At 39.4% G+C, this 72,089-nt stretch overlaps 1 protein-coding gene across 1 annotated transcript; it reads right to left on the bottom strand.

The window, feature by feature from the left end:
- Positions 1 to 42,014: 42,014 nt before the first annotated feature.
- Positions 42,015 to 43,609, bottom strand: LOC113782375 (uncharacterized protein K02A2.6-like). The gene is made up of 2 exons (XM_027328269.1): positions 43,192 to 43,609; positions 42,015 to 43,009 (listed from the first exon to the last, which is right to left on the bottom strand). Exons 1-2 carry the CDS (start codon positions 43,607 to 43,609, stop codon positions 42,015 to 42,017), a joined length of 1,413 nt encoding a protein of 470 aa, XP_027184070.1.
- Positions 43,610 to 72,089: the final 28,480 nt, after the last annotated feature.

Below are 72,089 nucleotides of genomic sequence, written 5' to 3'. Positions count from 1 at the left end.
TTAGCTTCGCAATGGTACTCATGTACTTTGATCCGACACTCGTAGCTTCGATTGTGTTCAAAACAGTTTTTGACACCAAAACGGTTATGCTGCCATTTCCGTTTCCGTTTGCCGATTCCGCACATGCATGTGCCAATTTTACCGTTTTGCTTGTTTTAGGCATGCTAGTAGCCGTTTGTGATATTATGTGATGCAATCTTTTATTTCAGACGGTGGTGAGTTAGACGGAGCCGGTGGGGCCTACTAACTATCCTTCGCGACGCGATTTTCGTACTTTTGCTATCTTTGTTCTTTGAGTAAGTATTCGGGCCGTTTTTGTATATAACTTGCGTATGTGTTTTGAGGTGAATGAAAAGGTACCTAGGCCAGGGTGTACTTCATCGCACTCGACCTAAACACTAATTTACATGCATATTTATACATGACATGTCTATATGAATTATTTTGGGTTTGAACCCCTTGAGCTTGTAGCTAGGGGTGACGTTTGTAAGTTGGGGTTGATCTTCCGACCTAGATGGACTATTCGAGCCGGTCAGGGCTTGGTCGAAGCCAGTCCAACCTAGTCTGAGGTCACCAAGTTTGTGAATCCGATTCACCGAGAGTGTGAACCAAGTTTGTGAACCGAGCTTGTGAACCAAGCTCAATTTCGTTCGCTCGAGCAATTTTGTGTGGTGACTGCCCAGTGAGGGTGATAAGGTGTTAGGTGGGTGTACAAGTGGAGTTCTACGGACCTTAAGTATGGTCGACGGAGGGTCGGCAGGAGGTCACACATGGCAAATGACTTGGCTTTGGAGCCAACCTGTATCCTTCATTTGTATTGTTACTTTTGCACTTGACTTGACATTTTTGCGAAATAGTTGTTTATCTTAATGTGAATTTACGCTTTTACCCCCGTTTACTTACTAAGCATTTAGCTTACCCCTTTTCCTTTGTTTTCCTTAACAGGGGACGACGCGAGGGAACTCCTCTTGCACTATCACTAGTGTAGTTAGGTTTGGTTTGTAATGGTTGGACAACTAAGATATTTCTTTTACTTTGATGATCTGTATAAAGAACCCGTCTTCGGGTCTACTTTTGCTCTTGGTTCTGTAGTAGTCTCGATAACTCCTTTTGAGGATGTAAATACCCTTTTGGGATTGAATATATTGTGAATAGTACTATTTTGGTTTGTATAGTTTTATTAGCTTTGTGTTTTGAGCCCTAGCGCGAGCTAGGCAGGCGTCCCACCGATACCCTCGGGTTCGCCCTTTGGAGAAGTGGGGGCGTCACAGGTGATATCAGAGCGCCTAGGTTAGAGAACTTGGGCAATTGTGGGACATATGTGATAGGCATTAGGAATACGTGATTCTCTTTAAGATGAATGATATATTTTAAGCTGAAATGCCGGTGAACTGACAACTTAATGTTTTGTAGGTTTGGATCCGGGCAGTTCTAGTGGTGTTGGACCTAGCGGCGTGGGACCGGGACCGAGACCTCCGAGTGCGAGGGGCCCGGAGGACCGGGTGTTGCGTAGACGGGTGATCCGATATCGGCAGAAACCTGGGGAGCCCTACACTTTGTATTCCCCCTTCGGTTAGGTGTCGCGCCGACCCTGTGAGTGTTGCTATACGTATGGCTACCCTGACAAGATCGTCCTGGCAGTGGACGACGAGCGACGCAGCTTGGGGAAGGCTTGCGATCATTTGACTAGACAGTTAGAGGAGGCTAGAGAGGTTGGCCATGGGCAGGCGTTGTGCATTAGGGACTTGGAGCGGGGTCTCCGAGATGAGGAGGAGAGGACGGACGCTTTACGTCGTCAGCTTCACGACACACACCAGCACCTCTTCGCAATGAAGAGGCAGCTGAGGGAGAGGGCTTGAGGTATTATGCTGGACTGTGAGGTCCTATTAGATGTGGCCGCGGAGGCACCACCACGAGCTACCGGCCCAAAGCGGATGGACGAGATAGATACTCTAGGTTCCGTTGGGGATTGGGGCCCTAGGGGAGGCGCGTAGGGCCGTTGTTTGGATTCTCTTGTGGTCATTTGACCTGTTTTTGTTCAAACCAATATAGCTAGTTCTTTGGTTATCTGCTGGCTAACTAGATTTTTGGAGCCCGAATACTCATGTATTTAAAGGATTTTGTTCCGACCGGATGTCGGATAACTTGTATATATCTTTTGGTGTGACTTTGTAAAAATATGTATATATTTGAGTACGAGCTTTTAGGTTTATCTTTTGTGTGTCTTTTGTGCATATGCATTTATCCTTTGTGTTTTTAATCTTGTTTATAGCTTGAATAATAAGTACACGTTATGTTTCAATTTATAGACTTTTGAACCGAAATGGACTCCGGTGGTAGAGGTAGAGGGCGAGGAAGAGGCCCCGAAGGAGGAAATGAGAACGAGCCAGATCAGGTAGCTACAGCCATCCAACGAATGGCTGACCTGCTAGAACGAATGGTTAACCAACAGGCTCTGGACCAGGGAGCTAATGCCGGAAACCCTGGAAATAATATGGGTAATCACGAGGGAGAGGACCGTGCTTTAGAACGGTTCCAAAAGTTTGCACCCCCAAAGTTTATAGGTGGACCCAACCCTGACTTAGCGGAGGGTTGGCTAGACCGTATGTTGGATATATTTGCCGCGCTTAGGTATTCTGAGGAGCGGCAGATATCTTTTGCTGTATTTCAGTTTGAGGAGGCTGCCCGAGCTTGGTGGAATGTGATCAGGGCCAAGTGGGAGCGGGAACAGACCTCCTGGACATGGGTCAATTTTACACGAGAATTTAATGAAAAATATTTACCTCCCATTGTGCAAGAGAGACGTGAGGATGATTTTATCCGCCTGCGTCAAGGGGCATCTAGTGTGGCGGAGTATGAAACCCAGTTTACCAAACTCTCCCGCTTTGTTCCCGATTTGGTGCTAACGGAGCAAAAGCGAATCCGCCGCTTCGTTCAAGGTTTAAATGTGGAAATCCAGGAAGCACTAGCGGCCGCACAGCTGGACACATTTAGTCAGGCACTAGAAAAGGCACAAAGGATTGAGACTGCCAGGGGACAGGTAAAAGCCTTTCATGATCGGAAAAGGAGGCAACCCGATTCGAACCATTTTACGACCGGACAGAGTTCGAGAAGTTAACCACCTTTTAAGATGGGTCGAGGAACAGATGGTCCCCGACCCACCGGAATCCTAAACCAGGGTAATTTTGGGAGAGGTCGAGTAGGGCAAGGGCCCCAGAGGGGTGTTCAGCGTGGAGTATTAACTGCAGGAACTAGGCCAACCTGTGGTTTCTACGGAGCCAATCACACCGACGAAAATTGTTGGAAGAACAGTTCGATCTGAAAATGCTATAAATGTGGTAGTACAAAACAACTGATTGCCCAATGCCCCAAGATGCAGAAAGAGGGACCTAAGCCGACAAATACAAGGGAAAATCGACCCAAAGGACCAGCTAGAGTATATGCAATGGGTCAACAAGAGGTGACTGACCCTTCGGCAGTCATCGAAGGTACGCTCTCTCTTATAGGCGCACCGCAAGTGTTTAACAGACCCTGATGACACATACTTTTTGTAAACCCTGCAATTATGGTTCACGAACAAAGGTATCAATTTCGGGGATGAAATTATTCTAAGAGGGGGAAGTTGTGAGACCCCGATTAGTCCTTAAGTTTGATAGTAGGTGAGGTGAAATATTTGCGCGGAAAAAAATTGGGCTTCAGGGCTAATGAGAAAACCCTAGTTGGGGTTAGGATTGAAACCCTAGTTTTGTATTATTCATAAGTTTGAGTTGTAATGCATGTTTGGTATTTTAGTGTGTGTTTTGGTACAGGTAAGTATAGGAATAGATTTCTTTTACAAAGGTTAAGTAGGTTTAAGAAAGTTAACAACCCTAAATGATTAAAACCTCTAGTGTTATAATCGATTAGAAGTCCTAAGTTGGGGTTCAAACCCTAATTTTGCCTTTGACAAAAACGTTGTTGTTTAATTGTTTTGATGTAGGATAAAGTATGATTAAGTATGGGAGGTTAAGATAGGAAGGTGATTAGTGAAATGATTAAGTGTGACTAAGTATTCTAGACTAGATTAAGTTATAACTTATGGAGTTAATTGAAAGATTATCAAATGTTTGAGGGAAAAGGAGTAAGAAAGAGAAAGTAAAGGTGTAAGGGCTAAGAGGCAATAACCAAGCTTTTATTTGATTGGTGGAAGTGATAAATGTCTTCTATGGTCTTTGACTTATTTATTACCTTAGACTTGCAAGATAATCATAAGAAATCAACAAAACAAAAACTAAAGAGAAAGAGAAAGAGAGAGAGAGAGGCCGAGAGAGAGAGCAAGAAAGGGGAGAGATTTTCTTCAAAGTTCTTCAATTTTTAGCCATCCATCTTGCTTGTGGAGCTTAAGAAGACAACTTGAGCACTTGATTGTTGTAGTTTGCACATCAACAAAGCTTATTTGAAGGTATATCATCTTACTTGGAAGTTAAATTTTGGGATTTTAATCTTGAAGCTATGAAAGTGATGCTTTTGTTGTGATTATGCATTTTTATGGGTTGTATGATGATTATGGAGTAGTTTTATGGTTTATTTTGATGGTTTTATTGCTGATTTTGGTAAAGGCTATGAGGAAAAGGTAGGGTTTCTTGATTCATGATTCGTTGGGTTGGTTTGGTTGGATTTTGGCTTGATAATGGCATCTTTGATGTAGTAATTTCACTTGTATGGTTGGTAAGTAGCAAATTTCAGATTAGTCATGAAACCCTAATTCAAAGGAAAGTTAGTTTGGTTGGGTTAGGGCTTAAGTGATTAGAGTTTGATTGATTAGGTGGTGAAACTAGTAAAGTTAGTAGGATTAGCACCTAGATTATGGTTAGTTTTTGGCAATTTTGTAGTGACTTAGAGGGAAAGTTTCGGACCATTTGTAGGTCATTTAGAAGTTAGTATATGTGTGTTTATTTGGTATAAAAGTGGTTGGAAGACTTGCATGGAAACCTTGGAAACGGACCATGCGTTTGCGACGTTCGAAACTGGCAAAACTGGAAACAGGGCAGTCCACAAATCCGAGCTTGGGTTCTGTTTTTCTTTATGCTTCGTGCAGATTCCGAGGTTTCTCAAAACATGAAAGTTGTAGCTTCTTAAGTCCTTAATGTTTCCGCAAAATTTCAGGTCAAACGGATCAGTGTAACTCGAGTTACAGCCAAAACACTTGCACCTGTTTTGAACACTGGATTGTGTTACACTTTTGGGTTTAGCCTCTGACCATGTTCGGTTCACCTAGATAACGTGCGAACTGGGTGTTGAGCCCTTCATAAGAAATGTATATCTTGGTTTTAGCTTCGAAATAGTATAAAGTGCATCCAAATTCGAGTTCCGTAGTTCCTGTTATAACCAAAACAAGATCGGTTGTCAGAACTGCCTTTGAATTTGGACAGTTCTGACATGAACTTTGGACCCGTTTTTCATCCTGCTCTGTATTGATTCAGGTTTTGGCCAAAACATAAAAATTTTAGAATTACGACATAGATTTCTAATTCCTTTGGAATTTCTTTATTTGGATTTACGAGCTGTGAGTTATGGTCCGGCAAACAGACCCTGTCCGTCACCCTAAAGTGCAAACTTCTGGTACTGTTTTCCATAATTTCGACCTACTTCCATTCAGATCTTGTGAGAACCCGTAAATTCCCTAATATTTTTCCTAGGGTTTTCCCCTTTACTTGCATGTTTTCTGCATTTTCTGGCCTAGGAATATTTTCTTGGTGGATTTTATGAGTAATTATAGTTTTTAGATGATTTTTCTAGCATTGGGTAGTTTTTGAGAAATTACGGATCGAATATTGACGTGGGACCCACTAGTGTGAAAAGTTCGGAAAAATTCGGCCAATAAGATTAAGTTTCGGATACTGTGAAATTTATCGGGTGTTAATGGATAAGTAAAGGAGTGTGAGGTGATTGATGTGAGAGAGAAAAGAAAGGATTGAATTGCATTTAATGAGATGCCATGTGTCATTTTTCTATTGGGTGGACTTTATGATTTACTATTCATGTTTTGACCTTTTGACTTATGGATTAAATATCTTCAAAATTCACAAAAAACTTACCATTTTTCACCCCTTGATGGCCGAACCTCTCTAGCAAGAAGAAAGACAAAACTCTTCAACATCTTGGCAAATTCCTAGCTCAAATCATCCAAACTACTTGCTGAAATTAGTTTTTACTCCATAAAATTCCTTCCTTGGGTGCTAGGAAGTAGTTTAGTGAAGTTTGTTTGAAGACTTAAGGTGTCCAACATCTTCCTCTCTCTTGGTTACTTGGTAAGTGGTATATGAACACCCTCCTATATCTCATGATGTTGAATTTATGCCTAATGGTGGCTATGGTGTTAGAAATTGTGGTTTATTTCTTGGTTTGAAGTGATTTGGTTGAGTTTTTATTTTTTTTTGGGAATTTTCTGGTTTCATATGATCATGATGGTGTGGTTGTTTTTGATGGTTGGTAATAAGGGGCTTTGGCTCTAGTAGGTGCATATGATAGGAAATTGCAACCAATTTTGAGTTTGGATTGAATTGTGCAAAGTTAGGGTTTCATGAACCCCTAATCTGTCCGGTTTTGGATCATAGGGTTAGAGGCCGAATTGGACTTTGCTAAAAACATGAAAGTTGTAGGTATTGGTGAGTTTGAAGTGCCTGCAAAATTTCAGGGCATTTGGAGTAGTGTAGAGTGAGTTATGCCGTTTTTACTGTTGCTGTTCTGGGTGAACAGAATGTGCGAACTGCGATAGTAATTGTCTGTTTTGACTGGAATTGGTTTGGATTTTGTTGTTGGTGTCTTCTGATGAAATGTAGCTTGATGTCTTAGCTTTCATATGCCTTTGGAATCAATGCATTTGGACCTGTATAGACTGACTTGGACTGATTACAGTTTTGTGTGATTTGTGAACCTGCAATTACGGTTCTGGGTTGGTTTTCTGCATTTTTGACCTAGTTGTGCTAGGATTTGGACTGAGAGGCCTTCTACATTGTTGTAGCCCTGTATTTGAGCTTCGAGATGGTGGGTCTTACGCCCTCATCCAATAAGCGTAGCGCATTTTGTGCCATTACCGCATTTGGAGGCCAAAAACTGTTTTTGTTGTTGGGACAAATGAGTTCCATGTCTTGATTTTCTGGTTTGCTTATATACCTATATATGCATATGAAACCCTATTGGGGTTGTGTTTGGCTTGGATTTATGACTCGTTATCGAGTCTTATGGTATTTGTTCACATATTCTAGGGCGTGACGTTAGTGCACGACGTACTAGGGACGACGGTGCATGAAACCTCACTTGCTTACTTGGTGAGTATACTACTCACTTGGATTTATAAAGTGGCTTTGCTATATGTGATTGTGATGCCTTGAAGGCTTGTTTGGCTATTGGAAATGATTAGGGTGAGGGTGTACTTGACCGCCCTCATTCCTTTTATGCTTGTGAACGACTGTGTACTGTTTCACTGTCTTACTGTACTGCTTTATGAATGATTGTACTGATATTGTTTGGGTGTCGGTTGGACGAGTATCCAACGACCCTACTGTACTACTGAGCTCAACCCCGTTGGGAGTCACTCGAATCGAGCCAGCGAGGGCTTGGTCGTGAAAATTGACTAGCCACGGGGACTGAAATGAGAATCTTGAGGTAATGAGACCCTTGGTTCCGGTGTACTCGAGTATCACCTAAAGTTACTGCTTGGAGTGCGGGCCCGGTTGGGGTATGTTTGGTGGAAGGGATGGGAGTGAAGTGGGTTCTACGGTTGGTACTCATAAACGTTGACGGAGAGTCAATGTGATTGGATCAAGAATATAAGCGTGGAAATGGGCTCTTGAGAGCCGTCCGTATCCTTTTACCGATTTGTTTTTGCTTCTTATTTGAATATTTGCAATGAACGATTATGCTTAAGTGATCTTGGTTGATTGTGTGATAGTTGCTCACTGAGCTTTAGCTCACACCATTCCATTTGTTTTCCTTACAGGAAAATAATCACTTTTGGAAGCTCATACTTGTTGGTTGCCAAATTGAGCCATGTATATGTCTATTTTGACTAGCTCCTTGCATGAAACCCTAATGTGTATTGGGTTCAATTTCTTTTGATTGGCAAACCGATCATGTATATCCATGATGAATCGTTTTGATATGCCGCTTTGGCTTTTGGCTTGTAAATGTTACATTTCACTGTATATATGTTTGGTTGACATTTGGTTGGGTTTCGGATTAACTTGTATTTCAAACGGCAAAAGAAAAATTTGGCCTAGTATCCGGATTCGGACATGGCCGGTACTGTTCATCATCGGTTTCAATTTTCATTTTTTTTTATTTTGTGATTTTGACTTGTTTACGCGCGTGGGTATGTTCCGGAACGTATTAGATCGACGTGAACTGATCCGTAGTCCTGGCGAGAGCTGGGCAGGCAGTCCGCTAACCCCTTTGGTTCGCCTTAGGGGAAAGTGGGGCTGTTACAATTGGTATCAGAGCTTAGGCTTCAGATCTCTGTAGCGTATCCTAGAGTGAAAGATTAGGATGCCTGACTGTGAGATTAATTTGAATATTATGTAACGAGGATCTATCGTATCCTAGGGGTTAAAGAAATTGATTATTTGGGAGTTTCTTACTTGGGATTTATATGGAAGGAAAATATGGGATGAGAGAATTGTAGTGAAAGATTAGACGCCTTTGAATTATCCTTATACCTCGAAGCATGGCAAGAGTTGAGGTATTTATATTACTGGCTATGGGGGTTAAGAGACCGAAATTTGTTGGCCAACCTCCACGTATGATGATTTTGAACCAAGATAAAAGAATATCAAATGAATAAAATGCATTTTCTGCCTGTATACTTCCTAGATATTTGCAAGCGATGATTTGCCGATTTTAGTAAAAAACAAAAAAAACAAAAAAAAATGTGAATTTTACTTGAATAACTGATGAGTTGTTGAATTTTGTGTATGGTGGGTGGATACGGTTAAAATTTTCTAAACTAAGTTTTCTCCTTGATTGTAGACCGGCATATTCTCGCACTTGAATTTGTCTCTGCTTTACATGAAAAACAAATATATCTTGAGTTTTCGAAAGAATGGCGAGTTATTGGAATTATAATGAAACTCCTGAACTTGATAAGTTTCGGGTTACTTTATATACTTTACTTATGGTTTAAAATTCTTGACTTTCTAGAAGGGTAAACCTATCTTTAAGTGTACGGACTGAGGGACTTTGAGATATAAAGTAACCGCATTCAAGAGCACGGGGTTAGTGTGAAGTGACTTGGTTTTATTTGACACGTAAGTTAGCCAGCTGTACTTGTTTCTTGGGTTTGAACTTGGAACTTGAGACTTTACTATAGAACCTAAGATTGGTTATTCTTGAAGATGATGGTATTTTTGCTAGTCGCTTGTTTATTCCAGATTTTGAACTTTGAACTTCGAAAGGATAACCTTTGGTTTCAACTGGTGTTATGGATTGATTGGATATCGTAAGGGTAGGTGATTTGATTGAAATTAGCAATAATTGGACCCTTGGGTTTAACTATAGCCTAGGAAGGGTGGTGCACGTCCTGAGGCTTTGGTCTCCTGCTTACATGAGCTTTTATCTGTGACATATTGGCCTTATTTTGTGACTTTTAGCTCGTGCTATAATTTTTGATACCTGTAAAGAATCATGTTCCGATTCAAACAAATTTTTATACCTTGTATATGTCTTGTCCGGTGTATATGTCTTGTATAATTGTTAGCTCGTGCTTAAATATGCCTTGTTCTGTGATTATAGACTTCTATTAAGTAGGGCAGCAGGAATGGAAAAGGTCCCTAGTACTGAAAATGAATCGAGAATAAACCCGAAGATCAGATCTACCAGTGTATTAAGGATTAACCTAGTCGGGAACTTGGTGAGATTTTTTTGTGCGCAACATATATGATGATTGGTTCTGTGACCATATTTCAATTTTAGGAAGTTTGCACTCTCCAGTAGTATTTTGTTGGTTTGGTGAACAATCTTGAACTGCCTGAGACCGATGAGATTGAGCTTACTTGCAACTTGAACCTGTTTAGGCTAAGGTGCCTTACGTATCCTTAGTGGACCTCATTTGACTGAATATATGGAATGTGGACTAGGATTTGTGACTGCTTAAGAATGTGAATTGCTGGACAGAGGTTAGGCCAGTGTGTTCCTACCTGTACTTATGATCCTTGAACTTGAACTTGTGTTCATGCTCCCTGAACTTGTAATATTTGACCCTGCTTTTGAACTTCTTCGTACTCGCGCACTATGAACCTGAAGAAATTGGCTCTGCTTTTGAACTTATTGATTGAACACTGCTTTGACCCTACTCTTGAACTTATTCGTATTCATGTGGTTGTAGACCGGCTACTATTTTTCTGTAGCGGTTGAACTGAACCTCTCTGGTGGGGCATTGCCTATTGTGTTGTCCAGCACCGCCATTCTCTGGCGAGGCATGCCTGTTGTGTTGTCCAGCACCACCAGGGCCAACTTACTGAACTGAAATTCTCTGGTGAAGTTTAGCCGTTGTGCTAGCTTGTTGTGTTGTCCAGCACCACCAAGGCCAACTTACTGAACTGAAATTCTTTGGTGAAGCATAGCCGTTGTGCTAGCTTGTTGTGTTATCCAGCACCACCAGGGATGAATTTTGATTTGAAGCTTCGTTATACCCTGAATTTCTTCCAATTATCTGGGACTTTACGTCCGATTTCAAGCCTTTTGCCTATTTTATCTGGTTACGCGATTAACTCCTTACTGGACCACTGGACCATGACTATTTGATAAGTTGGATTGGCGTGATATTTAGTACTTGAATGTGATAAGTGATTTACAAGATCGTGAATTGTGATAAGTAAGATTAGAATGTTTCTTAGTATTTGACTGACTTTGGGAAAAACAAATTGGACCTGGTGAATACGAGTTGGAGTAGATGGAATTCTACTGCTTGATTGGTTCCTGAGCGATATCTTGACCGGCGTTATATAGGAGTTAGAATGTCGAGGACGACATTCTTTTAAGGGGGAGAGAGTGTGAGAACCCGTAAATTCCCTAATATTTTTCCTAGGGTTTTCCCCTTTACTTGCATGTTTTCTGCATTTTCTGGCCTAGAAATATTTTCTTGGTGGATTTTATGAGTAATTATAGTTTTTAGATGATTTTTCTAGCATTGGGTAGTTTTTGAGAAATTACGGATCGAATATGGACGTGGGACCCACTAGTGTGAAAAGTTCGGAAAAATTCGGCCAATAAGATTAAGTTTCGGATACTGTGAAATTTATCGGGTGTTAATGGATAAGTAAAGGAGTGTGAGGTGATTGATGTGAGAGAGAAAAGAAAGGATTGAATTGCATTTAATGAGATGCCATGTGTCATTTTTCTATTGGGTGGACTTTATGATTTACTATTCATGGTTTTGACCTTTTGACTTATGGATTAAATATCTTCAAAATTCACAAAAAACTTACCATTTTTCACCCCTTGATGGCCGAACCTCTCTAGCAAGAAGAAAGACAAAACTCTTCAACATCTTGGCAAATTCCTAGCTCAAATCATCCAAACTACTTGCTGAAATTAGTTTTTACTCCATAAAATTCCTTCCTTGGGTGCTAGGAAGTAGTTTAGTGAAGTTTGTTTGAAGACTTAAGGTGTCCAACATCTTCCTCTCTCTTGGTTACTTGGTAAGTGGTATATGAACACCCTCCTATATCTAATGATGTTGAATTTATGCCTAATGGTGGCTATGGTGTTAGAAATTGTGGTTTATTTCTTGGTTTGAAGTGATTTGGTTGAGTTTTTATTTTTTTTGGGAATTTTCTGGTTTCATATGATCATGATGGTGTGGTTGTTTTTGATGGTTGGTAATAAGGGGCTTTGGCTCTAGTAGGTGCATATGATAGGAAATTGCAACCAATTTTGAGTTTGGATTGAATTGTGCAAAGTTAGGGTTTCATGAACCCCTAATCTGTCCGGTTTTGGATCATAGGGTTAGAGGCCGAATTGGACTTTGCTCAAAACATGAAAGTTGTAGGTATTTGTGAGTTTGAAGTGCCTGCAAAATTTCAGGGCATTTGGAGTAGTGTAGAGTGAGTTATGCCGTTTTTACTGTTGCTGTTCTGGGTGAACAGAATGTGCGAACTGCGATAGTAATTGTCTGTTTTGACTGGAATTGGTTTGGATTTTGTTGTTGGTGTCTTCTGATGAAATGTAACTTGATGTCTTAGCTTTCATATGCCTTTGGAATCAATGCATTTGGACCTGTATAGACTGACTTGGACTGATTACAGTTTTGTGTGATTTGTGAACCTGCAATTACGGTTCTGGGTTGGTTTTCTGCATTTTTGACCTAGTTGTGCTAGGATTTGGACTGAGAGGCCTTCTACATTGTTGTAGCCCTGTCTTTGAGCTTCGAGATGGTGGGTCTTACGCCCTCATCCAATAAGCGTAGCGCATTTTGTGCCATTACCGCATTGGAGGCCAAAAACTGTTTTTGTTGTTGGGACAAATGAGTGCCATGTCTTGATTTTCTGGTTTGCTTATATACCTATATATGCATATGAAACCCTATTGGGGTTGTGTTTGGCTTGGATTTATGACTCGTTATCGAGTCTTATGGTATTTGTTTACATATTCTAGGGCGTGACGTTAGTGCACGACGTACTAGGGACGACGGTGCATGAAACCTCACTTGCTTACTTGGTGAGTATACTACTCACTTGGATTTATAAAGTGGCTTTGCTATATGTGATTGTGATGCCTTGAAGGCTTGTTTGGCTATTGGAAATGATTAGGGTGAGGGTGTACTTGACCGCCCTCATTCCTTTTATGCTTGTGAACGACTGTGTACTGTTTCACTGTCTTACTGTACTGCTTTATGAATGACTGTACTGATATTGTTTGGGTGTCGGTTGGACGAGTATCCAACGACCCTACTGTACTACTGAGCTCAACCCCGTTGGGAGTCACTCGAATCGAGCCAGCGAGGGCTTGGTCGTGAAAATTGACTAGCCACGGGGACTGAAATGAGAATCTTGTGGTAATGAGACCCTTGGTTCCGGTGTACTCGAGTATCACCTAAAGTTACTGCTTGGAGTGCGGGCCCGGTTGGGGTATGTTTGGTGGAAGGGATGGGAGTGAAGTGGGTTCTACGGTTGGTACTCATAAACGTTGACGGAGAGTCAATGTGATTGGATCAAGAATATAAGCGTGGAAATGGGCTCTTGAGAGCCGTCCGTATCCTTTTACCGATTTGTTTTTGCTTCTTATTTGAATATTTGCAATGAACGATTATGCTTAAGTGATCTTGGTTGATTGTGTGATAGTTGCTCACTGAGCTTTAGCTCACACCATTCCATTTGTTTTGCTTACAGGAAAATAATCACTTTTGGAAGCTCATACTTGTTGGTTGCCAAATTGAGCCATGTATATGTCTATTTTGACTAGCTCCTTGCATGAAACCCTAATGTGTATTGGGTTCAATTTCTTTTGATTGGCAAACCGATCATGTATATCCATGATGAATCGTTTTGATATGCCGCTTTGGCTTTTGGCTTGTAAATGTTACATTTCACTGTATATATGTTTGGTTGACATTTGGTTGGGTTTCGGATTAACTTGTATTTCAAACGGCAAAAGAAAAATTTGGCCTAGTATCCGGATTCGGACATGGCCGGTACTGTTCATCATCGGTTTCAATTTTCATTTTTTTTTATTTTGTGATTTTGACTTGTTTACGCGCGTGGGTATGTTCCGGAACGTATTAGATCGACGTGAACTGATCCGTAGTCCTGGCGAGAGCTGGGCAGGCAGTCCGCTAACCCCTTTGGTTCGCCTTAGGGAAAAGTGGGGCTGTTACAGATCTAGATTAAGGTATCTTCATCAAAATTTTAGCCGTTCCTCTTAGTTTCGTAACGGTACCTCATGCACTTTGATCCGACACTCGTAGCTTCGATTGTGTTCAAAACAGTTTTTGACACCAAAACGGTTATGCTGCCATTTCCGTTTCCGTTTGCCGATTCCGCACATGCATGTGCCAATATTGCCGTTTTGCTTGTTTTAGGCATGCTAGTAGCCGTTTGTGATATTATGTGATGCAATCTTTTATTTCAGACGGTGGTGAGCTAGACGGAGCCGGTGGGGCCTACTAGTTTTCCTTTGCGATGCGATTTTCGTACTTTTGCTATCTTTGTTCTTTGAGTAAGTATTCGGGCCGTTTTTGTATATAACTTGCTTATGTGTTTTGAGGTGAATGAAAGGGTACCTAGGCGAGGGTGTACTTCATCGCACTCGATCTAAACCCTAATTTACATGCATATTTATACATGACATGTCTATATGAATTATTTTGGGTTTGAACCCCTTGAGCTTGTAGCTAGGGGTGACGTTTGTAAGTTGGGGTTGATCTTCCGACCTAGATGGACTATTCGAGTCGGTCAGGGCTTGGTCGAAGCCAGTCCAACCTAGTCTGAGGTCACCAAGTTTGTGAATCCGGTTCACCGAGAGTGTGAACCGAGCTTGTGAACCAAGCTCAATTTCGTTCGCTCGAGCAATTTTGTGAGGTGACTGGCCAGTGAGGGTGATAAGGTGTTAGGTGGGTGTACAAGTGGAGTTCTACGGACCTTAAGTATGGTCGACGGAGGGTCGGCAGGAGGTCACACATGGCAAATGACTTTGCTTTGGAGCCAACCTGTATCCTTCATTTGTATTGTTACTTTTGCACTTGACTTGACATTTTTGTGAAATAGTTGTTTATCTTAATGTGAAATTTACGCTTTTACCCCCGTTTACTTACTAAGCATTTAGCTTACCCCTTTTCCTTTGTTTTCCTTAACCGGGGACGACGCGGGGGAACCCCTCTTGCACTATCACTAGTGTAGTTAGGTTTGGTTTGTAATGGTTGGACAACTAAGATATTTCTTTTACTGATCTGTATAAAGAACCCGTCTTCGGGTCTACTTTTGCTCTTGGTTCTGTAGTAGTCTCGATAACTCCTTTTGAGGATGTAAATATTGGGATTGAATATGTTGTGAATAGTACTCTTTTGGTTTGTATAGTTTTATTAGCTTTGTGTTTTGAGTCCTGGCGCGAGCTAGGCAGGCGTCCCGCCGATACCCTCGGGTTCGCCCTTAGGAGAAGTGGGGGCGTCACAGGTATTATGGTTTCCCATCCTTTTCTTGCATATAATCTTGTTCAAGTTTAGTTAGAAGCTCTTAATCTTGCCTTTTGACAGTAAATTTGTTAGTTTGGAATGAGATGTTGGAGTATGCAGCTAGGGTTTATATTTTCAGTTTTAATTATAGTTATCTACCTCTTAATTGATGTTATTGAGCTAGTAGTGGATGGTTTTGATGATAGAGTACTTGTTGGATATGAATTTCTAGTGGAAAAGTTGAAATTCCAGAATTAGATTCTTCATTGCTCTGTTCTGCCCGGTTTTGTTTGACCATGATGGTGGCCGAATTAGGCTTACCACAAAACATGAAAGTTGTAGGGAATGATATTTTATAGCTTCCTGTAAAATTTCAGCTCAATCCCTGCACTGTAACACATAAAAGACAAAAATACTCCTGACTGCCATAGGTAGAGCTCTGTGGCCAGTTTTGGCATTTCACCAATCTGACCGTGTCTGTTCGCCCTGATCCGTACTGAATTAGCATTTGGCCAAAACACAGAAGTTGTAGTTCTATGTCTTAGCCTTCCAACAGCCCTAAAAATGCCTCAATCGGACTTCGGTAGCCTGAGTTATTGTCGTTTACGTATAGTGCGGTTAACTAGCCTGATTGTGAGATTCTGGTTCTGTAAATTGAAATTTTGACCTAGATACACTACGAATTGGACTGAGTAGTCTTCATCAAAGTTGTAGCCCTTTATCTTAGCTTCGAAACGGTATAAATTTCACCCCAATCCGATAAGTGTAGCTTTTCTTTGTATCCGATACGCTAAGCGACGTCAAATCTGTCTTTTGTTTTATGACTTAAACTTCTTTTTTGGACATTTTCCTAGCTTGATTTTGTACTTGTACGACATTAAGCCTATTGAACGGCTATTGAAATGATATTATTTTGTGTGTGACTTTGGGACTAATTTGAGGAAAATAATAAAGCCATAAATGGTTGGAAAATAGGTAAAACCAAGGGGTATGCTGCCCAAATCTTCACTCGCAGGCTAGTTGAATGTACTTATGACTTGAGCGAAAGGTTTTTAGGGTTGTTCAGGTTTTAAGACCAACAGTTACCTTTTTACTCCAACGTCACATTGTTAATTCTTCGCACTAGTAGTTCACTTGGCTGGGCACACGACTGATAGTCGAGCTTCATTTGTGCATTTCGTTTCCTGGGTTAGTGGATGGGAGAAACCATAATTGTTCTATCTTGGTTATTGATAGGACGTGACGGTAATCAAAGCCATCATTTGCGAGAAAACTTTTGAAGTTATCTTTGCTTGAACTGGTTTATCTTTGCTTGTACCACTCCCCTAATTTGTTTCTTATCTGGTTTATCTATCTGGCTTATTTGTACTTGCAACTTGAAATCTGATTATCTGTGACTTTTGTATGCACTGTATGAAACAATGGTGTACTTTATCACACTCATTTCTCTCATCTGTCTGTTCTGGTTCCTGTATATGTTTTAATTTGTTATCTATATCTGTATCTGTATCTGTTTGATATCGTTTGGAGGTTTGTATCCAACGACTCTTCTGTGACCTCTGAGCTCAAAACCTGTGGCTAGTTATTTGAGTCGAGCCGGCAAGGGCCTGGTCGATTAGATAACGAACCACGGTAGTCTGTTTCTGGGAAATCCTTGGGTATCGGAGACTCTGAATTTTCGGTATACTCGAGTATTACCACCTCTGTTCTGTATGTGGTGTTCGGGCCCGACAAGGGTTATGTTCGGTGGACGAAATTTGATGTCAAGTGGGGTCTACGGTCATGTTTGTTTCCTCAAACGTTGACGGAGCGTCAACGAGTTGGGATCAAGTACTGCAACGGAAATTTGGCTCTTGAGAGCCACTTGTATCCTTTCTATCCGAGATGTTTGTTAATTTCCTTATATGATGTGTATATGTGCCTTAAAAGTGAAATGCCATGATTCTTGACTACTTGTACTTGTGGTACCTCATTGAGCGTAAGCTCATCCCATTCCCATTATCTTTGTTTTCCTTACAGGGTTCAATATATTGAGAGCTATGACTTTTGAAGAAAGAGTCTAGCTAGTGTAGACATTCTTTTGATCATGCTCCTCTGTAACCGAAACCCTAATTGTATTTTGTATACGTATGGTTATTATAGCTTGTATTTCAAGTTAACTCGTTGAAGACTCTGATGTATATATGTATATAAGGGTGTAATCAAATGTTTCAAGTGTATTCGTCTGAGATTGTATGTTTCTATGGTTATGTGAACTTTCTTGTATCTATTGGGGGAAACGAGCGAATGTGAAGCTTGAACGAAGAAGAAAAAAAATTTGGTCGGATTTTGACGCAGCCGCGGTCCTTAGCGCTTTCCAATGATTCGTTTTCCTGATGATTTGATCCGTAGTCCTGGCGAGAGTTGGGCAGGCGGTCCGCCGACCCTTTGGTTCGCCTTAGGAGGAGGTGGGGCCGTCACACCATTTCAATTCGGCCTTCCCATTCCAAGTTAGCCTCCAAATCACTTTTACCTTGAAAGGTAGGAACCTTAATTTTAAGCCCCCGAAGCACCTCTTTAGAAGTGTCTCTCGTAGGCCTCTCGGCTCTCTCTTCATACTCACTTGCCGAGTAGTCCTCATAATTTGCCCCCTTGGTTCTGCTTTGATTTCGGTTATGAGATCTAGATCGAGAGCCTTTCGTGAAGCTCTTGGAGAGTTCATCAAAATGGTTATGCATTTTCTCCATTTGTTGTTCACTAATCCTTTTGAGTTCGGCTTTCATGGCATTGAAAATTAAGGCATAGTCGGCCGTGGGATAAGGTTTCTCCATGGTCTTTCGTTTGTCCTGCCAAGGTTAGTAACAAGGAAAACAGTGCAAATATAGCCTCATTTCACTCCCTAAGTGTTTCACTCGCGCTCGTGTTTCACTTCAAATTTACTCTAATAGTCTTACCAAAATTCTTACCTTGCTGGTTCGGGTAGTTTGAGAAATGCTGCACAAAATCCTACAATTGCTCACCCAAACTTTGCACAAGAGTAACCATGAACAAGGTCACAATTTGGGTATGATTTGGACACGGGGGTGTATGGTTTTGGACGTTTCCTATGGCGGACAGATTTGTAAGTTACGAGAATGGGAAAAGGGAATAAGCAAAACCCTAGTTTCCTAAATCGAATAGACTTAGTCAAGTGGAAATAGGAGAGTTATCCAAGCTGTCCACTAGTTTCCTAATTGAATTTGGAAATAAGTTAGTTTTTAGAAACCTTTTGGAAAACCTTTTCTTCTTGTAACAACTTTTAGCAAGTTCCAAATTCTACTCCAAGAAGGAACGTGGATTTGATTTTTTTCCTCCAACACAATTCGGTTGCTACTTTTTTTTTTCTCTTTGTTTTGGTTTTTGCCAACCGATTCTTCCTCTCTTTTCTCTCTTTTTTTTTCCTGTGTTTTCTCTCTTTTGTTTTCTATTTCGTATCTTTTTCACACGAGCAAGAACTTTCAAGAACTTCAAGATTCTTCAAGAAACTTCAACAAGGTTATCAAGAGCTTCAAGAATTCCAAGATTTGTGGTCAAGAAATTCAAGAAACTCAAGATTCTTGTAGGTTCTCTCAAGATTTACAAAATACCAACAAGTTTTGCAAATTTCAGATTTGAAAACAAGTAAACAAATTGGACAACACAAGACAACAAGATTGGATAGATTTGTAAGACACACGAAGGGCACACTATGGACAGAATTTTAAACCAAACGTCAACTGTGACGGCCCCACCTCACCCTAGGGCGTACCAAAGAGTTCGGCGGGTCGCCTGCCCAGCTCTCGCCAGGACTCACTCACTCGTATCATGTATATACATCCATAGACAATAGATGCTCAAGTAAAAGATAAGAAACTTCTACACACTAGAAGTCTTCAAAGTTTTTACCATTCAAGTACAAACATCGAATATACAAGGGTTCTCATTCCTCATACAACCAGCCCGTGCCAAGCACTAGGGCGAGAACCATTACAAGGCCAAAGAACTAGATCAACTAGACTATACAAAACTCTCGTCCTTGCTCGCCTTCCCCTGCTAAGGAAAACAATTGACGTGGTATGAGCTAAAAAGCCCAGTGAGGTTCTATATATATAAACAAGTAATTAAACAAGGAACATTAGTCATGTAATAACAATTAATCCAGAAAACCTTATGTATAGTTCATGAGTGGTTGGGACTTATTACAGGTATGGAGCATATCACAGGTATAGCACATGATTTCATGTTGGCATTTTAGCATGGAACAATTATCATGATACACGGTAACCAGATACTGAAGGATACGGTGTTCCGGTGGAACTTTGTCGGTCCTCTGCACCTTTTAACTTCTGAATCCCCACGGTTGACTGGCCATCACCTTATCCCTCCAGTGGTAATACTCGAGTATACCGACGGTTGTCCAGGGTTCCAACCTACCCGACCGAGCCCAGTCCTGGCTCGAGTAGGTCAGTAACCGAGGCGGGGCCCAAGTTCAGCCAAAAGGCTTACATTCATGCGCAACTAATATTTCAACATTTAAACACCAAAATCTCATATTTATTTAGGTCGAGTGCGATAAAGTACACACTCACCTAGCAAAAGTTCATTTTAGAAATCGTAGAAAACAATTAACATTTAATCAAATGTTCACAAATAACCACATAGTCATAACAATCCACATAGTCATAGAAACAAAACGTATATAGAACACTCACTTATTTAAGCAAAATAATGTTCAAAGTATCCTCCCGGATAACACTCTCAATTGCCAAGAAACCCTAATAATAGTCAAGAGAAAATATTACAGTTAAACCCCTCCAAAGTTTAAGTAAACCAAAGAAAATCCGAATAACTACTAGTACAAAGTATAAGTATAGTCTTCTAGTCTTCGAGCGTAAATTTGGGCAGCATGCCTTTTGTATTTATCTAATTTCCAGCCATTATGGCTTCATTCTTTTACTCAATCAAACCCAAGGTTACCCATAACACAATTTCATTTCAATAGGCTCAATACAGTACAAGAACAAGAAATCAAGTTAATAACGAGTGTGGCAACGAAGTTTGCAAAAGACAGTTTTGGCGGGTTTTTACGGAATGGCACATCCGAGGCTATGCTTATCGGCTTGAGGTGCAACTTATACCAATTCAAAGCTAAGATGAAGGCCTACAATTTTCATGAAGAGCACTTAGTCAAATTTTTCAGTGTAACCTAATCAAATTCCCACTTCATATAACCGGGTTCCAACTATTCGGCTAATCAACCGTACTGCATTCAAATGGCCATATCTCAGTCTACCGAGGTCCGTTTAAGACGTTCTTGGTAGTGTTGAAAAGCTAAGACAGGGTACTAAAACTTTCATGTTTTGGAAAATGGCGAAATCTGAACAGATTATAGTGAATAAACACAACCAAAAAGACTAAACTGTCCACGCGGAACACTGGAATGTAACCTAGAACAGCGAGGGTATTTTGGTCTTTTCACAAGCTACGTTGCTCCGATTGAACTGAAATTTTGTGGACAACTATAAAATACCATTCTATACAACTTTCATGTTTTGACCTATGGCCAATTCGGCCTCTAACATGAGGCTACAGAACCGGACAGAAAAGGGGGAAAATTTTCCAGAATCTGGAATTTTTGTTCTTCAATGAAACTTTCTCAAATTTCTTGTTCCAATCACTACCAAATCCCCTTGTACAATCTTATATTCAACATATAGTAACCATATAGCAAGTTTGGGCAGAAATTTATCAAATCCTAACTCACTTATATCATCCAAAAATCATCACAACAACTTGTATAACTTGTAATCTAACCCAAAACATGAACTATTTAACATCTTAAACAAGAGTAAAATGATCAAAGCCATAGATCAGATTTTATACCTCAAAGACAAAGCTTGGAAGAGTGATACTTCACCTCCTTTGGAAATTTTTAGTTCCCCTAGCTTCCCAAGATCACAACTCACTCTTTAATCGGTTTAAAATTTCATTTCCTCACTTGGTTAGTGCAAATCAAGAAGAAAAAAAATGGTTTCTCTTGCTCTCCCTTTTCTCTCTCAACAATTTCGTCCATAAGCAAGAAAAAATGAAGAAGAAAGAGCTTAGTTTGTCTTATAAGAAGGTAGGAGAGATAAGGTTTAATTTAGTCCACATGTTGGCCAACACTTGGCTCAACCTCAACCACACAATTTTCTCTTTCTTTCCTTGCATTTTGGGCCACATATGTTGGTCAATAGGTAATCATGAGAGGGAAGATATTTTGCTCAATTAGTGATAAGCTTGTATGGCAAGAAAGTGGTGGTTAAATCGGTAGTACCCGGTACACGTCGATTCGCACTGTTTTTCCTTAAATCCCCCGTACTAGGATTTTTACTTCCTATTCACCAACTTTCTATCATTGCTCCTAATCACATATTATTTCTCACTTAAAAGTCACTTTTAATCACCAAATTTAGTCCTTGCTTCGTACCGAAAATTCATCCGGCGGAAAATCGCGAAAACCCTAATTTTGCTCCAATCTTAAATCCAAAAGTGAAACCCTACTTTCTAGGTCTATTTGCACTTATTGAGGGATGATTGGGTAGTAGGGCCATATTCAATGAATAATTCCAAATAAAAAGAATTTTAAGAAAAATGTGATGAATTTCACATTCCATAGAATAAAATTAGGGTTTTGAGTCAAATATGAGGGATTTAAACATAGTCACAAGTAAGTTAGGGTTTTTTTTTATTAAAATTTTAGGGTTTCTAGTCTTTTAAAACAAAATAAGGTTTTAAATCAATCCCAAAGAAATAACTTTAGTATCTTCCTTGGATAAAATAATGTTTTAAAATAAAATGAACTAAAGAAACCGTAAAACAATAACATCTTAAAAGTTGGGGTGTCACATCAACACAACTACGGACAAATTCCAAGACAATGAGGCGACACAAGAGTAGACAGAAATTGAAGATTCACGACAAGACACAAACACAGACAGAAATTGAAGACGCACAAGGACGGGACACAAAATGATGCACTTGGACAGATTTGTTAACAACAAGAAGCGATTAACGACGCAACAATCAACAAGAAGTTTCGGACAGATTTGTGACACAACTGTGGACAGAATTTTGCCTAACGAACAACACAAATCACGGCCAGAATTTCAGCAATGCAATAAGTAACAAGGCAGCAGAAACAATAACCCTAGAGAGAACTAGATGAAACAAGAAAAATGGATATAACGAATTGATACCTCAACCAGCTCTGAAGCCAACTGATACGCTCCTCGGCCAACTTGTTCCGAGACACGTAGCAAGATTGCCAAGGATCTAGAGGGATGATCAATCGTTTGGATTGCGGAACCTAGAATCAAGATGGACGACTCAACTTGATAGAAGGTGGTAGAACAGTGACTCTAATTGAGGTGGTTACTCAAGTAGATAGGCTGGATGAACAACCAAGGACATCACGCGAGATTGCTCAAAAACCCTTGCCTTGCAAGTAGAATGTAACTCTCGGCTTTGAAGAGAAACAAAGTAAATTTTATTGTCAATAATGTCTAACCCCTGAACCGTACATGAGGTGCCTTTTATAGGCTAGAAACTAATGCAAAATCCCATTGGAACAAGGATTGATGTACCTCTACTACTACCTAATCTAGGACACGGATGCGGGCCTCATTTAATCATAAATGGGCTCGGCTTATTTAGCACAAAAATAACTAATAAAACTAACCAAACGAAACCAAGTAAATTCGAGACAACTAAGACCAAGTAACAAACCACCATACTCGGCCTAATCAACTAAGGACTTGCGGGACCGGCATTTGATGCTTCATTGGCTCGGATCAATATGTAGATTACTTGATTAGCAACTTTCAAGCCTTCAATGTTCCTATGGACCCCATGTTGATCTTGAACACTTCGAACAAGCGTTTGAAGAGACTCTTTAAATTGCTTTGCCCATGCACGTGTAACCGGCCCCAATGGAACTCTCACTTGAGTATCATCAATCGGGCTTGACTCAAGGTTGTCATCCGTGCAGACATCAAGACTATATCTTTTGACATGAATGTGTTCTTTACTGTGCATTGATACATCATCTATCTGGATATTACTTGCTTCTTGAAATATGTGAGTATGCTATAATGCGAATGTACATGTGAAATATGTGAATTTATCATGCCTGCCAATTAGCTTGCATGTTTTCTTGGAACCTCACTGGACAAAAACTCATTTCTTTAGTTGTTTTCCTTAACAGGGGGCGAGAACGTGAAAGTGGGAGTTGGAGAAGATGGAATCTTTGTCTAAATTTTGTTAATTGCTCACGTGAGCACTTCTTAGCTCCATATCGGATTCGTTTGGTTTTATTTTGTATGCTTGGAGCTCTGGCTATATTTAGGGATTGTTTGGGTATTTGATGTCCGCGATCGTATACATCTAAGGTTGAAATTGCTATTGCTCTTACTATTGAGATTATTATTTTTTGTAAATTTTGTAGTGCGTGAGTGAGTCCTGGCGTAAGTTAGACAGGCGGTCCGCCAAACCCTTAGATACGCTTTAGGGAGAGATGGGGTCGTCACAAGTGGTATCAAAACTGTGACGCCCCCATTTCTCTCTAGGGTGAATCCAAGGGTATCGTCGGAACGCCTGCCTAACTCTCGCCAGGGCTCAATACGAGTCAAATTTAAACTTAAAGATAAACAACCAATAATAAAAGTCAATATAAAGAAAGGTCGCTTCCTTATAAAATCATTCCAGTCTTACATCACAAGTTTTCAAAAGGTACATCAAAATTCTCAAAAAATACAACCATCCATAGTTGGCTAAACAATTTACATCCAAATTCTAATTAAAAGGTAATCAAGTCGGCTTCTCCAAAAATCTTTCCATTCCGAGCTTCTGTTAAGGAAAACAAACTAATGGGGTGAGCTAACGCTCAGTGAGGCTAAGAAAATCATGCAAACAAATAAGTTCAAGTAGCAATAAACTTAAACAAAAGGAATAGCCATAAAATTCAAGTTATTCACAAGGAAAAGTAAAACACAATCAATAAGGATACGAAAGCTCTTAGGAGCTAACTCCGCACAGCTTGGCTAAGGCCTTGATCCAAATATCCCACGTTGACTCTCCGTCAATCGAGCAAGTACCAAATCTGTAGACTCCACTTTCACCAAATTTCGTCCACCGTTACACCCCCTACCGGGCCCGCACGTCAACTAGAAAAGGCAATACTACTCGAGTATGCCAAGCAAGATCTCAACAGATCAAGTTTTATGATTTTCTCATGGTTCACCAAGCTTCTCAACCAAGCCAATGTCGGCTCGAGTCGCAAAGTTAGCCAATGAGTTTTGGGCGTCCCCCACGAGTACAAGTATAAGTCGATAAGATGGCTCTCCAATTGACATCGAGTCAAACACAAGTATAATTTTCAAGTATGAGCAAGTGAATTATCAAATCAAGTAAAAAAGAACGAGTGCGGTAAATGCACACTCATTTTGACAAGTCCAATTCACATATTCAACAAGAAGTATTTCAAGTGTTATGCAACAAGTCATGCACTTGACACTCACCAGTTCAAAACGTAAGTGAGCAAATAAAGCCCTTTAGTTATCCACTCCGGGATTCCTTTCGAAACCCTCTTGAGCACCTGAAGAAATATTGACCATCCATCACTCACGTATACTCTAGACTATTGAGCATACAAAGAAGAAAGTTCGTTTACCTAGAACTAGAACAATGCATCAAAAAGGTTTATTTTATTGAAAATCAAAATTCACAAATGAAGGTTTAAGGTCACAAGTTCGAGTCAAGTTAAAGGAGCTTTTCGCTAAATCATTGAAATCATGCTCAAAGAGAACTCAAAATTCATTTTTGATTCAAGTCATGGTAAGTAAATCTCAATTCCAAAAGAAAGTACAAATTTCATTTTTGGCACAAAAATCGAGAAAAAGGTAGTTTTTATCTCCCAAAACTTCTAATCTCATGACCCAAAAGTTAGAATTTAAAGGACATTCACATTTTTCAAACTAATAGAGATAAAAATCATCCAAAACTCCACTCATTTCATAGAAATTGTCAAAGTTAAACATTTTAAGTTTTGAGTAGAAAATTGGAGAAACTCTCTAAGAATCACTCGAGTTAAAATACTCAATTTTTAAAGTTCAAACTCATGAAATCAAAGGCATAAGACTAAGAATTGAAGTCCATTTCTCAAGTATGAAAATGAGGCGCAATAACCAAGAAAGTTAACAACTAAGAAAACGCATCAAGAGAGGTTTATTCCATTGGCAATCGAGTTTCAAAAACGAAGGTGTTAAAGTCACAAGAGAACTTGTATCATTCTTGAAATCTAAAAAGGGAATTGGAAGTTCTTAAAATGTTCAATTCATGGGAAACCAGAAATTCCAGCTTTGGATAACAACATTTGAAAAATCATATCTTGAGTTTGGTAAGTCCAAAAATTGGAAAATTTATACCGTTGGAAACTAGATTCAAACTTCTAAAACTTTCCAGAAGACACTTTTCCCAGATTCCAACCAGAAATCATTCGAATTTCGGCTCAAAGTTACTGTTTCATGAAGACAGGGCAGAACCAGTTCTTGTTTTTCAGCAAAGTTTGAAAATTTGGAAAAATTCACAGGTATGGAGTTAACCTCTGAAATTTATAACACAGTAATATTTTCAAGTCAAGTTTCAAACACAATAAACAGAACTAAATTTGGATTTTTGAACAGTAAGATACAACAGTTTGAAGATGGCTGGATTTCACAACCTGTTCAACAATTTTTTCAGTTCCCAGCTTTGACACAGTTTTGAAATCAGACCATATCTAACTCTTCACAAGTCCAAATTGAGAATGTCTTATGGCGTTAGAAACTAGATTCAAAATGCTACAATTCATCAGAAGACATCATTTTGAAAATCGTTTCACAAGTGAGATAAAATTGAGCCACAAGATACAGTTTCCCAGTTTCTCTCGGACAAACAGGTCAGTCCACTTTGCCGATTCGTTACAGCTTACTCAAAATGAATCAGCAGGGGAATCTTATACCATTCGAAATCTCTTGGTGTCTAGTTTTGAATGCCACAAACAGCACTCAATTTTGACTTTTGTACAAAGATTTATGGTCAGACAAAGCACCCTTGGTCGGCTGCCCTGGTAACCCTTTCCCAGATTTCTTCCTTTCTTCAAAACCCAAGTTTTATTCAACCAATTGAAATGATTTTTGAAAGACAATTTCTACACACATAATACAACATATAATGAGCATTTTAGCAGCCAAATAAGCAATAAAAATTCAAAATTTAAGCAAGGCATCAAGATAGAAATTTCGGCCAGCTCTCCTCTCAAGTTTCTTCCAACTTCCTCTCCTCTTATCAAAGCCAAAACCAAGTCATTCATCACACAAACAACAACAACAAGCAATAATCTCAAGTCAGCTACCAAAAGGCCACCTCAAGACCACTAGCCTAGATGTAAAGCAAGAAATAAAAGTCTTCCTCAAGTCCACTAGCCTAGAATCTTGATTAGGGTTTCAAACCCATGAAAAACAACCTCTAATCTTGGTAAACTTTGAAAGATTAAAGAGGATGAAGTGGTTACCTTTGAAGCTTCTAAACCCTAGTTGAAAGCAAGGTTTTCACCAATACTTTCACCAAGAAACACCACAAGCTTGCACTTTTCTTCTAGCTAAAGCCAAATTCCAAGAGTTGTGTGGTTTGGATAAAGATTACCAAGCAAGATTGAAGCAAAAGATGAAGTTTTCTCTTCCCCTTTTCTTTTCTTTGGTTTGGCTGAGAGTGAGAGAGAGTGTGGGAGGGTTTGTGTTGTGATTCTTGTGGAGGAAGAATGAAGAAAAGTAACCATAAGTTTTGTGCAAAAAGTCAACTTTCAATAGTGGCTCAATAGTATATGGCACTACCACTTTCTCTCTTGTTTGTTACGCTTAAACACTAATCCTCCAAGGTGGTTCCTCTAACACTACAAATACTCATACTTACTAGTCTAAAATTAATTTTCCAAGATCATTGCACTCTCGGATCGAACATTGCCTCGAAAAACGTTTATTCGCTATTCCTTACTAAACGAGCCGCAAAAAAATTAAATTTACTAATGAGACATTTTAAAAATACAAATGAGATATTGTTCCATGTAAATGGATTTAAAATGGTTGAAATAAATTATTCGGAATAAATTGGTGAATAAATAATTAAATAAAGCCAGTAAAATAAAATAAAAGTAAGAAAAATTCGGGTCCTCACAAGAACTCTTAATGAGCTCATGCCAGGAGAGGGTTCTCGGACTGTGAGGAATGACCTATTAAGTGTGGAACGATTTGCCATTGTTGAGGAAATTAGATATGTACGTCAGGTAGGAATCTTAAATGTGGATGATTTACTCTGAAACTGGCCAACTCGAGTTGTGAAATATCTTATTTCAGATTCTTGTGCTTGAGTACCAAAGAGTTGATTGCATTAGGATGAGAGTCGATATCACAATTAAATTTGAGAAAAGTTTTGATGGCAAAGGTCAAGGCACAGAAGATTGTATTTGACCTAGGAATTAAACCGATCGAGGAGATTGAATCAAGGAGTGCTGTCATGGATTAATCTAGTAAATGTCTGGTTAGGGTTTCTTTAGATGGTGGCTAGATTGTCATGCTTGTTTGAGAAGCTAGCACTGCAACCCTATTTCTCTTCTCATATGAAAGCGGATATGTTAGGTGTTTACTTAGTTTTGAGACGGTCTACCTGTAACCACATATGTAGATCTCTTGTGACAGGTTTTGACTTCTGATAGACTGTCAAGATCAAGCGCTTACCATTGCACCAAAAGCTATAGCTGTTAGCGAAGGCGCAACTTTATTTCCTTAACCACAATGGCAGCGCAAAGCACCGTACCACGTTCGGCCAGCATGAGGGGCTGCACCCCTGGGTGCCACGAGTTGGGCGGTTAGTCCCTTCGAGCCGGGATTTGAGGGATGTTGCTGATTAGGCCAACAATCCCTCCCCCAGCAACAGCTAGGGAGACTCGAACCCGCGACCTCGCTCTGATACCACTTGTCAAGATCAAGAGCTTACCATTGCACCAAAAGCTATAGCTGTTAGCGAAGGCGCAACTTTATTTTCTTAACCACAATGGCAGCGCAAAGCAGCGTACCATGCTCAGCCAGCATGAGGGGCTGCACCCGTGGGTGCCACGGGTTGGGCGGTTAGTCCCTTCGAGCCGGGATCTGAGGGATGTTGCTGATTAGGCCAACATAGACTACCCTTGAGCATGCCTATTGGAGATGAGTGTTTGGTGGAGAGTGAGTTAGGGTATCAAGTAGATGGGAGTAATTTCTAAGCGAGAAGGGTAACCATTTCGTACCGTATCAAGAATAAGAATACATGTCATAGTATCTCAAGGTCCCTGTTTGTGTTAGATTTCTCGTTTAGCTAAGTTGGAAAGTAAAGATTACTTCATGGATGGCTTTGAATCGAACGGATTGTGCTTAGTTACCCCTTAGGTACTTTGATTTGTTTGGCAAGCTGTTAGGTGCAGCAACCTTAGCCATCAAATGAGAGACTGTCCGAAACAAACAGATTTCGCAAAAGGGAAAATCTGCTGTTTTAGTCGAAGTTAGCCATTCACGGTGTTTTATCTGGAAGAGTTGTATCTGTTGGACTATGTAGAGCAAAAGTTTTGTGTTATATGTTGAAATCTAGGTATAAACCTTGAACTTGAAACCTAATGTTTGCATTACTAATATTAATTGTCAGTGTTTGATTGGCATTGAATCCCTATCCATGAGTCAATTGTAGCAATTTAGTCTTGGGTTTTAGTGTGGATTTTCATGTGTGATTAGGAAGGAAGGAATTTTGATTAGAGGGGGTGATACGTGCCTAGTGATACAATTGTAAAGATGATAGGGGATTTACATTGTGGACAATTTGACAATGCATGGTGTATGAGTTTAAGAGCTAGTAAGAGTAGTAACCATGTGACGCACCCACTTCTCCCTAAGGCGGACCAAAGGGTATCCGCGGGACGCCTGCCCAGCTTTCGCCAGGACTCGAGACAAATCCAATTCAAACCTAGTCTAATACTAACAATGAAAGTCGGAATAAAGGTACGAAGTCATTTCCATACATAAATATCCAGTCTTACATCACAATTTCAAATTTACAATCACTTTCCCCAAAATATACAACCTCCAAAATGTCTAGTCGATTACAATTACAACACTAATACAAAAGTGCCTCAAGTCGGCATTTGCTTAACTCCTTCCAATCGGGTTCCTGTTAAGGAAAACAAACTAATGGGATGAGCCAATACTCAGTGAGGCCAAGAAACACACATGCAAACATGTAATCCAAGTAGCCACAAATTACATAGTAAGTAAAACTATAAGTTCGAATAATTCACATTTCAAATAGGAAAAATAAACAAAAACAATTCAAGGATACTGTAGCTCTCAGGAGCTAAATTCCACGTAGTCGAGTCGAAATCTTGATCACATCTCATGTTGACACTCCGTCAACCACATAAGTATAAAATCCGTAGATACACCACTTTATTTCGAATCTCGTCACCGTTACACCCCCTTACCAGGCCCGCTCATCAAAGTTTTTGATAATACTCGAGTATATCATGGCAATACTGCGCGAGTAATGCCGATCAAGATCTCTCTAATAGATCATGCTCTATGAATATCTCATGGTTTGCTAAGCTTATCGACCAAGCTCATGCTGGCTTGATTCGCAAAGTTAGCCAACGAGTTTGGGCGTCCCCCGAATACGAATACGAATATAAATCGATGAGCAACGCTTAAATCGACGATTCCAAATAGGAATCACAAATACAAATCACATCCACATTACTAACTACAAGTCGAATATGAATTCACATAGCCAAATACGAATATAATTTCATTTGAAGGAGAACGAGTGCGGTAAAGTACACATTCGTCTCACAAAGTTCAAATTCGTATAACGGATAAGAAACAGTTAACCATTTAGCAACAAATTCATGCACTTGACACTCACCAATGGAAACAAGGGAGTAAGTGCGTAAACGAGCCTTTAGGTGTTCCCCTCGAGATCCTCTTGAAGGTCTCCTTGAGCACCTGAGCAAATAGTAATTGTCTATTACACACTATCGCTTAAAACCCCTATTTATCGAGGAAGATTGCACACTTGTACAATCTAAGAAAATTTCACGAAAATGAGCCTTAATTACTCGTAAATCGAGGCTCAAAAATGGGGTTTTAAAACACAAGCAAAATCTAATTTTCATCTTTGAAATCAAGTGTAAAACGGTCTAGCAATATCGAAGGAAAATAGAGGGTTCGGAACCCTCAATTTCCTTTAAGTTGGGAAATTTCAGATTTGTCACCCACATTTTAAAAAATCGTATCTCATTCTCTACAAGCCCAAAATTGGAAAACTTGATACCGTTGGAAACTAATTCCAAAGTACTAAAAGTTCCTAGAAGACACTTTTCCATGATTCCAATTGGAAGATATTCGAAATTTAGCCCAAAGTTGCTGTTTTAGAAAGTCAAGACAGATTTGGGTTGATTTTTGACAGTTTGAAATTTCGGAAAAATTCATACAATTCAATCTAGACTCTGAAATTTGGAAATCAATTAGAGTTACAATCAAAGTTTAAAACACAACAAGCAGAACAAGAATCAGAGTTTTGAGCACCAAGATATAGTAATTCAAAGTTGCTGGAAATTTGAGACAATGATGCAATTTCCAGGTTTAAAGTACCAACTTTGGGATTTTTTTTGAGTATAGAAATGGACTCGGATTGGCACCAAAATTAGCAGTATTATACTACCATATAAGGGCTATTCCTCTACCAAATTTCATAGGAAAATTCATTCGGAAAGTTGGTTAACAAAACCATCAAAGTTTCTAAATCTTCAAGGCAAAGCTGACTTGCACCACTAGTTTTCTTTTTCTCAAACCTTTGGCCAATAAAATGCTTAAAACATGTCTCATTTATGCTAACCAGGTCTAATAAGGATCCAAGATACATTTGGTAGGTGATTTAAACCAAGAATTTCGAAGAGCAAGTCTCAAATCAAAATTGGTTACAAATCTGTCCAACATGAGGGTTTTCTCCCACAAAGTCAGTTTCGAATTCTGGTCATAAATCACTCAATTCAACTCGGAATTGAGCGTGGTTAGTGGCATTGAAAACTAGATTCATAAGGCTACAATGTTTTAGAAGAAATAGTTTTCAAAATTTGTCCACAACTAGCTCACATTTGAGCATCAATTCGCTGCTCAAAACAGAGCTCCCAGTGTAGATGTGAAACAGGACAGTCATGTTTAAACTATTGGTATGGACGACTCAGGTGGAACCAGAAAGTGCATTTTATACCATTGGAAAGCTGGGAATGTCTAGTTTACATTGCCATAAATGGACTCGATTTAGACATCGAAGTAAAAAGTTATAGCCAAAACAAGAACACTGCCAGAGCAGTTACGGGAAAAATTTCCAGTTTTGCTGATTTCCGAAAACACAACATTTGGCCAACCAAATCACGTTATTTTTTGATGAAACTTTGTACACAACTTATAATACATATATACATCAGGAACAAGTCATTAGAACCTCAAAAATTTGCACTAAAGTGCACGAAATTCACAAGGGCAGAATCGGAAAAATTTTCACCTTCACTCCCCTTTGAGTTTCCACCAACAACACAACATTATTCAACTAAATTAAGCACTAAACCAACATTAATATCATCAAAAAATAACAAATCAATCCATCCAACCATAGTGGGAGTTCATAGAGCCCACACACCAAATTTCTAACATAAATAAAGCTACCCATAAGAAATTATGAACTCATAAGTGCTAAACAACTTCTATAAGTCGAGATTTGCAAGGTTGATCGTCACTTACTTTCCTAGATGTTCAAGGTAGAAATTTCGGTCCTCCTTAGCTCAAGAAAAATCGTGGATTTGAAGCTCTTTTGTGTCGTGCCCCATGTTTTATAGAAAAATAAATAAATGGTTTAAAAAGTGAATTTTGGTTTGATTTTTGATTTGAAAAAAAGACTTTTGATTTGAAAAGAAAAAGGGCCTAAATGGGGTTTGTAATGCGACGAATTGGGCCCAAATTATAGTTTAAAAAGGATTTTTGAAATAAAAATCGGAGTCGCCACTTGGTAATGAGTTAAGGTGTACCAAGTCACCTAAAAATGAATTTTTCAAAGGAAAAAGTAGAAAAAACCCCTTTTAAACGACTCCTAGTCTACGTAAATCAAAGAAAAAGGTTTGGGAGTCACATTTGAAGAAATGGAAGGCAAGGATAAAAATCCAAGGCACCCTTTCGACCTTGCCAATGGCTAGTTGCGTGATTTAGTCAAAAGATTTTCTTATTTTTACCTAAAGATTTATCACATTTGAATGTGCTATATGAATGCAAACCCTAGATCTAGGGGGCATCGGGGGTCGAAATTTCTCTTCAAAGCTCGAATGGTGCCAATCACATTAATTGTGACGCCCAATAGTGACTCTTTGGAGAAGTCACAAATAATGCAAAAAATATGAGACTCCAAGAAAAGAAAAAGGATAAAATAATTATAGAAATATACATGTCTTAAAGGAGTGCATCATGTCGGGTACGGGGGACTAATATTCGTGACTTAATTTTTCCTTTAATAGAGGGAATACGATCGTGCTAAGGCTAGAAAGCCAAACTCGTCCATATCCCATATTCAAGGGGTTATTCCCTAATCTAATCAAGCAAATGTACTAGCCTAGTTCTAATACCTAAATGGGAATGCACGTCTAATGTCATGTTTTCATACAAATGGGTAAGGAATATACGTATAAGGGGAAATATGGGAAAGAGATATACGTATAAGGGGAATGCCATGCAAAAATGATAAAAAAAACCCTAAAAGTAGAAAAACATGCATGAGATGAAGTGATTTTATCACACAATCATGATCTAACGCTCGAAGGGCTCCTAAGGGTCTAGCGTTGGACTAGCCCTTATTTCTATTTTCTCGCTAGCGTTGGACTAGTGAGAAATCGGACAAAGGAACCACAACTAGCGTTGGACTAGTGTGGTATCGCGAAATGGATCACAACTAGCGTTGGACTAGTGTGATAACGTCACACATTAATTATAATCTCATAAAAACATAATAAAGCGAATAAACACATAATATCACATAAATATATAACACATAGTCATGATATCTAGATGCAAGACCCTAAGAAAGCGGTAACACATAGCACGCAAGCATGCAAATCACACAAGCAAAAAGAAAGCGAATAAAACCCTAGCTATTACATTTGAGGGGGGCCTACTTCAATCTAACGGGGGGAAATGAAAATAAATAAAATAAACCTAACTATTACAACTTGGCATTTAAATGCCTTTTAAATAATCAAAATGAACTAAAATAAATATACGAAATTTAAGACGACTAAAGCGAATAAATAAATAAAATAAAAACATTCAAAAAGCATGCAATTAAGCACATAAAATCACATAAGGTGCACATAGGGTCAAGTAAGGTAAAAAAATAAGGGATAGAGTGTACCTCCCTTGAGTTGGGGCCCTAATGGAGCGAAATTACTTATTTACCCTCCAAAACAATAAAAATGTCAAGGTACCACTTTAATTAATGAATAATCACACGAAATTGAATCACTCAAAGCATTCCAAGGAAAGTAAACTACTCATATTTAACCAATTAAGATAAACAAAGACCCAATCGAAAGATTAAAGAAGCTAAAGGGGCCAATCTGATTGATTTTTCCCAATTTTAGGCTTTAAAAGCATTAGATGGGAATTGGGGGGGGTTAAAGCGTAAAATCAGAATTACTTCATGCATGTTACGTAGCTTCATCTTCTTCATTGGGTTTTTACAACTTTTCCAGCCGCCATTTTAAGCTTATTCAAGCAACACTCACAAAGTTCCAACCAAAACCAGCACATTTATTCCCAAAACCCTTAAACTTTATCACTCATGTAAACATGAATTCATCCTTGTTAGAAGAAAACACACAATAGCCGAGAACATATGAATCTAAAAGACTACGATCTGCTGGGTTCATTTTCTGCAATTTTTCAGCTCATTCAACCCAGATGTCTCATGCCATCTCAAACTAGAACCAACAAACTCATCAATTGAGATACATTAGAAACCGTAACCCATTCTAATGAACATCCTCAGCCATTGAAAAATCACACAAAGGACAATAACATGGAAATCGCAAAGGCAAGGAAAATGAAATGAGCTCCTGATGGAACCAACAGTGATATCATCAGGAGCCAACAACAAAAGTTCCCAATCACGTAACCAAAGAAAACAGACCAAACCCGTACACTAAACTATTACGAGATGCAAAAGACCGCAAAACAGAAAGTGAAAGAAACAACAAAATGACGGCAACAAGCAAGGAAATCAGCACATCTGAACTAGCGCAAGCAAGACTGCATTTTTCTAACGAAAATCTGAAACTGAACATTTCCAAAATACAGAAACATCACCATGAAAGTTAGCCTTCCTAAACCTATTGCCCAAATGCCAGATTAAGCACCCACAAATCTTGAGTTCGTTATTAACCAGGAGAAAAACAGTAAAGCTCTACCCAACAAATCATAAAAAAAAGAACTCAGATGCAGTGATATGGAGCCAAAATCTGAATCAATCAACGCAAGGAAAAATGAAAAAAAACTGAAAAAAGGAAGACAAATCATGAGCACAGAATCAAGGATCGAAACTTTTGGTTACGGAGGAGGAGTATGTGCAAGCAGAGGAGGATAAGAGAACAAAAGTTACCTTGAGGGATGATCGAGCTCCGCAGTGGATCAACGAGACCTGCCGCAACCTTTAGTTTTCAAACTGAGGCTTGATGTGATCAAAAGATGAAGCCTTTACTCTCTTTCCTCCTCGCAGCCACCTCTTTTCCTCCGCTGTCTTCCTTTTCCTCCGCCGTCACAGAACACCTCCTCACGCTCCACTCTTTTCTTTTCCAACTCTCTCTCGGTCGCTCCCTGGTTTTTCTCTTCCCTTTTCTTAATCCGCCGTCTCCCCTCTCTCTGGTTTCTCTCTTCCCTCGTCGTCAGAACTCTCAGCCTCACTCCCAAAAACCCCAGCCGCTGTTTACTCTATTCTCTCCCCTTCCCAGCCGTCACCAGTGTGAGGCCCCAGTCCGTCCGTAAGCTGATATGAGGGTTATTCGTAAATCGGCGGGATGGAATTCGGGTTTTAAGGCTAAGGAGAAAAAACCCTAACCTCGGTTAAGGTTGAAAACCCTAGTTTATTTTATTAGCAAGTTTAAGTGGGGTTTTTGTTTCTTTTCTTTATCGCCCGCCTTTTCTACATTTTTCTTTACTAGAACTTTCTCCAGATAATTTTTATGAGTAAATATGGGTTTTAGATGATTTTTCAAGTATCGGTTAGATTTTGAGAAAATAAGAACGTATATCGGATGTGGGACCCACTAGTGCGAAAAGTTCGGAAAAATTCGGCCAATTAGGTTAAATTCTGGATACTGTGTAAAATTTATCGGGTGTTAGGAGATAGGTAGAGGAGGTGATTTGATTGATGTGAGAGGAAAAAGAAAAGATAGGAGTGCATTAATGGAGGTGACAAGTGTCACCATTGTATTGGAAGTAACTTAAGATTTACTATTCATTTTTGTTGACATTTTGACCAATTGGTTAAATATCCTAAAATTAACCAAAATTCATTCATTTCTTACCTTCTTGGTGGCCGGCCCTCTTGAGCTAAAAAGGAAGAGAAAACTCTTCAAAATCTTGGTAACTACCTAGCTCAAATCATCCAACCAAGTGCTTGATCAAGTTTCTACTCCATAAACTCTATCCCTTTGGTGCTAGTGAGTGGTTTAGTGAAGCTTGTTTGAAGAGCTAAGGTGGCCAACATCTCTACCTCTCTTGTTACTAGGTGAGTGGTGTGTGAATTTACTCTTACATCTAATGATGCTTAAGTTATGCTTAGTAGTGGTTAAAGTGATGATATTTGTGCTTTATTTCTTGATTTGAAGTGATTTGGTGAAGTTTTTATATTTTTGAGGAATTTTCTGGTTTAATATGAATGTGTTGTTGTGGTCATCTATGATGGTTGATAATGAGGGGAAAAGACTCTAGTAGGTGTGAATTAGTGATAATTGTAACCAATTTTGGGTTTGGATTGAATTGTGGAAAGTTAGGGTTTTATCACCTCTTATTCTGTCCGGTTTTGGATCATAGGGTTAGAGGCCGAATTGGCCTTAGCTCAAAACATGAAAGTTGTAAGGAATGACATTTTAGAGGTGCCTACAAAATTTCAGGTCATTTGGAGTAGTGTAGAGTGAGATATGTCGATTTTACTGTTGCTGTTCTGGGTTGATCAGAATGTGCGAACTGCGTTTGAACTCGTCTGTTTTGACTGGCATTGCTTTCGATTTGGATGTTTAGGTCTTCTGATGAAATGTAGATATGTTTCTAAGCTTTCGAATGGCTTTGGAATTTCTGGATTTGGACTTGTGTAGGCTGAGTTATGATGTTTGTACTAGGATACGGTTTGTGAACCTGTTTTGCGATTCTGGTATAGTGTCTTGCATTTTTGACCTTGTTATCTTCAAAACTGGACAAAGTTACCTTCTTCAACATTGTAGCCCCTTAAGTCCTGAATATTTCTGTAAAGTTTCAAGTCAAACGGAGTAGTGTATTCTGAGTTATAGACAGAACACTCAGGCCTATTTTAGACATTAGTTTGGGTACGTTTTGCATTTCAGCTTCTGACCGTGGGGGTTTTCATTTTGATCCTGTACGATCTGGATTTTGATTCCTTCATAAGAAATGTATTTCTTGGTCACAGCTTCGAAACGCTATAACGTGCATCAAAATCCGAGTCCCGTAGCTCGAGTTATGATCGAAATAAGAATGCATGTCAGAACTGTTTTATATCCGGACAGTTTATGACTGGAGCTTTGGCTTCACGTTTGACTAGGTTACAAGCTGTTTGGGCTTGCGACCAAAACACCAAACTTATAGCCCTATATCAGAGCTTTCTAACGCCCTTGGAATTTCATGAATCGGATTTATAAAACCTGAGATATAGCCGAGCAAATAAGGCCTGCCCGTGAAAATGACCATTTTCTGGTCAGATCTGTTTTGGTCCTGATGACCAATTTCCGTTCCGAATTTGGATTGCCGACCTTCATGAAAGTTGTTCCATTTGGAATGAACCATCTAACTACCAATTTTCACCTCTTTTGACCATGTGTAGCGTGGACAACAGTTTGCACTCAAAACTGACCATTTGTGTATTGGCCAGATTTCGTAAGTGATTGTGTTTGGTTCATTTGGGACTGAAGCCTCCAGTTTCAGTTCTGGATGTCTTCATAACAGTTGTTGTTCATCCTTTAAGCTTCGATATGGCATCTCATACGCCTTAATCCGATATTCGTAGCTCAACTTATGAGTAAACTAGAAACGAGTGTCAAATCTGCCGTTTCCGCTAACGGCCGTTTCCGTTTCCGTCCGTCATATTTACGTGCGCGCGTGTCGTTTTTGCCGTTTTGCTTGTTTTAGGCACGATAATAGCCGTTTACGATATTATGTGACACAATCTTCTATGTCAGACGGTGGTGAGCTGGGCGGAACTGGTGGGGCCCACTACTAGCTGTTCATTTCGATCCGACTTCGTGTTTTTGCTATTTCAGATTCTGAGTAAGTATTCAGGCCAGTTTGGTGTGTTTTCTTTGCTATGTGTTTGAGTTATGTGAAAAGGGTACTTAGGCGAGGGTGTACTTTATCGCACTCGACCTAAACCCTAATTTGAATGTATAATTGTACTTGGCATATGTATATGAACCTTTTGGAACCAAAACCCTTGAGCTTGTGGCTCGGGGCGACTTTCGAGTAAAGTTTGTGAAGTTTGCAAAGTTTGTGAGTTCGTGGGCCCGATCTAAGACCTGTATGGACTATTCGAGCCGGTTAGGGCTTGGTCGAAGTCAGTCCAACTTAGTCTGAGGTCACCAAGTTTGTAGGTTCATGTTATGAACCAATTTTGTGAATCCGGTTCACCGAGAAGGTGACCAAGTTTGTGACCCGAGCTTGTGACTCAAGCTCAAGTTTGTGATTTCGTTCGCCCGGGCAAGTTTGTGAGGTGACTGGCCAGTGAGGGTGATAAGGTGTCGGTGGGTGTACAAGTGAAGTTCTACGGACTATTATTTGCGGTCGACGGAGTGTCGGCAGGAGATCATACATGGCACATGAATTGGCTTTGGAGCCACCCGTATCCTTATTATATGATGTTGTTCTTTTCTGCTTTTGCTTTACTCTTACTGTGTAACTGTTGTTACGTGAATTTATGCTTTCGCCCCTGTTTACTTACTAAGCATATAGCTTACCCCTTTCCTTTTGTTTTCCTTAGCAGGGGCCGACGCGGGGACTTTTGGCTCGTACACTAGTATAGTTAGATTGGCTTGTATGGATGTTTGTTTTAGTTTTGGTGGTTTGTATAAGGACCCTTCTTAGGGTCTATCTTCTGCTGGTTGTGGTTATAGTGTATTAGAGTGGTTTGACTCGAGACTTTTGAGGATGTAAATGTAACTTTTGGGATTGTATATATATTGGATATAGTGCTCTTTCGATTTATCTAGTTTTATTGCTTTAAGTTTTGAGTCCTGGCGCGAGCTAGGCAGGCGGCCCGCCGATACCCTTGGGTTCGCCCTTGGGAGAAGTGGGGTCGTCACAACCAGCCTCTCCATTTCTTGCCGTCTCTCTTTCCTTTTATATGGGAACCCCTAGGTTCCTAAAACCCTCAAAGTTCATCTTCATGGCTCTAAATGATTCCAACACCCAGCCCCCCTCCTAGCCATTGATCGTGGCCTTTAATAGACAAAATGCAAGAAAATCGCAGAAGCTCTCTTGTTTTTTTCATTTTTCATTTTTCATCATTCATTTTTCTCTTCTTTTTTTTCTTTTTTTTTCTAACAAATAAAGCAGTAAAAGTCGAATAAAAATAAGATTCAAACAAATGAAATGCCCTAAAAATTTAATTTTGACTGATGGTTTTGTTTTTCTTCTTTTTTTTTCTTTTTTTTTCTCTCTTTTTCCTCATTTAATTAAATAACAATAACGAAACAATAATAACTAAAATAAAATAAAAAACTTGAATAAAATGAACAAAAACTAGGAACAAAAGATAAAACAAAAGGTTAAGATTTGTCTTGTATTTGATTAATGATTTTTCCTCTTTTTCTCAATTAATAAACAGTTAAAGAAATAAAAAATATAATTTTTGAATGAATAATTTTCTCTTTGGACAAATTTATGCTAAAAAGTCTTACAATCAAAATAAACAGCTGAAAGGGCCAAAACGAATACAAAATAAAAACTAAAATACAATAATCAATAATAAAAATAATCTAAAATGCTATACAAACGCTAAAAGTCTAAAACCAAAATCATAAAAATAAAATCATAAAATTAACAAATAACAATAGATAAGAATTATCACTAAAAACAACAATAAAGATAGGATGAAAATTATTTAAAAATTTGGTGTCTACAGTTTGCCCCTCTTTGTCTGATTTTGGAAAAACTTGAGACAAAGAAGTAGACACCAAATATTCACCTGTGTTATTTGGCTGCGAACATCTCGAACGATGGACGCTTTAGAAATGGGGACTGACCCCTTTGACAAAATTTTGAAATGGGACTGACCCAGACAAGAAATTTAAAAAAAGGACTGACCCGAACAGACAATTTAAAACCGGGACTGACCCGAGACAGGAATTTAAAATCGGGACTGACCCGAACAGGAAATTTAAAATCGGGACTGGCCCGAAACAAGAATTTAAAATTGGGACTGACCCGAGACAGGAATTTAAAATCGGGACTGACCCGAACAAGAAATTTAAAATCGGGACTGACTCGAACAGGAAATTTAAAATCGGGACTGACCCGAAACAAGAATTTAAAATCGGGACTGACCCGAACAAGAAATTTAAAATCGGGACTAACCCGAAACAAGAATTTAAAATCGGGACTGATCCGAACAAGAAATTTAAAATCGGGACTGACCCGAAACAAGAAATTCAAAATCTGGAAAAATTCCAGTATACTTACCGTTTTGTTGTGCCTTTGATCAAACCTGCTTGCAACTTTTCCGATCTGCCTTTGTTTGCTGGAAAACTTTCTGGTACCGACCCCAGTGCGAGATGTGATTGTTTTCATCTATGCATGAAATTTTTCTGCAAAAGGGAAAGAATAAGGAAATTGCCACCATAATTTGATCCGGTTCTCTTTGAGAATCGTGTAAACATGAGTCTTTTGATGCCTTTGTCAACTTTGGCTGTGGTATCTGATTTAGTTGGATTTCTCACTCCAAAGCTTTTTCGATTTTCCCAGACTAACCAGGTATGCCTTTAGCCATATTATGAGATCTGTGCAGCGGGCCCTGCTGAATCACGACCATTTCCAAAAGATGACTGAATCCAAGGTATGCTTTGCACAAATCACGGGGATTGTCATTTATTAAAATTCAATGATTAAAAAAAATGATGTATGTAAGATAAATTCACATGTCATGCAAAAGAATGCAGACACAACCAATCATGCTTAAACCCATAAAAATGTCATGAATACAAATAATTGAGGAAAAATGAACTTCATAGGAATGTATTTGCAAAAGAATATTTATTCAAAGTGAGACACAGCTTTTGGCCAACAGATGTCACATTCGAATCTCTAGATATCTTTGTTCCGGAATCCAATATTGACAGAAGTGTTACAAAACGAAAAGAAATCCAAATGAACCAAGTCACCAGCTGTTCCTCCTCGTGCTCGCTCATTGCAGAACCCTACCTTGGCGCCTTTTCGGGTTTTCACCAAGGTTGCCCCCACCTTTTTTGCTTCTTGTTTTGTTTTTTCTTTTCTTTCTTTTTTTCTTCTTTTTTTTTTTTTGAGGTGCCCTTTCGGGTTTTCACCTAAGGAACAATGGAAAAGCTCGACCATGATTGACTCAGGAGTGTGAGTTGAAGATCGCTGGCATCAGTAAAATGCTCTTCCCTTATAAGTTTAGGCGAAGGCATTGTGGACATCACTTGCCAGTTGATTAGTGAAATCCCTAATAGAAATGCAGCAAGTGACGAAAGCCAGGACTTTGGGCTTTTGTAATGAGGTCAGGTGGGGTGTTTTCAAGAAAGTTGAGGCTTGAAAGCAAAGATTTTTAAAGAAAAGTGTGAACTAATCTGAGATTGCATCATTTTGAGATCATCTCCAATTTTGAACGAAAACTGAGGAAAATTTTGCCCCAGTTTGATTGGATTTTCTCTCTTTGCATTTTTCATTGCATTTTCCTTACTTTTGCATTTTTCTTTAGAAAACTAAATTTGCCCCAGTGTGGTTTTTCTTTCTCTCTTTTCTTCTTTTTTTTTTCTCGATTTTCGATCACTCTCTTTCAAAATAAATTTGTCCCAGTGTGGGGTTTGCAATCCTCAGGGGTTGCCAAACGAAAATTATTGTTCTGATGGCTCAAAGGGGATGACTAGGGATGAAATGTTTTGATTGAAAAGGAAGATGGCCTGACTTTTGTATCGTTACTTGCGTGACTTCTAAAAGAAATTTGCATAATCAAATAAAGAACTTCTTACACATGTCTGAGTTGATAGGTTGAGGGAATGTCCGTCCATCCATCTCTGCCAAAATGAGTGCTCAGCCAGGTAATACCTTTTGAACAATGAATGACCCTTGCCAGTTTGGAGCAAATTTGCCTTTTGCCTCATCCTGTACTGGCAAAATTCGTTTTAGTACTTGGTCACCTTCCTCAAATGTACGCCGATGGACTTCTTGTTGTAGGCCCGGGCCACGCGTTTTTGATAACATTGGCAGTGACAAATAGCATTAAGTCATTTTTCATCAATCAAGGACAGTTGTTCATAACGCTGCTTTATCCAATCAGCCTCTTCCAACTTGGTCTCCATTAGAACCCGCAATGAAGGGATTTCGACCTCAGCAGGTAGCACAGCTTCCATTCCATACATGAGCGAGTAGGGGGTTGCCCCAGTTGATGTTCGGATAGAGGTCTGATATGCCAATAGTGCATAAGGGAGCTTTTCATGCCAATCGTGGTGCCTTTCAGTCATTTTACGGATGATCTTCTTCAAATTCTTGTTTGCGGCCTCCACGGCTCCATTCATCTGTGGTCTATAAATGGCAGAGTTGCGATGTCTGATTTTGAACTGTTCGCATAGCCCGTCCACCATGTCATTGTTGAGATTCTTGGCATTGTCTGTAATCAAAGTTTCTGGCACCCCAAATCGGCATATGATGTGATCTCTTAAGAAATTCGTCACCACCTTCTTTGTCACGTGCTTGAATGATTCCGCTTCGACCCATTTGGTGAAGTACTCAATTGCCACCAATATAAATCGATGCCCATTTGAAGCAGGAGGGTCAATTGTGCCAATCACATCCATACCCCACATCGAGCAGGGCCATGGGGCAATCATACTGTGCAATTCGGTGGGAGGAGCGCGTATGATGTCGCCATGCACTTGACATTTAATACATCTCCGGACAAAATCTATGCAATCGCGTTCCATTGTAAGCCAAAAATACCCGGTTCTCATAATTTTCTTTGCCAACAAATGTTCATTCATGTGAGGTCCGCAGACACCGCTATGCACCTCTTTCATCATGTATTGAGCTTCATCTTCATTGATGCACCTTAAGAGGTTCAAATCTGAGGTCCTTTTGTATAATACCTCTCCATTTAAGAAAAACTTTGAGGCCATTCTGCGCAGGAAACCCTTGTCATTTGCACTAGCTTCTGGAGGGTAAGACCCGGTTTTGATGAATTCCTTAATATCATTGTACCAAGGGCTTTTGTCAGATGTCTTGTCTATGCCCAACAATGAGCAGGCTTGTCTTGGAGTTGAATCCGAATAGGCTCGATTCCTAATTCGTCTGGATATTGTATCATAGAAGATAAGGTGGCCAAGGCATCTGCAAATGCATTTCGGGCTCGTGGGAGATGTCTGAATTCCAAACTTTGAAATTGTTTAGCCAAATTGAGCAAATTACAGTGGTATGGCAAGATTTTTGAATCTTTGGTTATCCATTGCTTCAATGTTTGGTGCACGAGTAAATCTGAATCACTGAAGGCTATTAACTCCTTAACTTCCATTTCCAAAGCCATTTTAAGACCAAAAATACATGCTTCATACTCGGCCATATTATTTGTGCAGACAAATTGCAATTTAGTAGCTCCAGGGTAATGCTTCCCTTCCGGGGATACAAGAACTGCTCCTATTCCGACTCCAAAAGAATTAGCTGCACCATCGAAAAACAATCTCCATTCAGGGCACCGCTCGATCATATCTTCCACGGCAGCGACAAATAAAACCTTTTCATCAGGGAAATAGGTATGGAGCGGTTGATAGTCATTGTCCTTTGGATTTTCTGCCAAATGATCAGCTATAGCTTGTCCCTTGACGGCCATTTGCGAAGTGAAAACAATATCAAACTGTGACGACCCCACCTTCTCCCAAGGGCGAACCCTAGGGTATCGGCGGGCCGCCTGCCTAGCTCGCGCCAGGACTCGAAACACAAAACTACTAAAATGATAGTAAACCAAAAGAGAACTGTCTATAATATATACAACCACCACAAGTTCTATTTACATCTTCAAAAGCATCAAGTCAAACCTCTCTAATATACTATAACAACAACCAGTAGAAGGTAGAACCTAAGGAGGGTCCTTATACAAACCACCAAAACAAAAGCAAACATCCTAACTGTCCAACTATTACAAACGAGACCTAACTATACTAACGGCAGAGTCCCAAAGTTCCCCGCGTCGTCCCCTGCTAAGGAAAACAAAGGAAACGGGGTAAGCTAGAAGCTTAGTAAGTAAACAGGGGTAAAAACGTAAATTTCACGTAACCACATTTACACAGTAGGAGTAAAGCAAAAGCAGAAAAATAACATCACATGATAAGGATACATATGGCTTCAAAGCCAAGTCATTTGCCATGCGTGATCTCCTGTCGACACTCCGTCGACCATAAATAAGGTCCGTAGAACTTCACTTGTACACCCACCGGACACCTTATCACCCTCACTGGCCAGTCACCTCACAAACTTGCCTGGGCGAACGAAATCACAAACTTGAGCTTGAGTCACAAGCTCGGGTCACAAACTTGGTTCACAATTCGGTGAATCGGATTCACAAACTTGGTGACCTCAATCCAAGTTGGACTGACTTCGACCAAGCCCTAACCGGCTCGAATAGTCCCTCGAGGTATTGAGATCAGCCCCAAACTCACAAATTTCACAAAATTATTCAAAAGTTACCCTGAGCCACAAGCTCAAGGGTTTTAGTTCCAAAATTGCTCATATACACAAGCCATGTATAGATATGTGCGCAGATTAGGGTCTAGGTCGAGTGCGATAAAGTACACCCTCGCCTAGGTACCCTCTTCATACAAATCGAAACACATAAGCAACGAATACACAAGAGCGGCCTGAATACTTACTCAAAATACCAAAAGTAGTACTAAAGCAAAATCGCTTCGCGCGTGTTCGCTAGTAGTGGGCCCCACCGGCTCCGCCTAGCTCACCACTGTCTGAAATAGACGATTTTACCATATTATATCACAAACGGCTACTAACAGATCCAAAACAAGCAAAACGGCAAAAATCGGCACACGCGCTCGCGCGGAACGGCAAACGGAAACGGCCAAATCGGCCATCTCAAACCGTTTTGATCAAAGGTTAGGCTAGGAATCTCGGATCAAGGTGAACGAGACACCGTTTCGAAGCTATGAGGAAGGCCTATGATTCTCATGAAGACACCTTAAACTAGATCCGAATCAACACAAGTCGAAATCATGGAAAACGGTACCAGAAGTTTGCACTTTGAATGACAGACAGGGTCTGTTTACTGGACCATAACTTCTAGCTCACAAGTCCAAATCAGGAAATTCAAAAGGCATTAGAAAGCTGAGATATAAGGCTAAAACTTTGATGTTTTGGCCAAGACCTGAATCCACTCAGAACAGAACGAAAATGGAGTGCCAAAGTACCCGTCAGAACTGTCCAGATACAAGGCAGTTCTGACGATCAATTTTGTTTTGGTCATAACGGAAGCTACGGAACTCGGATTTCGACGCACTTTATACCGTTTCGAAGCTGAGACCAAGATCTACATTTCTTACGAAGGAGTTGACACCCAGATCGTACGGGATCAAAACGGAAAACCCACGGTCAGAAGCTGAAATTCAAAACGTACACAAACTAATGTCTAAAACAGGCCTGAGTGTTCTGTCTATAACTCAGAATACGCTAATCCGTTTGACCTGAAATTTTACAGAAATATTCAGGAATTAAGGGGCTACAATGTTGAAGAAGGTAACTTTGTCCAGTTTTGAAGGTAACAAGGTCAAAAATGCAAGAAATTATACCAGAATCGCAAAACAGGTTCACAAACCGTATTCTAGTACAAACATCATAACTCAGCCTACACAAGGCCAAATCCAGAAATTCCAAAGCCATCCGAAAGCTTAGAAACAGGGATACATTTCATCAGAATACCTCAACACCCAAATCCAAAACAATTCCAGGCAAAACAACCCATTTCAGACGCAGTTCTAACATCCTGATGAACCCAGAACAGCAATAGTAATTTCGGCTTATCTCATTCTACACTACTCCGATTGACCTGAAATTTTACAGGCACCTTTAAAACATCAATACCTAGAACTTTCATTTTTTAAGAAAAGGCCAATTCGGCCTATATCTAGGACCAAACATTTCGGACAGAATGAAGAACCAAGAACCCTAATTTTCCAGAATTTCTTCCAAAACAGAAATTGATTGCAATTATCAATCATTTACACCTACTAGAGTTATTAAACATCATTTCCAATCATCAAAGATAGCCACACCATCATGATCATATTAAACCAGAAAAATCACCAATAAATTGAAAACTTCATCAATTCATCCAAAAGCAAGAAATAACCACAAAATTCTTCACTTTAACTATCACTCGGCATCAATTAAGCTTCATTAGATGAAGGAGAAGGTTCATTCATTACTCACCTAGTAAAAGAAGAGAGAGAGAGTTGCTTGACACCTTAGCTTCTCCAAACACTTCACCAAACTACTAAAGAACACCTAATGAAGAGATTTTATGGAGTAGAAACAAGTTTATGTGATTGTTTTGGAAGATTTGAGCTAGATAGAAGCTAGAAATTGGAAGAGTTTTCTTTCTTCTTTGTTCAAGATGGCCGACCAAGAGGGAGGAGGAAAGAGTGAATTTTTGGTAAGTTTTTGAGATATTTTAACTAAATGGTAAAAAGTCAAAAAAGTGAATAGTTGTCCAACAAGTCCAACCAATGAGATAGTGACACTTGTCACTCCATTTAAAGCATCTCTATCCTTTTTCTCTCTCACATCAATCGCATCACAACCGCTACTTATCTCTTAACACCCGATAAATTTCACCCAGTGTCCGGAACTTAACCTAATTGGCCGAATTTTTCCGAACATTTCGCACTAGCGGGTCCCACGTCCGTTATATATCCTTAATTTCTCAAAAACTAACCGATACTAGAAAAATCATCTAAAACCTATATTTACTCATAAGAATTATCTGGGGAAAGTTCTAGTAAAGAAAAATGTAGAAAAGGCGGGCGATAAAGAAAGAAAAAAAAACCCACTTAAACTTTCTAATAAAATAAACTAGGGTTTTCAACCTTAACCGAGGTTAGGGTTTTACTCCTTAGCCTTAAAACCCGAATTCCATCCCACCGATTTACGAATAACCCTCATATCAGCTTACGGACGGACTGGGGCCTCACACAAACTCTGAAAGAATCATCTGCCATTTGGCCAGGCGCCCAGTTGGCATCAGCTTCTCCAAGAGGTATTTCAGAGGATCGGAGCGGGAGATGAGATAGGTGGTGTGACTTAACAGGTAATGCCTTAATTTTTGAGCTGCCCAGGCCAATGCACAGCAGCTTTTCTCAATAAATGAATAATTAGCCTCATATTGCGTGAACTTCTTGCTAAGATAGTAGATGGCTTGCTCTTTCCTTCCCGAGTCGTCGTGCTGCCCCAGAACACACCCTACTGCTCCGTCGAGCACAGATAAGTACATGATCAAAGGCCGGCCCGGTTTGGGTGGCACTAGAACCGGAGGCTGTAGCAAATAATCTTTAATCTTGTTGAAAGCTTGTTGGCACTCCTCATTCCAATGCAACGGCACATTCTTTTTTAACAACTTGAACAGTGGCTCGCACGTGGCGGTTAATTGGGCAATGAATCTCCCAATGAAATTAATCTTCCCTAAAAAACTTTTCACATCTTTCTGTGTCTTTGGCACTGGCATGTCTCGAATTGCCTTGATCTTTACCGGGTCTATCTCTATGCCCTTCTTGCTGACAATGAAACCTAACAATTTACCAGCTGGTGCTCCAAAGGCGTACTTTACAGGATTTAGCTTCAAGTTGTACTTTCGCAACCTTTCAAACAACTTTCTTAAATCAATCAGATGGTCCTCGGCTTTCTTGGATTTGATTATAATGTCATCCACGTAGACCTCCATTTCCTTGTGGATCATATCATGAAACAAAGTAGTCATAGTCCTTTGATAAGTAGCTCCGACATTCTTTAAACTAAATGGCATTACTCGATAGCAGAAGGTCCCCCAAGGGGTGATAAAAGCAGTGTTTTCTCTATCCTCTTCAGCCATTAAGATCTGATGGTACCCAGCAAAACAATCATAGAAAGATTCAATTTCGTGTCCGGTAGTGTTGTCTAGAATGATATGGATATTTGGCAAAGGAAAGTCATCTTTAGGGCTGGCCTTATTAAGGTCCCTATAATCGACACAGACTCGCACTTCTCTATTTTTCTTTGGAACAGGGACAGGATTCGAGAGTCAAACAGGGTAATGGGATACAATGATAATATTAGTCTTAAGCTGCTTTTCAATTTGCTCTTTTATTTTGAGGCTCATATCTAGTTTGAATTTACGGGGTCTTTGCTTTACTGGTGGAAAATCTGGATTTGTGGGTAATCTGTGCACCACTACATCAGTCAAAATGCCAGTCATATCGTCATAAGACCATGCAAACACATCTCAGAACATAGACAAAAATTCAATCATCTCTTCTTTCTGCTTTTTATTCAAATGAATGCTGATTTGTATCTCCTTAACCTCAGTCTCAGTACCAATGTTAACAACTTCTGTTTCTTCCAGGTTCGGTTTAAATTTCTCTTTATATTGTTCAAGATCCTTTGAAAAAGAATCAAATACTTCCTCACTATCACTCTCGCTTTGAAATTCGGATTCCATAACTTCAAAGTCGTGAGTGATATAGAGATTGTCATCATCAGATTCCAGAACAGTGATATCCAAAGGGTCAAATAATTTTATTTCTGGTCATCTGAAAGAATTAAGAAATTTGAGACAATAAGCAAACAAAACATAAACGAACAACGTGATAAAAACAAATTATGCACTTTCATAAAACTTCAAATCAAAGCGGAAACAAGCTAAGAGCATAAGTGCAAAAGGTGCTTTCTTACATATGCAAGAAAAAGTTTTCATGAACTTTAGTAAACGACAACCCCCTTTAGATTTACCGAAACTCCTTTCGTACGGGGAGGTACTCGGCAGCCCAATTGTGTATAGCTCCTTCGGGGATGTTTGGAAATTCTGCATCATCTGATGGTCCATCTTCGGATATTGCTCCCACAAACAATTGAGTCAGACTTGTCTCCACTTCATCAATTGGACTAAACTCAGATGTAACCACTTCAGTCGGCCTTGGAAAGGTATAGCGTAGTGGCGGAATGTCTAAAGCACCTTGCTTGCCTTCCTTTTCTGCCCTTTTGCGTGCTTTCATCTCTTGTATATCTCTGGCAGTCGGACGAAATCCCAAACCAAATTGGTCCTTCTTTTCGATGAGTTCCATGGGCTTCAGAATGCCTTGTAGATTGCGTCCCAATCCCTTTCAAATTCATATCCTCCGCGAATCATCTTCGTGGCCATCATAACACTGGCTGCTGGCAAAACCATTTCGTCTTTTGAACCCTCACTTGTTATCCAACTCACGGAGACAATATCAGCCGTACGGTAAGAAGACACTGAAGCGTTTCGGTTACCATCCTCCTCAGGCTCGAAATCGGCGATTACAATGCAATCTTCTTCAGCAAAAATGGTTATCAGCTGGTCATTCATCACAAATTTCAATACTTGATGCAAGGAAGAGGGCACAGCACCAGAGCTATGAATCCACGGCCGCCCAAGTAAAACATTATAGACACTGGGAAAGTGCATAACTTGGCAGGCTATCTGAAATTGAGCGGGCCTCATTTCGACCACCAAATTTACTTCTCCTATGGACTCCCTTTGGGCTCCGTCAAATCCTCTAACTACGGTCCCTGAGGGTTTTAATTTAACATCTTGCAGCCCTAACTTCACCAACATGCTCCAAGGACAAATATTGAGGGCGGACCCATTGTCGATCAATACTTTAGGCAACATTTTCCCATTGCATCTCACAGCTACATATAAGGCTTTGTTATGACCAGTTCCTTTCGCAGGCAGCTCTTCATCAGAAAAAGTGATTTGTTTAGCAGTCAATACATTTCTGACTATGTGCGAGAAATTGTCAATCGAAATATCCTTGGGAATCCGAGCCTGAGTCAAAACTTCAAGTAACGCATCCCTGTGCAAGTCGGAGGAGAAAAGCAAGTCTAAGATGGAAATTTGGGCAGGCATTTTGTTCAGCTGTGCAACCACATTGTATTCGCTTCTCTTAAGCCTTTTGAGAAAATCCCATGCTTCTCTTTCGGTCACTGCGGGTTTCGGAGTCGGCTCATGGTTGCTTAGTTTGATTGGGGTGCTGGCAGTGGATGAACTTGTAATCTTTCCTAACCTTGTAACAGCAGACACTTCTTTCTTCAAATTTGTTTACCCCCGATTTGCAAAATGGGCTCACTATAATTCCACGGCACTTGTCGTAAACTTACAACCGGCACTTGTTCTGGGAATTCAATTACCACAGGTTCTAAAGCCGCACTTTCGGATGGGGTTAGGTCTAAAATGAAGGGCCTTTTGTCTTCCTCATATGATGCTTCCTCTATCACAAAAGGTTGATCCATTATCCCAAACACTTCTGTCTCATTTGACATACTTCAGACAAGCTCTTCGAATTCCTCATTATCCATGATAACTCCAACAGTATCGGCATGCTCCGGCAAGGGATTCTTGCTCACATTCGGTCCTTGCTCTTCTCTTTTCCTAATCACAATTTCCCCTGCTTCTAACATGTCTTGAATTTTATGCTTGAGGAGTCGGCAATTGGCAGTGGAGTGACCAGGTGCTCCTGAATGATAAGCACAAATAGCATGTGGATTGTACCCAGCCGGCATGCCATAAGGATAAGATGGAGGGGGAATCGCGCCTATTTTGCCGGCAGCCTTCAATTGCTCATACAATTGGTCCAAAGGCCTGCCTAGGTTGGTGAATGTTCGGGTATGATTTTGATTGTAGGTGTCAGTAGGTTGGGGATAATTATAGGTGGGTCTGTTTGGTGGGGGAAACCTCGGGCTGTAAGTAGGACGTGGACGAGTTTGTTGAAAATTTGGTTGAGATATTTGAAAAGGGGTCGTAGGCGGGTTGGCGTAATTTGGGCGAGGTCGGGGGTAAGAGATATTGGTATTATAGACAGGGTGAGAACTTGGATAGTAGGGATAAGGTGGTGAATATGTTGGTTTATGTTGAAATCTGGGTCTTGGTGTAGGGTTTTGTTCCCAGATGAAGGCAGCTTCCCCCTCTTTCTTTTTAAATTGCAGCTTTTTTCCACTACTCCCTTGTCCTTGCAAAGCATCCAACTGCGATTTGAGGGCAGAGACATTAACAATCTTCCCAGTTCTTACAAAGTCGTCATATTCCTCAAGCTTATTGACAATAGCGGCGAACGAGCATCCAGTCATGCGGAAAATTTCCTCAAAGTACGGCGTGTGAGAACCCTGAAAAAAAATATATATATATATATAAATATTAGTGCGTATTTCATTTGCATCTTTAATTCTTTAATAAATTATAGCAGTAAATCTAATTGTTTTTAAATAAGTGCGTAGAAATAAATTTTATGTGCATTTTATATTTTTAATAAACTTTATTATTATTTGATCTTAAATAAGTGTGCAAAAATAATTTATTATAGATTACAAATAATTCAATTGTGCAAAACATTAGATTATTTTAATTCCTGCCAAGCTAAAGTAATAATTCTTGACGTTGAGTGTGCCATTGTTTTTACTTAATTTCTTGAATTTCAATAATTAGTCCTAATTAGTGAATAACGTTAAATACTAATAAAAGAATTGTGCTAAACTACTAAACTTCTTAGTTTTGTTACATTAACTTCATATTTCGATGGTAAACTATTTCACTGATTTAATCACTAATTTCTTTGAATTCTAGTCTTGTAACTAATTGTTTTGAAATAAAAGTGTAAAGATAAATTTTATGAAATAAATAATATAACTGTGCCAATATTGAATTATTCGGTTTTATTATACAAAAGTAATAATTCTTGAGTTATATTAAGTTTACTCCTTAAAAATAATTCCTTAATTTTCAATAACTAATTTTAATTTCGAATAAGGTTAAGTGTAGATAGAAACCTTAATATTATTATGCAACCGATAAATTCTAGATAAAAACAATACAAGTATTCTAAACATACTTAAGACGTAAAAATTTCGGTAATCAACGCCTTGCAAGATTAGCGTATAATTAGGCGTTCAAATCACACTTGGGGATAATTTTCGGAGCTAAGTTAGAACTAGGGGCTTAAGTGGATATTAGGAGAGCAAGTAAAAAGACCAAATTACCCTCACGACCTCACAAAATATCCATGCAACCACCAAAACCAAACTTTTGGACAACCTTACGTCGCCACCCCACCTTCGGCCAATGCAGAAATTATCCAATTCTACACTCCATCTCCAATCTAAAACCGCAACACCACTCCTCTCTTCTCCACAATACAACCGCAACCTCACATCAGATTCACTGCACCCCAACTCCATCTCGTGCATATCGAAAAACAGAGAGAGAGGGAGAACAGATCCATCCGGGAGCAAAGAAGAAAAAAAAATTTGAGAGCTGCAACATTCTGTCCAACCGCGAGCTGCTGTTGCCGTTCTTGACCGTGGGTCTGAGGAAGAAAAGGAGGAAGCCCGAGAACCCATCAACCATTCTGCACCTCTCCCTCACCAGCTGCAACCATCTTTGCCAGCCGAAACAACCCTGCAACACCAAAACCTGGACCAACTTCTGAACGCGTGAGCTAGCCGAGAGGGAGAACAGGAAATTTTCCAGTTTCTTGTGAGTGAGTTGAGCGATCAACTGAGGTAAATTTCGGACCTACAACAACTAATTAGAGGTAGATTTACCCATCTGTGGCCTTGCATGTGAGGAGTTAGTGTAAGATAATGAAATAAGAAAAGGAAAAAATTCTGATGTTAGCAAAACTGGACTGCCGAGGATTGATTTGGACAATGCAGCTTCACTTGGCTCCAGTTTGTTGTTCTGGAACTTATAGCTATGATTAGCTAAAAGGAGATGAAGCTATCTATTGATATGCATGTGATGTTGTGAAGTCGGATGTTGAACTGAAGCAAAAGAAAATCTGACTTGGAAGAAAATGAAATGGACGTAGGCCGACTCAGAATTTCAGACTTAATCTTGCTTAATTAAAGTAATCTGGGCATGCGTGGATGTTTTGTCTGACTAATCACTAGTTTCTTAACTGGATTATAGCCATGCATGCTGATTTGGTGCGAATAGATGATGAAACAAAGATTTGGGGAAATTTCTGGTTTAAGGAAAACAGAATGTCCGTGGGCTGAAATTTGATAATGCAACTTTAATCTGCTAAATTGACATAAACCGAGCTTATGTTGGGAATTAATGAACTAATTACTAGCTAATTAAACTGTTTACCACCTTGCATGTCCATGTTAGATCCTCGGATGATGAATTTAGGAACAAAGAAATCTGTTATGCGCAACAAGAAATTTTCTTAGCTCTGCCGAGACCAACTCCAGAAATGTTGTCCCTGATCTGGTTGATTTTGACAGTGTGAAATTATAATCATGATTAGCTAACTGAAAAGTGGATTGTAGCCTTGCATGCCCATCTTACGCACTTGGATGTTGAGTTAAGAAGCACAAGAAAAATTCTGTTTTGAGAAAAAGAAATGCTGTGAGCTGGAAATACGATACTGCAATTTGATTTAAATTGATTTTGCTGTGTTGAGCTTAAATTCATGATTAACCAGCTAATGACAAGTTAACTAGGCTTTGCATGTAGTTAAGTAACAGAATTAAACCGGATAACCAAGGAAACAAAGCGAAAACAGAATTTTGTCTCATGCATGACCATCCAAGACTAATGATATAAATTCCGGATTCTAAGGATGTTGTAGTTGGTAATCTCATCCGAAGTTTGAGCTAGAAACGTTAATCAAGTGGTTAAGTGTTTGCTTGTTCAAGTTGAACACCTAATTCCATGTGTGACCAAAAGAAAAGTTGAATTGGGACTAACGAATTGCTGGAAAATTTTGATTTCCGATCATGCATGTAAAGCTGGAAATTTTGAGGCTTACACATATTATTCAAGCTTGATCCATAAGCTGGAAATGTTTGTCGGTTAATTTCGTAAGTGCATGTTGATATCGAGAGCCTAATAATATATTTTGAATAAGGAAATGTTGGAATCATGAACTCTTAATTGCTGGAAAATTTGGATAGCCGAGAAGTGTAGCAGAAAATTTCTTTCAATTGCCTCTCGAATTTACAAGTTGTTGCTGGAAATTACTCTTGGAAATACATGGAAAATGTAACGCTAATGATTGTGGTTTGACCTTATAATGATAATAAATTTGCATCTCATTCCTGAAATTAATTTTCTTTTCTATCGAAGCATAATGTGCTGAAATTGTTGACGGTGGGCTCTATGAATTCCCACCTTTGGATTGTTGGTTGATTATTTTATTTTACTCAGAGATGCACTTGTTGAAAACGAGGGCTAATGATTGACGAAGCCCTAGTAATTTGCTATGTGATTATTTGCTATATTTTAATCCATATTTTGACTTCGAAACGGAATCGGAGCTGTGGAAATTTGTATCGACCTTGCGAACTCGAGTAGCTGCGTTCAAAATTAACCAGAAATATTTTTCAGCTAGTATTATATTATAAAACCCTATACCTAGTGTTTTGCCTAAAAGTTTCCAACTCGATATTTACCCTTAGCTCAATCTAGCCTTGATAGCTATAGTAAATAAGTTATATATAGCTTTTGGAAAATCTAAGTCTTACCTTAATTCTTTTCTTTCTTTAAGCTTTGCACTTGGATAGTTAACTATAGGAAAAGGTCTAAAATACGAGCTTCACCAATTTTAGTGAAAAGCTTGGGAGACTTACTTGGCAAGAAAACTTACTTTAAATAAAATAATACTAGCCGCACTCCTATAAAGAAAAGTATTTAAAGGAAAGCCATGTAAAACATTTCCTACTTTTACTAACCCTTAATCCTTAGTGGATTGTCGAATTATTTCGAGAGAATAAACCATTTATAAACTAGAGAATCTTTTATACTTATAAACCTAGAACTTGAATAGAAATTGAAAATGTTATATTTGTACTTTAAAGGTCAAACTTGATTTTAATAATTCACGCAGAAAACTTGTTTGGCAAGAAACCTTGTTCAAAGCAAATTGGTTCTGGTTTGCACCTCTAGAAAGAAAGAAATCCTTGAAGTATTTTATCACCTTCACTAGTTTAACTCTAGGGAAATTGTTAATTTATTTGGAGTAGATAAACTAGTTATATACCAGATAACTTTGTATTTATAAACCAAGAACCGTACAACAACACTTATAGTTTTAAATTCTGGATTTCTAGGGTATAGCGAGGACGCGGAATTTTGAATCCCAGCTTGAACTCTGAACTTCACTTTTGGTGAGTGTCTCTGCTTGTTCTATGCCTACTTGATTAAAGTGCTTTCTTGATTTGATATGTGATAATTGGAAAAAAAATGGTTTTCTGATCCATCGAAGTGGGCAGTGTGTACTTTATCGCACTAGCTCTTTCGAGTGGTGACTTGCTTGAAATATTTTCGTAAATATCCTGCTTGCACTATCTACAGTGCTGGACGTAAAGTCGTTGGGTGAATCCCTCGATCAGTCTATAATAATCAAGTGCTGGACGTAAAGTCGTTGGGTGAATCCCTCGATCAGTCTATAATAATCAAGCGGTGGACGTAAAGTCGTTGGGTGAATCCCTCGACCAGTCTATAAATATAAGTGTTGGACGTAATGTCGTTGGGTGAATCCCTCGACTAGTCTAAGGTATACTCGAATATTATTGCTTCCCTATTTGTTTACTTCAGTCGAATCAATACGTGTTAATTGTTTCAAGTGATTGCATGATTTTGAGGCACCACTGAGCGTTAGCTCACCCCACGCTTATTTGTTTTCCTTGACAGGTACTGAGGTTTGAGAAATCTGAGCTACTTATATCTTCTTAAGAATGTATCTACTTCGTTTTGTGGCTTGTAATGTATTTGAATTAAACGATATAGTTTTGTTTTGGGATTGCCACTTGAAGCTGGAAAAGTGTAAACCCTGATTATAATATTTGGCTTGTATGTGTATATATACTCGGGCTGTATGAAATTTTATGTTTTGGAAACTGTAAGACTTTACTTCTTGAATGTAATGCGTGAGGTGTTTAGGAGCCGCCAATTGGCTAACTTCGGATGATGTTATCTTTGAAGATAATGTGTTTTAGTATTCAAGCCGCTTAAAAGTTGGCATGTTCGGATGGCGAATTGTGTTTTGGTTTAAGTTATACGTGGATATTTGGTCGGTTTGCTTGCGTGAGTCCTGGCGAGAGCTAGGCAGGCGACCCGCCAACCCTCTGGTTCGCCTTAGGGAGAAGTGGGGTCGTCACACGGCGGATCATGTGTTTTAATGAAAGTGCGTATGATTTCATCCTCAGTCATTGGTGGCTCGACCTTTGCAGCTATTTTCCTCCATCTCTTGGCATAAGTCTTGTGGTCCTCAGAGGGTTTTCTCTTTGTTCCTTCCAACGTGGTTCGGGTCGGAGCCAGCTCGCAGTTATACTCGTACTGCCTCACAAAAGCATTGGACAAGTCAAGCCAGGTCTTTACTTCTTCGGATTTCAGATTGGAATACCAGTCGAGTGCATCCCCCTCCAAACTTTCCGGGAACAACCTTAGAGGCAGATTCTCATCGTCTACGGGCTTTCCCAACTTGTTAGCAAACAGTCGGAGGTGTGTTTTGGAATTACCCGTCCCATCATACTTGTTAAATTTAGGGGTTTTGAACCCCTCAGGCAACTGCACATTCGAAAAAAAGACAAAGCTCATCGTAATCCAGGACTCTTTGCTTGTTCAACCCCTGACTTTTTCTCATAAATTCATCGAAACGGTCTAGGCGCTTGAGCAGCTTCATATCAATGGGAGCAGAAGATTCTCCCATCTTTGGCTTGGTTTGAACAGTATGGTCTGGCAGGAAGGGCTCAGCGGTAGTGTGATAAAAGGTATGTGGCTCGGGTGGTATATTTGAGGTGACTTGGGGTTGTGGACCTCGCATGTGAGTAGGGAAAAACGAAGGATTAGGAGGGTAAGTGTATGGCAAATTTGTGGTGGCATTGGTGAAAGTTTCTTTGGGTGGAATAGGGAATGATGGAGTAAAGGTAGCTTGAGTCGAAGGTATGACAAATGGTTTTTGTTCAGGTTGTCTAACGGGTACGGGCTCGGGTTGAACTCCGCTGCTGATAAGCTCATCAATCAATTTCCTTTGGGCCGCCATCTCGGGAACCATCTCACCAAACTTAGTAAGCATCTCAGTTAGCTGAACTCCTAAACTCATAGTCTCAGGTTGAGCGGTAGTAGCAGACCTATCCGATGGTTCCGGTTGTGAAATCATGTTTACACGACTCCTCTGGGCTTGACTACGGGATCGTGTTATGATGGGGTTTCGACGGGAAGCTATGTATAAATATTACCTGAAAATTTTGAAATGAATCGCCTTTAGATTTAGCCCTTGCTTAGCTTTTCCAACAAAAAGTACAAAGAAGAGGAAAAAGACAAGAGTTAGTAAATATCCAAAAAATTCGGATGCATGTCCTATTGGGGGACCCTTTTTGTGCCAAGGGTAGGCCTAGCATGATGTGACACCTTCGGGGTAAAATCCCAATTTCGAACCTGTAAGTGAATATAAAAGCAGGAATTCTCATTAAATATGGATAAACTCAATCCTTCTTTACAATCTCATAGATGGTTCGACTGACCATTCTTACAAAATCTTCATGTCTAGCTAGTTTAGTGTGTTGGGATTCCCTAGAACTCCCGATACTAAGTTTCCGAATCTCATCTTGGATTTTATCAAATGCACCCAATGCCTTTTCCAATTTCTCGGTTTTTCTTGCCTCTTTCTTCAATTGTGATCGGACATTTTCCAATGCTTGATCGGCCACCATGATCTGCAACTGATGATCCTCCAATTCTTCCCTTAATTTCTCATTCTGCTCTTCGAGACTAACGGAGACCAACGATACCCTTTCTCTTCCTTGTTCCACTATCGATTTGATCCAGTCGTTGTACTCCAGGATGACCTTAGGCTCTACTTTATTCACTTGGTCCAAATGCAGGTTGTCCAAACTACACAGATTCCCCCAAGATTCCAACACCATACTCCGACACTCAGCAACTGTATTGAGTTCGATGCTTCCCACTCCTTGTATGGTCGGCACTCGCTGCGGATACCCAAACTGTCTCATAACTCGTTGTGGCACATACATAATCAATCCACTGGTGCTCGCTAACGGGATAAAGCCAAGTTGTGTAGTCTTGAAAGCTGGATCCCTTACTTTCGTCCAATCAAGAACCCATTGTATCTTATCCGAAGTTAAAGCATTGAATTCCTGAATAAACAAACTCGGAGACGCTATTCGATAGTATTTTCTAACCCTTTCTCGGTGCAACTCAACCTAATTTGCTGTTGGAAGGCATGATCCCAATGGATTTAGCGCTCTTTTTGACAGATGTTCCATGGCCCACATTTGAAGTATCAGGTTAGATACGTAGAAAAACACTCTCTTCTTTCGGCATTCAGTAATAGCGGCGAAGATGTCAGCAATGATAACGGGTACTAGGGTGGGAGTTTTTCCTTTAATTCCCAAAAACACACTCTGAACCATGTTGACCGTTGAGAAAATAACTTTTCCATGCTTTTGCGGAAACAGGAGTAGATTAATCAGGGTTATTCCAAAGGCTTGTACTCGTTTTTCCTCCCACTGCTCTCTACTAATGAAGAAATCCTCATGGTGACGATCATAAGCTTCCTTTTCCCCGAATCGCGTGTATAAGAACTCCAGCAGGCATGATCTCGTGTCCGGGTGTTGGTTCATGCTAAACTGTTTCAACCCTAAGAACCTACAAAATTGTTCTCTGGTGCCATTCGTTGGGTATACCATAGGGTGACCTTTCCCAGGTACTTGCAACAACCCTTCTATTTTGGGATGGCCCCACCTCCCCCTAGGGCGTACCCCAGGATTCGACGGGTCGCCTGCCCAGTTCTCGCCGGGACTCAGTCGTTCACTATAGTCCTCAATTAAAATCGGAATAAATCACAAGAATAAATAGGGCAACGATCCAAAACTTAAAGCGGAACTTATATACATTGCCATCTCCAAAAGGAAGTATAAAGATCGAATATACAAAGGTTCTCCATCCTTCATACGTCCAGCCCGTGCCAAGCACTAGGCGAGAACCACTACAAAAGAAACAAAAGAACTAGACTGGCTAGTCTATGCTCTCATCCTGCTCGCCGTCCCCTGTTAAGGTAAACAAAACTAAAGGGGTGAGATAAAAGCTCAGTGAGGTTCCGAACACATAGTCAGATAGTCAATTCAATACGTTAAACATGGAGTATCAATAATTCAAGAAATTTTTACAATGGAAAGCGATAGTAACACATTCATTAAAAGGATACGGACTCACATGGAGCTATTTGTTCGTTCGTTCGTTCCCCTGACATTTCCCCTTATTCCTCCAATTATTTGAAAATTTCCTTTTTGAGAAGTAAAACCCTCGTGCCTTCGTTCGTTCATTCATCCCCTTCCGGACGTTGACCGGACTCCACCCATCCGGACGTTGGCCGGAACTCCACCCATCCGGACGTGGCCGGACTACAAGGTAATACTCGAGTATACCAAATTCACCCAGGGTCACCATATCGCCCGACCGAGTCCGCTTCTGGCTCGAGTCGATCGGTAACGAAGGGCAGGGCCCAATTCAGCCAAAAGGCTTACATCATGCGCAACTAATGTTTCAATCATTAAATCATTGAAAATTTCACATTTCATTTAGGTCGAGCGCGATAAAGTACACGCTCGCCTAGAAAATTCGTTTTGGAAATCATTGAAAACACTTAACACATCATCAAACAACAACAACAAGTCATGAAGTCATGGAGAATATAACAAACAAGAAACACTCACCTATGTACGCAAAACAACGGGTAAAATATCCTTCCGGATATTATCCTCAGTCACCGAGAAAACCTAAATTAAACGAGAAAGAATATTACAGATCATCTAGCACAACAATTAGGTGCAATCAAAGAAACGCGACAATTATACTAGTATTTGGTCAAAATACCCAAGCAAACCCTAAACCACTTTTCTTTATTTGATAAGAGTAAGTAAACATTTGGAGTTTCCAATTGAAGAAGGACCATGTTTTAAAATGGAAAAACGGTCATAGTATTTGCCAAACGAAAATATACTAGTTCAAATAGAAACTTAGTCCTTGAGCGAAAATTTGGGCAGCACGCCCTTTGTGTTTACCTAATTTTCCAGCCATTTATGGCTTCATTATTTCCTCAATCAAACCCAAAGTTATCCATAACACAATTTCAGTTCAATAGCCATTCCATAGGCTCAAACAATACAAGAACAAAATTAAGCTAATATCAAGTGCGGAAATGAAGTTTACAAAAGACAGTTTTGACATCATTTTGCGGTTTTGGCACCATTGGCACTACGATTATCGGATGGAGGTGCAATACACACCGTTTTGAAGCTAAGAGATAGAGCTACAATGTTGAAGAAGGCCACTCAGTCCAGTTTCTAATGCAACTAGGCCAAAAATGCAGGAGACTAAACCAGAACCGCAAAAACAGGTGAACAAACCGCATTCTGGTTAATAAACTGTAAGTCAGGATACCTAAGTCCAAATCAAGTGATTCCAAAGCCATTAGAAATCTAAGACATTAGGCTACATTTCTTCAGAAGACCTCAACAACCAATTCAGAAATATTCCCAACCAAAATAACCCATTACAGAAGCAATTCTCAAATTCGGGTAGAAACAGGGCAGCAGGGGTAATTTGGTCTTTTCTCAGGTTACGTTACTCCGATTGAGGTGAAATTTTGTAGGCAACTATAAAATACTATTCTATACAACTTTCATGTTTTATTCCAAGCGTAATTCGGCCTCTAACATGGTGCAATAAAACCGGACAGAATAGAGCTGAAATTTTCCAGAAATCTGGAATTTTGGGATTCAATGCAACCTTTCTTGATTTCTTGCTTCACTTGCTACCAAAACCCCCTATACAATCTTGGATACAACATATATTAATCATACATCAAGTTTGGCAGCAATTCATCAAACCCTAATTCATGTATCCACAAAGAAAACAACACCCAAGACATGATAACAACCATTATTCACCACAAATTTGAAATGCTAAGCTAATTTAAACAAGATTAAGAGTAAGAAATGGGGAAATCATCATCCTTACCTTGCTTAGTGTCTACCAAGAGCAACTCTTGCTTTCCCCTTCAAAATTTCACCAACACCTCACTAGATAAACACTCAAGGATGACTTTAATCGGTTTAGTTTTCTTTCTTCCTCACTTGGTAACTAGATTTCAAGAAGAAATGGTGAACTCTCTCTTGGGGTTTTTCTCTCTCTCTCTCTCAGCCAAGACCAGAAAAAATGAAGAAGAAAGATGGCTGAAATGAAGGATAAAAAGGCAAGAAAAAAAATTAATCAAGGAGCCATGAGGTGGTGACACTTGGCACCACCAAAGCCATGCAAATTTTTCTCTCTCTCCCTTGCATTTTTGGCCACAAATTTCGGTCAAAGGCAGCTGGAAATGAGGGGATATTTTGCTCAAATATCAATGAGCTCATGTGGCAAGCAAGTGGTGGTCCAGTGGTGCATTCAATCGGTAGTGCGCGGTACAAATCGGTTCGCACCGTTTTTCTTAAAAACACATGTACTAGGGTTTTTTTCTTCCCGATCGCTAACTTTTTATCATTGCTCCTAATCACATATTATTTCTCACCTAAAAGTCACTCTTAATCACCAAATTTGATCCTTGCTCCGTACCGAAAAATCATCCTTCGGAAAATCGCGAAAACCCTAACTTGCTCCAACTGAAAACAAAAAGTGAAACCCTACTTTCTAGGTTCATTTGCACTTATTGGGGAATGATTGGGTAGTAGGGCTATAATAAAAGAATAATTTCTAAATAAAAGGCATTTTTGAAAAAAAAAAATATAAGAAATTTGCGAGTCCTCACATATTTCCTCCAGGGTTGGTGTTAATTCGCACTCTCCAAATCGGAAAACGGAGCCATCCGGATCCCAGAACTCGAGCAAAGCTTGGATAATGGCTACATTCGGGGTTATGTTCAGGAGACTAGGTAAATGTCCTATATACTGGAAAAGTCTATTCACTTCGTGTGCCATATTGTTCTTCCAATCTACCAGCTCACGAGGTATCTGATTCAGCATTCTACATGGAGCCATCTGGGAGGAAATTCACTTTTAGTACCTTACCTTGGGATTTTACCCCTTACGTAATACAGAAATAGTAAACATGTAAGTCCCATTGGATTAAATATCCGAGACATGTGGTGGCTTATTCCTAACACGGGATTCCCTATGTGGCATTCTCTTTCTATGGTTTATGCGTGATGCCAGTTTGTTAAAGCAGTAAAATATGCAATTCGAAATGAAACGTGACCTAAGGAACCCTTTATTTGCCAGGGTAGGCCTAAAATGATATGCAATTATTAAGCTATATATGCAATATACCAAAATCTTTAAACGTGCAATAACCTATCTAAAAGGTAAGGTTCTAAAAAGATCATGCCAGACCTCTTATTTTCTAACGTTTGTGAATGCAAAAGACAAGAAACAAGGAAAGTTAGTTCAACACATAACACGTTGTGGCAATCAAATAATATGATATAGAAAGCAAAAATAAGGAAAAAGGGTGGGAATCCCTCCCCTCGTGCCTAGTGTCCCTAATTCAGGATAAGGTCGACTCTACCCTAGGCAATTCTATTATGGATGCATGAGGTTTGGTTCACTAATGCATCTAGACTCGATAAGGCTTCGGCTCCCAAGCCTTCAGACCTAAAGGCGAAGGGTCATCACTCCCAGGGCCTTTGATCGGTGGCTCGAGTGATCCCTTTGTCACGACCCCATTTTCCCCTAAGGCGAACCAGAGGGGTCAACGGGCCGCCTGCCCAACTCTCGCCGGGATTCAGTCGTTCACTACAGTCCTCAAATGAATTACAATATAAATCTCCAAAATTACATCAAATTCTCCAATAATTATATATCACAAATGCAGCGGAAACTGATTCCAATCGTGGAACGTATACTTACATCCATATCAATTTCAAATATTTATACAAGACCAACTCGTACATAAAATAGATCCAAACTTAAACTGTACACGATATAAGCCATCCAGTCACGTGGATAAGCACTCCAAGTTTTTCTTCGCCTTGAGCCCTGGGGGGGGGAAATAAAACATTTTGGGGTGAGCTAAAAGCTCAGCGAGTAACCAAATAAAACCAGTAATCAAATTGGTTTAACAATATTTCTTTTCAATGATGTCATATAGCAATGATGTCATAAATCAAATGATAAATCCGGAAGCCACTACATCATTTGCAAAACAGTAATATATGGATTATCAATAATTCAAGAAACATTTACAATGGAAAGCGATAGTAACATTCATGAAAGGATACATTCATTCTCCTGACATTTCCTCGCTCATTTGGTCATTCATTTCATTTCATTCACCCCGTCCCTGGCTTTTGGCCAGGCTCCACCAACCTACATAGGTAATACTCGAGTATACCAAACGTTCACCCAAGTTCCTAATCGCCTGACCGAGTCCGCTTCTGGCTCAAGACGACCGGTAACAAGGGGCAATGGCCAGTTCAGCCCAAAAGGCTTACATTCATGCGCAAGTAACATTTCAATCGAAAATTTCACATTTATCGAGGTCGAGTGCGATAAAGTACACACTCACCTCGAAAACTCGTTTTGTAAATCATTATAAGCGCTTAACACGTTATCAACCAAAATACAAGTCATGAAGTCAAGAAATATAGCAAACAAGGCACACTCACATGCCAGCACGCATGATATGCAAGAAAACATTTCAAAAGTAACTTTGTAAACAGTTCAAAAGTAAATAATGTAAGAAACGGTTCATAAATAACTTTAGAAATAGTTTGAGGTCACTCACCTCCACGGCTTCCATCATTCAAGTCCAAGCCTTTCACATGAAACTTAAGGTAACCAACGCTATTAAAAATCGGACAGCATTTCCCCATAAATTCATCCTTTCCATCCTACAATCAAACCCAAGCACAAAGCAATTAACCACAATTGCTCAAAACCAGAAAACAGTTTTGACGTCCTTTTGTGGTAATGGAACCAAAGGTATTACGAGTATCGGATGGAGGTCCAAGACCCACCATTTCGAAGCTAAGAACCAGGGCTACAACAATGTAGAAGGCCACTCAGTCCAAATCCTAGCACAACTAGTTCAAAAATGTAGAAAACCAACCCAGAACCGTAATTGCAGGTTCCCAAATCACACAATGCTGTAATTCGTCCAACTCAGTCTACACAGGTCCAAATGCATTGATTCCAAAGGCACATGAAAGCTAAGACATCAAGATACATTTCATCAGAAGACACCAACAACCAAATCCAAACCAATTCCAGTCAAAACAGACAATTACTATCGCAGTTCGCACATTCTGTTCACCAAAAATAGCAACAGTAAAAATGGCATAACTCACTCTATACTACTCACAATTCCCTGAAATTTTGCAGGCACTTCAAACTCATCAATACCTACAACTTTTATGTTTTGAGAAAAGTCCAATTCGGCCTCTATCTATGACCTAAAATTTCGGACAGATTAGGGGTTCATGAACCCTAACTTTTCACATTTCATTCCAAATCCAAAATTGATTGCATTTATCATCAATTCACACCTACTAGGGTCAAAGCCCCTTATTACCAACCATCAAAAACAACCACACCATCAAGAACATATGAAACCAGAAAATTCCTCAAAAAAATAAAAACTTCACCAATTCAACCAAACTCAAGAAATAATCCATGAAATTGCATCTTATAACACCACTAATCATGAATTGAACATCATTAGAGGAAGGAGAGGTGTTCATCCACCACTCACCTTAGCAAAACAAGAGGGAGAGCTACTTGTCACCTTAGCTTCTCAAACAACTCCACCAAACAACTCACAAACACTAAGTGAAGAGGTTTTATGGAGAAATTTGAAGTTTTAACGGTTGGATCAAGAGATTGAGCAAGAAAATGGAAGGCAAAAGTTGAGGGATTTTCTTTCTTTTCTCCTTATGTTGCTCGGCCAAGAAGAACCAGAAAATGAAGAAGATTAAGCTAGTTTATAAGGTAAGAAGGTAGGAAAAATAAGGATTAATTTCCACCACAAGTTTGGCTAACACTTGGTCTAATTTCAACCACACAATTTTTCTCTTTCCTTGTTTTTTCTTTGCCTTAAATTTCGGCCAATAGGATGGCCAAGAGGGGGAAAATATTTTGCTCCATTAATGATAAACTTGTATGGCAAGAAAGTGGAATCAAGTGGTGCATTTAACCGGTAGTGCGTGGGTCCCACGTTCAAAATACGCTTTTAATTTCTCAAAAAACTAACCGATACTAGAAAAATTATTTTAAAACTATCTTTGCTCATAAACTTTATCTGGGGAATTTTTCTAATCAAGAAAATGTAGAAAAGGCGGGCGATTTAAAAAAAAAAAACCCTAGAAAATTAGAAAATTTTCGGGTTCTCAAACTCATTCTTTTTCGGGGCGTCACACCCTTAGGTAGCGCTATGGGCGCAGAGCACACCATCCGCCTACCCAAGGCAATCGATCCTAATCCTACAAGGAGGTGTGGGAAACGCCCACGAAAAAGAAAAAAATAGGGTAAATAAGACTATGCATGCACGTATGAGGTGCTTTCTTATTGAGAGGAGGGATTGTACCATTAGATGCGGTAGGAGGTTCTAGGGTAACTACCTCCCATCCCAAAATGCAATCGCGAAACAAGTAAAAGTAAACAAATAAATGAACCATCCATTCATCATGTACATAGTGTGCGAAGAGCGATTATGCGCATGATAGATGCAAAATCCCTAAAAAGAGAAAAAGGGCAAAAGGAAAAGAAGAATGCAACCCTAAACATCCAAATGCGATATATAAGAAGGTTAAAAGAAGAAAAAGATTGACTAAAAGAATTTGCTCGGACTCTCTAAGTCCCCAGTGGAGTCGCCAGCTGTCGCGCCCCATGTTTTATAGAAAAATAAATAAATGGTTTAAAAAGTGAATTTTGGTTTGATTTTTGATTTGAAAAAAAGACTTTTGATTTGAAAAGAAAAAGGGCCTAAATGGGGTTTGTAATGCGACGAATTGGGCCCAAATTATAGTTTAAAAAGGATTTTTGAAATAAAAATCGGAGTCGCCACTTGGTAATGAGTTAAGGTGTACCAAGTCACCTAAAAATGAATTTTTCAAAGGAAAAAGTAGAAAAAACCCCTTTTAAACGACTCCTAGTCTACGTAAATCAAAGAAAAAGGTTTGGGAGTCACATTTGAAGAAATGGAAGGCAAGGATAAAAATCCAAGGCACCCTTTCGACCTTGCCAATGGCTAGTTGCGTGATTTAGTCAAAAGATTTTCTTATTTTTACCTAAAGATTTATCACATTTGAATGTGCTATATGAATGCAAACCCTAGATCTAGGGGGCATCGGGGGTCGAAATTTCTCTTCAAAGCTCGAATGGTGCCAATCACATTAATTGTGACGCCCAATAGTGACTCTTTGGAGAAGTCACAAATAATGCAAAAAATATGAGACTCCAAGAAAAGAAAAAGGATAAAATAATTATAGAAATATACATGTCTTAAAGGAGTGCATCATGTCGGGTACGGGGGACTAATATTCGTGACTTAATTTTTCCTTTAATAGAGGGAATACGATCGTGCTAAGGCTAGAAAGCCAAACTCGTCCATATCCCATATTCAAGGGGTTATTCCCTAGTCTAATCAAGCAAATGTACTAGCCTAGTTCTAATACCTAAATGGGAATGCAAGTCTAATGTCATGTTTTCATACAAATGGGTAAGGAATATACGTATAAGGGGAAATATGGGAAAGGGATATACGTATAAGGGGAATGCCATGCAAAAATGATAAAAAACCCTAAAAGTAGAAAAACATGCATGAGATGAAGTGATTTTATCACACAATCATGATCTAACGCTCGAAGGGCTCCTAAAGGTCTAGCGTTGGACTAGCCCTTATTTCTATTTTCTCGCTAGCGTTGGACTAGTGAGAAATCGGACAAAGGAACCACAACTAGCGTTGGACTAGTGTGGTATCGCGAAATGGATCACAACTAGCTTTGGACTAGTGTGATAACGTCACACATTAATTATAATCTCATAAAAACATAATAAAGTGAATAAACACATAATATCACATAAATACATAACACATAGTCATGATATCTAGATGCAAGACCCTAAGAAAGCGGTAACACATAGCACGTAAGCATGCAAATCACACAAGCAAAAAGAAAGTGAATAAAACCCTAGCTATTACATTTGAGAGGGGCCTACTACAATCTAACGGGGGGAAATGTGTGACGCCCCGCGGCAGAAGAAAAGGGAAAAATTTCTGGTGAATAGAGTTTTGTGGAGAATCCGGCCAGAAGCCGTGCAAATTCCTTATATTTTTCTTAAAAATTCCCTTTTCTTTGACAAATATCACTTTATAATGGCCCTACCACCCAATCTTTCCCCAATAAGTGCAAATAAACCTAGAAAGTAGGGTTTTACTTTTGGGTTTAAAGATCGGAGCAAAATTAGGGTTTTCGTGATTTTTAGCCGGATGAATTTTCGGTACAGAGTAAGGATTTAATTTGGAGATTAAAAGTGACTTTTAAGTGAGAAATAATATGTGATTAGTAGCAATGATATAAGGTTAGTGAATGGGAAGTAAAAACCCTAATACGTGTGTTTTTAAGAAAACGGCGCGAACCGGCGGGTCCCGCGCACTACCGATTGAACGCACCACTGGACCACCATTTTTTTTACCATACAAGCTTATTGACTTTTGAGCAAAATATGTTCTTAATTGGCAACTGCTTTGACCGAATTCTAAGGCTAGAATAGCAAGGAAAAGAAAGAGAAAAATGAAATGTGGTGGTGGCGACAAGTGTCGCCACCCTAGAGTTTCTTGACCAAGAGTTAGTCTTTCTATTTATCTCCAAAATTTAGCACTTTCCTCTTCATTTTCTGCACTCCTTGGCCGAGAGAAAGAAGGGAAAAACACCAAGGGAAGATTTCTCCATTTCTTCTTGAATCCAACCACAAAGTGAGAAATCAAAGGAAATAAACCGATTAAACTCATCTTTGAGTGTTTAGTTAGTGAAGTGTTGGTGAGATTGTGAAGGGGAAAGCTAAGGCTACACTTGGTGGACACTAATCAAGGTAAGGATGATGAGTTTCCTAATTTTTACTTTCAATCTTGTGTAAATTAGCTTGGTAACTCAAATTTATGGTGAATCATGGATGCTATCATGTTTTGAGGGTTTTTCCCCTTTTGATTATATGAACTAGGGTTTGAGGGCTTGCTGCCAAACTTGATGTATGATTCATATATGTTGTAATTAAGGTTATATAAGGGGTTTTGGTAGTGTTGGAAGTAAGAAATCAAGGAAGGTTGCATTGAAAACTGAAAATTCCAGATTTCTGGAAAATTTTTCTTCCTTTCTGCCCGGTTTTGTTACTGCATTTTAGAGGCCGAATTTGTGACAGCCCCACCTCCCTCTAAGGCGAACCAGAGGGTTCGACGGGCCGCCTGCCCGGCTCTCGCCGGGACTCAGTCGTTCAGTACAATCCTCAAATGACTTACAAGAATAAACCTCAAATATTACAATATAAATCTCCAATATACATCAAATTCTCCAATAATTACATGTCAAAAGCAAAGCGGAAATAATTCTCAACTATACATAAAATGATTTCCAAATCCAAACTGGACAAGATATATGCCATCCAGACATGTGAATAAGCACAAGAAGTCCTTCCTTCGCCTTGAGCCCTGTGGAGGGGAATAAAATATTTTTGGGGTGTGCTAGAAGCTCAACGAGTAACCAGTAAAATCATTAAACAAATATTTTTCACAATGTTGCATTTCGATCATTTCGATGATATCATGATTCAGAGATCAAATGTTCGTTTAGTGCTCTTGTGAGCCAGGGAAATCATAGCACTTGAACACCCAACGCTCAAATAAATCATTTAACATTAAGAGGGAGCCCCTTCTTGAGCTCTAGATAAACATGAACATGAACCATAAACAGAGTGGAGACGTTGGTGTCCAGCACAAGACTTTCCCAGAACTCATTGAAGCCAAATCATGTCATGAACTCACATGCAAGCACGCATGATATGCAATCGAGTACATAATGCAAGAAACATTTCACAAGTACTTTGGAAATAGTTTAGGGTCACTCACCTCCATGGCTCAGAAATCATCCATCATATAACATTGCCTTGCTCAAATCCAAGTCTTAGATCACAAACTCAATGCAAACAAATCCCTTCAAAGTTCGGACAGCACTTCCCCTGAATTTGCTAACTTTTCCAGCCATCATGGCTTCATTATTTCCTCATTCCATCCCAAAGGTACACACACAACAACAAGTTCATCCAATAGCCATTCAGCAAGTTCCAAGTAGTACTAGTACAAGTCAAGCTAGGGAAAAGTCCGGAAATGAAAGTTAAGCTCAAAACCAGAAAAATAGTTTTTGATGTCATTTTGCGGTAATGGCACCAATGGCACTACGATGGTCGGATGAAGGTACAAGATACACCGTTTCGAAGCTAAGAGATAGGGCTACAATATTACAGAAGGTCACTCAACCCATTTTCGAGTGTAACCAGGTCAAATATGCAAGATACTACACCAGAATCACAAAAACAGATTCACAAAACGCATTCTAGCGGAAACATCATAACTCAGGCTCTCCAAGTCCAAATCCAGAAATTCCAAAACCATATGAAAGCTAAGAAACAGGGTTACAGTTCATCAGAAGACCTCAACAACCAATTCGGAAGCATTCTCAACCAAAATAACCCATTACAGACGCACTTCTCAATTTCGGGTAAAACCAGAACAGCAATAGTAATTTCGACTTTTCTCATTATACACTACTCCGATTGACCTGAAATTTTGTAGACACCTCTAAACTATCATTCCCTACAACTTTCATGTTTTAAGCCAAGGCCAATTCGGCCTCTATCTATGAGCTAAAAATTCAGACAGAATGAAGAACATTGAAACCTAGTTTTCCACTTTTCCTTCCAAAACAGAAATTGATTGTAATTAATCTCTTTTTCCACCTCCTAGAGTCATTAAACATCATTTCCAATCATCATACATGACCCCATAATCATATCCACATGAAAACAGAAAAATCCCCAAAAATTATAAAACTTCACCAATTCAACCAAAATCAAGATATAATCCATAAAAGTGCATCTTATACCACCACCAATCATGAATTGAACATCAATTAAGGGAGGAGAGTGGTTCTTCACAACTCACCTTAGCCATACAAGAGATAGAGCAACAAATCACCTTAGCTTTCCAAACAACTCCACAAAACACCTCAAGACCACTTAGCAAAGAGATTTTATGGAATGATTTGGAGTTTTATTGGTTGGATTTGAAGATTGAGCAAGAAATAGAAGGAAGAAATTGAGAGCTTTTCTTTCTTTCTTGAGCAAGAACATTTGGCCAAGAAGCTTGCAAAATGAAGCTTATTTTGATCAATTTTTTTGTATTTATTTGGTAAAGGTAAAGGTAAAGTCAAATGGTCAAAGTCCAAGATTAAATCACAAGGTGACACTTGTCACCTTTTGGTTCAAAACTTATCTTTTTGTCTCTCCAATACAAATATCTTAACACTTTGTAAAATAAAATCACTTAATACAAAATTCCAACAAGTTGTCAAAAATATAATGCATTTACCGCACTAGCGGGTCCCACGTCCAAAATACGCTCTTAATTTCTCAAAAACTAACGGATACTAGAAAAATCATTTTAAAACTATCTTTGCTCATAAACTTTATATGGGGAATTTTTGTAATAAAGAAAATGTAGAAAAGGCGGGCAATTAAATAAAATAAACCCTAGAAAATTAGAAAATTTTCGGGTTCTCACACTCATTCTTTTCGGGGCGTCACAGAATTGGCCTTAGGGTAAAACATAAAAGTTGTAGATAATGGTATTTTATAGGTGTCTACAAACTTTCAGCTCAATCGGAGCAATGTAGGTCGTGAAAAGACCAAAATACCCTTACTGTTTTAAGGTTTTTCCCAGTACTCCGTTTGGTCAGTTTATCCAGTTTATTACGTTTATTCACTAGGATCCGTACTGATTTAGCTTTTTGCCAAAACATGAAAGTTTTAGTATTCTGACTTAGCTTTTAAACGCCTCCAAGAACACCTTAATCGGACCTTGGTAACCTGAGATATGACCATTCCAGTGCAGTACGGATAAATAGCCCGACTAGTTGGATTTTGGTTCTGTAAATTGAGGATTTGACTAGGTTGCATTGGAAAATGGACTAAGTGATCTTCATGAACATTGTAGCCCTATGTCTTAGCTTTGAAACGGTATAAGTTATGTCTCAATCTGATAAGCGTAGCCTCAGATGTGTTCTTTCCGCAACCACACGTCAAATCTGTCTTTTGCTAGGTTACATTTCCACACTTGTTATCACTTTGATTTTTGTTCTTATGTTGTTATGAGCCTATGGAATGGCTATTTACTTGAATCTATGATATGTATGACTTTGGGATTGGCTGAGGAAAAATAATGAGGCCATAAATGGCTGGAAAATTAGGTAAACACAAGGGGCATGCTGCCAAATTTTCACGAGAAAGATAAACTAGCCTTTGGAGTTCTAGTTCTATATTTGGCAAATTTGACTTGGATATACTGAAAGCTAGGTTGAGGTGTCTTCATGAAAGTTGTAACTCTTTGTCTAAGCTTCGAGACACTGCCTAGTACATTTTGATCTGATAATCACAGCTCCAGTTATGGGCAAAATCGTGTAAACCATTTTGTACCATTTTCATTTCCGCGCACGCCCGATGCATTCCTTTACTGTTTTTCCGCTTTGATCGTTTTAGTCCTTATTTCCATTTGTGATCTAGGGCTTGGACTTGAGCAAGACAATAATAAATGATGGATGAGGTTCGTGAGTCGTGGTTGGTGAGTGATCCCTCAACTATTTCCAAAGTTACTTTTGAACTAATTCTTGCATTTATTACTCCATTGCATATCATTTGGGTTTGGGTGTGTGCCATGACATAATTTGGCTCCAATGAGATCCTGGAAAGTCTTGTGCTTAGAACCAATGTCTCCACTACTGTTTACACATTCTTTGGAGCACGATGGCTCCTTA

The sequence above is a fragment of the Coffea eugenioides genome, chromosome 9 (assembly GCF_003713205.1).
Source record: "Coffea eugenioides isolate CCC68of chromosome 9, Ceug_1.0, whole genome shotgun sequence".
Taxonomy (NCBI): Eukaryota; Viridiplantae; Streptophyta; class Magnoliopsida; order Gentianales; family Rubiaceae; genus Coffea; species Coffea eugenioides.
Note: the sequence above shows the minus strand (reverse complement) of the source record. Positions and strands in the feature narration are given on the sequence as shown.

Excerpts from the sequence above, each read along its gene's own strand:
- LOC113782375 (XM_027328269.1), bottom strand. The coding sequence starts at position 43,609 with ATGGCCGTCAAGGGACAAGCTATAGCTGATCATTTGGCAGAAAATCCA. Across the intron at positions 43,010-43,191 it reads AAAAATCTTGCCATACCACT|ACAAGACATCTGACAAAAGC; the intron begins GTAATTTGCTCA and ends TGTTGGGCATAG.